The sequence below is a fragment of the Anomalospiza imberbis genome, chromosome 26 (assembly GCF_031753505.1).
Source record: "Anomalospiza imberbis isolate Cuckoo-Finch-1a 21T00152 chromosome 26, ASM3175350v1, whole genome shotgun sequence".
NCBI lineage: Eukaryota > Metazoa > Chordata > Aves > Passeriformes > Viduidae > Anomalospiza > Anomalospiza imberbis.
Window position 1 is genome coordinate 291 of NC_089706.1, and position 72,089 is coordinate 72,379.

Genomic DNA, 72,089 nt, shown 5'->3' on the forward strand with positions numbered 1-72,089 from the left:
TTCAAAAACATTTAACATTTCAAAGCCAAAATGAGATACTCACTTGCAAATAGCATATCATGTTTGAATTTTAAGTAAGTAAAGCTCAATGATTTACTCTTCTTTCTCCAGCAAACTGGACCAAGGGCCTCCTTTCACCACTTTTCTGCGGTCTTTAAAAATCTCAGATGTCAGGAAATAATCACTAAAACTGGTGGCAACATCCCTCTTTAAAACATCTCTGGCAGCTCAAACCATAGATGGTGTGTCTCCTGTATCCTGTTTGTCATCAACACTCCTTGATCACACATCCATAGTAAATAGGGGGAGAGTTCTAAAATATACAGGCAAGAATTTCACGAAAAAAGCTGCTCTCGTAGCTGAGTCTGTCCTAAGGTCAGTTCTTACCTCTACAGAGGGGAAAAAAACCCAATTCCTAACTAGCATTAAATAATTAAAGATGGGACTTCAGTATGACCTCCACGCTGAGGGTGTCATGGTGCCATGAGTAAAACCAAAAGAATTGTGTTATTTAACAGAACCCAGAGTTTTCTTCCCTCTCATGGATGTTTGCAACCCAAATCCCTGTGAATCAAGGAACTAAAGTGATCCTGCTGTGTCAGAAAAAGCAAAATTATAAAATTATGTCAAATACCATATTTAGTAACAGGGTTTTGTATTAGGCATAAAAATTCCAGGAAACATATGAACTGAGCAGCATCAGCAGCTCATTTGCTGCCCTGGAACTGACAGAACCAACTCATCCGTGTTCTCCCTGACCCAGCAAGAACACGTGGGTTTCCTGTTGTAAACATGCAACCTGCTCTTGAGAAAACACCCACTTCAGCCCAAACCTGCCTTGTCTCTGACTGGAATCCATGTGGGAAGGAGTAGATTAACTGGATACAGTAGATAGCTTGGCACAAGAACAGGAGGTGAGTCAGGATCACATTGGCAATACAGGCATTAAATAACTTTGTTCAGAGTTCACAATACTCGGGGAAGCTGCAGCAGTGCAACACTGGGAGCAGCAGACATGGCCTGCAAAAGGACATGAGGACAGCAGCTCATGGAAGGGTTTCACTGAAGCAATCTGAAAGTCCTTCATGGAGCTTAGATAATTTAAGAACAAATCCAATACTTTCCCCCCCACAACCAGTTTCTGAGGAAAAAAAAAGACAACTGTGTGAGAAAAAACAATGCTTTAAATTACCCTTTCTGGAAAATTATCAAAGCATGCTCTAAAAAACAGTGTGTCTCAGTCAGTCACACCCGTTTTCCAGGCACTGGGGTGCCCTTACAGCCACTGGGGACCCTCCACGGCCCGGGAGTTAACAGTGTTTTCCTTACTGGAGAATTCCTCTCAAGTTGGGAAGTTCCATCTTTGGTTTCATTGGGCAGCTCCGTGTGTCTCTCTCCATGGTGTCTGTTCAGCATAAGAGCTTCCTGTGTTTCCACCCTCCTTTGTTTCTCCATGGAAAGCAGTGGGATATTGGAAAGGCTGGAGGTTTTGAATCTGCTGGAACCTGTGTCTCCAGAGTTGGACTTGGTTAATAAATCATCCTCCGAGGCATTTCTCCTGGAGTCCCTGAAGGGAAGGTTATTCCCACCAAACACTGGGTAATGTTGGTCTGCAGAACACCCTTCTGTCTCTCCCAGGGTCTTCTGCTTCATCTCTTTCCTGGTGACTTCTGGTTTATCATTCCCACCTTTCAACTGCTCAACAGAATGAGATGTTTGGATCCTTCCCACTGTTTCTGTGCTTCCTGGCTTGCCAAGATGCCTTTGGGGATTTGCTGACCTTCCTCGATTTCCATGGGAAGACTCCTTTTTGTTACTATTCTTCATCCTTTCTCCTGTGGTTTTACTCTCACTACTGGAACTGTCAGATTTACATGAGAGATTGCTTTTCTCAGGATCCCCTTTCCTGGGGCTGTGGAATCCCATGTGAGGGTATCCTTCAGCAGCCCCTGACTTTGCTGGACTGGCAGATCTGCCCCTTCTGGTCCCTGCTTCTGAACTACCTTTAGTGATTCCAAACCCAGGACTTAAGGGACATTCCCATCTGTTCTTTGTTCTCTGGGGAGAAGACTGAGGCTTCCTCTCACACAGGTTTTCAGTTAAAGTGCTTATCTTGTCAGGCACAGTGTTCTCTGCTTGTTCCAGTTCCTCAGACAGCTGAACTCTGGTTAAAGCTTCTCCTCGTACTGCTAAATAACACACTTCAGATGGGGAAGCAGAATGGGAAGATGAAGATAATAATGGTGACTGTTCTTCATATATTACATTTGATGAAGCAGGATTGTAGCTATCCCAATCACCTGGAAGCAAAGGGCAAGAGATTTGATTAAATACACAAAAAGTAATAATCGACAGACTACTGAGTTCAATTCAATAAACATTATGGAGTGGCATACTTTCAAAGCTTTATTCAGCCAGATTTCTGTATTGTGTTGTTCTACAACAACCCTGAGGATGTGATTTTGGGAAAAAAAAAATCTAGTGCTCAGAATGCTGGATCCCTGCAGGACTGACACGGTCTTGAATCAAAACAATTTTAGAGCCTACACAGCAAAATTTCAAATTAAAAAGTCCCTGACCTACACTGTTTAATAAAACCTAATGAACTAGAACTGTTATGCCTAAAGGAATCTGAAACAGTGAAAAGTTGGGGTTATTCATAGCTTTGCACTTTAAAAATAGGAAGAGATGAAACAAGATATGCAGATTTACCAAGTCTTTAAGGAAAAACCAAGAAAAGCACTGAAAGCCCTTAATGTTGCTCAGGTTTCACGTAGGGACACAGACTGGAAGGAGCCAAACCTGAAGGAGGAAGAGAAAAAGCCCAGAAGTACATACCAAAAAAAAAAAAAAATCACAGAGTACAGCAAGCAAGATTTCAATCAGAATTGTGGGATTAACAGCAAGGCAAGAGGCCATAAACCCTTCCCCACTCCACCACTTCCTTCACCTCATCCCAGGCCTCACTCTATCCAAGAGGGCTGGCCTGGACATGCTCCAGAGGTTCCCTGTTGTCTGATTCTGTTTCTCCCTCAAAGCTCAGGGAATTTCTGTGACCGGCAGGGCCAGTAGTGATGCTCAGGACGCTTTTCTAGCTTTCGGGAGGAAAGAAATTGAGACAGTTCTGAGCAGATTTTACCCTTTGAGTGAATGCCAGTAAGTGACTTAACACAAAGTTTTTGGTAGCTCAAACTGTGTGTTTGGGATTTTGAAAGGAGAAGGTTGGGGTTGGTCACTGTGACTGAAAAGCTCCTTATCAGAAGAAGTGACCCTACACTTTAGGAAGTTTAACCATCAGCACCTTGGTGTCAGCATCAGGGCTTACAAAGACTAAAATGCATATTTAGGAAATTTTATGTTCTTTGCTTTAAAATGCTGCCACTGCCACAAGTCACTGATTTGCAGTCTTGGGACTGAGTCAGATGCAAAGTCATCAGTTCTGTACTCTGTGGCTCCTGCAAACATTTGCTCTGCTGTCCTTCCTGTTTTTGTTTTTTTTTTTTTTTTTTTTTTTGGTGTTTTTGGGTGGTTTTTTGTTTTGTTTTGTTTTTTTTTTTTGGCCTACAAAGTTGTGGTTTCCTTTTGTAGACACAGAAATCACCTTGAATCAAACTGAATGCCTTGGAGAGTAAAGTTGTCCCTTTCCTGCTTCCTAAAGAAGTTTTGGCTTTGAAAAACAAAGCATTTAATAATTTAGAAGGCCAAAACCAGAAGTAAATATGCACAGAAACAAACTTTTAACAATACTGTAGCACAGAAAATTTTCATTTAAATTAAAAGGCAATCAGGGTTAAACAGCATATTTTTATAGAAAAACTCGATTAGCTTGTACAGAGTTAAGAAACTAATTAGAAATATGGAATAATTTCAGATTGTGCAATACTTTGATGTATTATCATGTGTTAATTTTACCCCAAATATTCCTTGTATATGAAAATAGATCTTTTATTTTTCAATTTTTATATTTTAATTTTTAATTTAATTCAATAATAAATGCACAGCTGTCACAAAGGCAACTGCCAACGACTGCAGTGAACAAGCAGTAGAATCTCCTTATCCCACTTTACTTCCCTGCCTTGCAGCCTAAACACCAAACAGCCCTTGAGTCAACATACTGTGATCTGGTATCAATCCAGTCCCTGGTCTCAGCAGCAGCAAAACTTTATTTCCTCCAGCCTGAATCAGCTCAATGGCTCGTGTGTGAGTGATTCCTTGGGTAGGTTCTCCATTAATTTCCACAATTTGGTCACCAACCTGAGGAAAAAAGAGCAGCAGATTAGTCTTTGGGAATCTCTGACACTGTGAACTGGTTTTTAATTTAGAAAGAAAAAATAACAGAGGCAGATGCTTCTGTTTTCCTTCTCATGCTAAAATCCAGTGGGCACTAGTGACACCATTCCATGGAGGACAAGCTGGATGTGACCGCAGGGTCTGGGGGTTCAGAGGTGCACAGAGGTTGTCTGCTCAGCAACAGATTCCAGAGATCTTAACCACATCTTCTATTTATTTACAAGTGATGAGGCAGATACAGGATGTGCTTGAATATATTTTCATTGATTCTGGATCATGCTGTAGAGGGAGCACATGGATCACCCGCATCACACCTGCCTGAGGTCACCATATCCAGGGGAGGACACAGCGCCTTCCCTACACCCACTGCCGAGCTGAGCACCACACAAATGGGTTTGACGTAGGGAAAGGAATTGTTATTTCAGGTTGGACAGATCAGTGGTGAGGTTTCAGAGCCAGTAAACAACTCTCACAGGTACTGGGCAGGTAATTTTAGCCAGTGCTAACTTCCCTGGCTGCTGGAAAGGGGCTGGAATAGCATACCCCAAAAATAGTTCTCTATTAGGCAAAATTGGGAAGGGAAATGGGGAAAAAAAGGAAGCGGGAGCCTATCTGGCACTGCACACAGCAGCCAACAGATGTCACTGGTGTGTAACATTAGCAGTTTAAAGAGTCTTCCCGGGCTCAGTTGAAGTCACTCTGCCAAAGGAGGTCACTGCTGGCTCCTCATGGACAGGCTGGGACTGAGACACACCGGGACAGCTCAGCTAGCTGGATGAGAAGTTCCTCCTCACACTGTTAAAGTACAACCAGAAAGAGACACCACATCCAGATGACAAGAAATGAAAAGTGTGAATAAGCTCAGGCTGGGGGAGCTCAGCCCATCCATGCTCTGGGCTGGGCTGGGGACTTGGCACATGCCAGCACTGGAAGGGGCATAGTGTCAAGGATGGGAAGATCAATGATGTGGCTCTGCACACGACACCCAAACAATCCCATCCTGTGCCTGAAAGCACTGTCCAAACACTCTTTGAGCTCTGGCAGCCTTGGGGCTGTGACCATTCCCTGGGTAGCCTGTCCCACTGCCTGACCACCCTCAGAGGGAAGAACCTTTTCCCAATATCCAACATAACCCTCCCCTGACACAGCTCCAGCCCTTCCCCCAGGGCCTGCCACTGGTCCTGCCCCTTGGGAGGAAGCTGCAGACCCTGGTGAGGTCTGACTTTCAGCTCCTATTCTCTGGGCTGAACAATTTTTTTGGTTGCTTTGCCCAAAAAACAAAGCCCTGGAGCTCAGTGTGACACCACTTGAAGGAGGATTATGAGAAAAAATATTAGCACTGAATGCTACATTCATGTTGTCTCTCAAGCATGTGGGGGGAAAATGCTAATTACTGTGAAGAACAGGATAAGAGAAGTTAAGAATACTAAGAATTCCACATCCAATTAAGCCTCACAGCAAGTATCTGTGCCAGCCCCACTATTCAAATACATGACAAAGAGAGGCAGAGCCACATGCCAGCAACAGGGAAGCACAAGGACTGCAAGGGATGGCATCTCATGTGCACCTGGCTCACCTCAATGCTCCAGCCTCTGAAAATCCAACCCTGGGCAGTAGCCACAGAGTCTCGCTTACCATCGTTCCTTCTGTTGTACCCATGTACTGTGCTTTTACTACAATATTTGAGAGTGAATTCCTTACAGAAAAGGCAAGAATTAACATAATATTTGGGAAAAAATCAGGATTGTATCTCCAGAAATGGCACAGAACAGCAGCAGCATAATGTACACACAAACATTCCCTAAAAATTAACTGACTCAGACAGTGATTCTCCTCACAGCTCTCTGGTGCACTGTGCAATCTCTTGTTGGGGCTCCTAAAATACCCACGAGTACCTGCTGCTCACACGAGGGATGCTACTGTAATCCAGCAAAGCGGACAATCCCTTTGGCCAGAGCTGTTCATGGATTTCTCATCCGAAAGTCCATGGCCACAGGGACAGCTGGAAGGGCAAAGGCCCAGATGCTGTTCTGGGACTCTGTGCTTGTGAAAATCCAAGTTTGTTGCCACTCCGGGTAAATGAATGTATCAACTGCATCAACAAATTGATTAGTGAAGCCAAACCTACATGGACTCTCCCATCCTTGACTGCCGGCCCATCCTCAGCCAGACGGAGAATGAATAAGCCCATGTTGTATTCCTTTCCTCCTCGGAGGCTGAATCCAAACCCTCGAGGGCCCCTTTCCAACTCCACTGGGAGACAGCCAGCATTCTGTGCAGGAAGTCAGAGGGGGTGGGGGAAAAAAAAAAAAAAGAGATGAGGACCTGTAGGCAGATTTAACCTTCTGTTTTTCTAGAAAAACATTACAATATTTCTATATTTTGAGCATTTCAGCATTCATCCCAACCCTGGGGTGACTCAGGGTAATGGTTTTAATCAAAGCACAAACATTCAGAAAATCCTTCCTTCTAAGTCTGTCTGTAGCCACTCCGTAACAAGCATTTTGTGTTTCTTTCATAACTATAATGAGTGTTCAACTTCCCTGAGGAGATAATCACATTTAAAACATGAGCAAAAACATTCTGTGAGATACTTCAGTACATTTTTATACACAACGTTCTACTGTTCTACCTGTATCTGACAGGGAAATGTTTTAACATTATGCTTTTGAGAACTCTGTGGCAATGCCAATAGAATGCCTTGATGGATGAGTATTCCCTGTGTCTCCACACCCTTTGGATGGATTTTTGTACCTGGGAATGACGGCTGCCAACACCTGAAGCAGCATCCAACTGTGCCATGTGCCTGTGCTCGGGCCAGGACAGCCGGTAACTATTAGAAACTTCTTTTCCGGCTTCACCTTCTGTAGATCCCCTATGGAAAGGTGAAAGGTCAGGGATGTTGCCTTCACATTAACCCCTCTGGCTAAGCTTTTCCCACCATTCCCAGCCCCTTTTCCCAACCTGTCAGGGTTGATCGGTGCCAATCCCAGTGGCCGGTGCTGTGGGGCCGGGCTCTGCCTGGCTGAGTTTGTTCCTGATGGAGGACCACGTTGCTCTAGAATCCAAACAAAATCAACAGTCACAACTTCACAAATCTGCAGCCAGGACAATGGTCACCACCAGTGCTGGGGCTACTGCGCCCAAGGAACCGCAGCTGCGACACCTTGAGCCGAGCTCATGCGGGCACAACAGAGAGATTTTCCAAGCCAGGGACACAAGTACAGCTCATCAGTTCCATGGAATAAATTCTTAGGAATTCTAGTCTTTACTTTTATCTTTTACTCTGCTTTCCCTCTGGAAATACCAACACAATTGTATGGATCCTGACATGAACAGAAGGGTTTTAGCCTGTTTGCAACTTGATAAACGCCAGAGGGGATCAGGGCTGATCAGATCCATGAAACTGGTTCAGATATTCATTATCATAAGATTTTTTAAGAGATGAAGAACAATGTCCATCTGAGAAATAGCCCTCTATAAAGGTAAGGGAATGAGGATCTGCAGGAGAAATGGGGATTTAGAGGCGAAGGCCCCATCAAATAAAGGGAAATTGCCAACTCATTTAAGGCCCAACAGAGTTTTCCATTGCCCAGCTCCAGGCGAGGTGAGGAACTGGTCTCTTGGGAGAAGGAGTTCACTGGCAGGCAACCAAGAGGAATGTTAAAGTCTTTTGCCTTCTCCCAAAAGCTAAGTAAAAAATAAGGTTTTAATAACACCATTTAAAATAACTTCCCATTATTTTCCCCTCCAGGGAGAATACTGTTAGTGTGCACTTCACAATAAATCCAGTGCATTTCTGGAAAAAGCCCCGTGTTTCAGGATACAAAAATGACACTCTCACTTAAGAATAAAGAACCACAATCTATGCAAAAAGCTGCCTCTTAGCTGGAACCTGAATGGCAAGCAGTGGCCCAAGATGGACTTTTGTGCTGAAGTATAAACTATTAACTCCTTTTCCCTGAAAGAGTTAAAAAACAATCATTCCCAGCACTAAAACTAGAGATGTTCCAGCCTCATTAGGTGCAGCACATCACTGCATTTCTTAATTAAGAACAAACAAATTCCACTAAAATACAAAAAAGCACTCAAGAATGTTAAGGGAAGAGAAATTTAAAGTGTATTACACTGAATTTCTCAGGTATATGACACCTCCTGAGCCCTCCACACATCTGCTTGGTGCTGTTCTCATGACATGCCTTAAAGAGGTTTTTCTCTAGAGAGAAAATGTTAACTTTTACTCTTGGTTTATCCTCAGATTTTTAATTTAGAAGCATAGGCAAGAAAAACGCCATCTGTTTGTACAAATCCTGCAGCCCTCTCTGCAGCCTCCTCTCATGCTAATACATGACAAAAGCTGACAGGCTCCTGCTTTTGTGAAAAATGTTAAAGAATCTCTTCTGGCGCATGAAGGGAATTCATTTATTCCCATGAAAAGCAAAGATCACAGGCCTGTGAAAGCCGGGGGGAGGGAAGGGGACCAGGCAGAGGTTTTGTTGCCACTCTGAGAAGACAAAGCTGGGGAACAGCAAACTCCATCAGGGTTTCTGCCTTGTGAGACTCAACAGCTTCCAGCAAAAAGGACATTTTGTGTTTTTGGAGCTGTATCTGGATTTTCCTGGGTGTGAACCAGCCCTGTGAGGCTCAGCTCTCTCCCTGAGTGTCTGAAGCCCTGACTCACCCACATCCATGCTGGATTCCCCCACTACACAGGGCTTTACTGTGAGCTGAACTCTATTTCTTCACCTACATCAAGGGGAATTTTAAAGTGGAGATATATTCCCACTCCAGTGGAACCGGTTCTGCTTCTTTCTCCTTCATTGTCAAAAAATTCTTTACATATGAAACACACAAACTCCAGCTCCTCTGAGCTACAGATTTTTACTGACTGATCTTTTCTCTGGTTTTACCACATGCTGCTGAGGGGTTCTTTCCTCTCTTTGCTGAGTCTCCCCAGGTTCTGTTTTTCTCTCTGTATTTTGGCTCCAAATCTGTAACTGAGGCAGTGGGAAAGGTTTTTACACAAAGTCCATGTAAGGTCATACACAAATAAAGGGTAGAAATATGATATTCAGAAAACTTATTTTGAAAACAAGTGGACGGTGTTCCTGTCCATGCCAGCCCAACGGACTTTCAGGTCCTTCCAACCCAAACCACGCTGGATTTGATGACTAAAAGCTGCAGAGAAAACAGATCTAATTCAACCAACTCAAACTTCAGTTGCTTTATAAACATCACCCATGGCAACTGCTTTGAAGTGTGTCCCTTCAACATGGAATGCACCAGATTTGATAAAAATAAAAATCTTAATAGAAAAATAACAACTTATAGAGGTCTCTCTACTTAAAGCATTAACAAAAAGAAACATTAAGTCTTTGAAATTCTGTGTTACAGGCTGAGATGGCATGTTAAATATTTGCAATGAACGTGAAATTAGAGAATCATCTGCTGGTTTTATTCACAGCCTGGCTCTAGGTATTTCTTATTTCAAAGGTGAAGAAAGCTAACTTTCTGACAAAATAATGACAGGGAGTTTAATTAAACCCGTAAGCAGCATTCAAGAAAAATACAGGGCGGGGAAACAGCTTTTCTCTCCAAATTACTGGATTTTATTGTTTTGTTTAGAAAAAATACCACAGTGCATGCAGTGTTACATAGAAGTTGTCATTAAGTCACAGTCTCCGAAGACGAGACTTTGCAGTCCCTAGGACTCACTTTGCTGCTCAGGTGACACAGCAGGTTTTGCAGGTGCAAGATTGGCAGGAAAACCCTGTCAAGGTTTTCTCCCGTGTGGTGGAATGTGGCCCTTTTCCAAAGGGGAGCTTTGGCAGACAGAACTGCAGCATGCTTCTGCTGCAGGGATGCAGCATTAGGGAATTTGTGTGTTTTAACATGGGAGAAAGCAAAAACTCATGGTTTAAATGGAGAGATTTGGAAAGCAGGAGTCCCTGTGGCCTTAGAGCAGGGAGAGAGCATCCTGGCAGCACTGGCCTCATTGGGAACAGAGCTCTGTCAGCACCTGCAGCAGCAGGAGCTGGACCCCTGAGCTGGGGAGAGAAGATTTTCTAACTAAGCATGATCCTGTGGCTGCTGCAGCCCCCTGAGGGGTCATTCCTCTTTGGCTGGAGAATACAAGATCCGGACATTCTAAGATTTACTCTCCTTAATTTCCAAACATCTTCAAAAGGTCCATTTAAGCCAATAAACTTCAGCAGTGATAAATACCCAACTTTGATAGTGTGGTAGCACCTTCCTTACCTTCCTCAGCCACCACTGTGAGGGTGACCACATTGCCTGCTTCCTTGATGAGCTGCACAATGCTGTCATGGGAGAGTTCCACAATGGACTGGCTGTTTACCGCTGAGATTCTATCACCCACCTTCAGCTTCCCACACCGGTCAGCCGGGCTTCCCTCGATAACCCGCCCGATTTTGTGAGGAATCACTAGGAAACAAGAATAGGTACAGTAACATTGTAAGTATGCACAGAATTATGGAATATCCTGAGCGGGAAGGGATCCACAAGGATCAAAATCCAACTCTTGGCCCTGCACAGGGCAGCCTCAAGAATCCTACCATTTGCAAATCAGATAAGCATCACACAGACCCAGAACTGCCAGTCACAGAATCATGAAATATGCTAAGTTGGACGGACCCAAAAGGATCATCAACTCCTGGCACTGCAGAGGACGTCCCAAAATCCAAACAAATCCCACCCTGTGCCTGAAGAGTGTTGTCCAAACACTGCTTCAGCTCTGACAGCCTTGGGCCTGTGACCACTTCCTTGAGGAGCCTGTTCAGTGCCCACCACCCTCTGGGGGAAGAAGCTTTTCCTAATATTCAACCTAACTATCCTCTGGTACAGCTCCAGCTGTTCCCTTGGTCATGTCACTGGTCAACACGGAGCAGAGGTCAGTGTTTGTCCCGCCTCTCCTGCTCCAAAGGTTAAAACTGCTTGTACAGGACAAACCTGCAAATAATGAGGAATGCTGCATTGTGAATGAATGGAGATGCCAACCCAACAGCATGGCCCTGTCACGTACAGGGTGCTGTGCCTGAAGGAAAACAGGGGAAGGAAATGGATCACATCTGCAAAGGGATGAGTGAGAATGTGTGGCCCTGGAGTGCATCAGAACAGTTGGTTTTACCATATATAATGTAGTTCTCCATTTCATGCATCGACCCTGACAGATAGTGTGGGCTCAGAGAGAGTTACGGCCATCCACTGTAACACAGAGATTCAGATGCATGGGCAAACTCTTCAGACTTGCAAACAAAAATTAACCCTTAAACACACTTCAAAAATATATCAAACTTCTCCTGCCGGGGACTGATTCAGTCAGGTGAGGACCTGAGCAGGGAGCCTGTGCAAGGCCAGCAAGGTGCCACATCAGCTCTGCACAGACTTGACCGCTTTTCCTGGTCTGTGAGATGAATAGGCACTTGTAATAATTGTCTCAAATTTCCTCCAGCTCTCCTGGCTCAGTTCCCTCAGTTCACCCCACAGGGACACTGTGCCCTGCACAGACTCCTCCAGAAGCCAAAGCAATGGGGCCAGAATGGACAGACTGGAGAATAGAAGAAATATTATGAGAAGTAGAAGGGAAAAAGATCGATTTCAGTTCCTTTCCCGGAGACGAGCACAGACGCAGAACTAGAGACAACTATGCCTGAGCCACGTCTGTATCTCACAACCACAATACCAGACCAGACTACTTTTTCATTTTCATGATTTTTCTAGACAAACACACTCAAAGATGCTAACAAGTTCATTGTTTTCCACCAAATACTGTACACTCTACTTCCTCAGATCCCCAAAATAAGACCTTTTACCTGATTAGCTAATATAAAGCCAAGGTTGAAACTATGCTTCCATTAAAATGCCAACGAATTAATGCAACATCACTACAGCCGGACAAATATCTACATCCCAAATGCTGCCCTGTGACAAGTGCACACTCTTGGGTATGGGTTGTGTGAGATATAAATTCCTTTTTCCCCATTCATGTCACAGTTGGGTGAACAAGAGCATAAATATGAAGAAAGACAGACCAAGACTCAACTGGCTGGGCTGTGCCAATGTGAGTGAAAGCTGACCATGAGGGAAATACCAGCACTGCACAGGAAGAGATACCCGTGGAGGAGCCCCAGCAAGGTCAGGCAGGGGCAGAGCCACCAGGACATGGCACTTACCTCCAGGGGGAGGTTTGTTCTTGGAGGTGAGGATGACGAAGCCAAATCCTTCGTTCTCCTTCCGCTGCAGACGGACGTCGTAGACCTCCGGGCATGGTTGGTTAGCAAAGTCGACACGGTTCAGCCGAGGAGAGCCATTCTGTGTCAGGACAGGCTGTGGCTCCTCCTCCTCTGCCTGCTTTTCCCCTTGCAGGGAATAAACAAACAACAAATAAGGAACAAATCACACAAAGCAACTTCAGCACAACCATGAAGCTCAGCTGTCAGTGCCAGAATGAGGTGGCAACAGCAGTTGCTAATCAGAGCAGGGAGTCCTTGTCAGCTGTAAATCCCACCCCAGCTTTGTTATTCATGGAGTCACAGACTAATCTTCTCTAACCTGTTGATCTGGACACTGATCTAAAACTGCAGCATCTCAAGATCTTGCTCTGAAACAGCTCTCATTTGCATACAGTTAATCTTCCTACACTAATGCTGAAAGGCTTGAGAATACAGCATATGGAAGGTGTCCCTGCCCGTGGCAGGGCGTGGGACAAAATGAGTTGTAAGGTCCCTTCCAACCCAAACCATTCTGGGATGTCAAGAAAACAGACTGCATTATTATGCAATTTCCATAGCACTAATGGCTGTTCTAACTACTACCTGCAAAAAGGTTTGAAGAAACCACCCCTGCATCATAATTTTCAGAGCCTTACCTGTGTGAGCAGTGCAAGCTAGCGAGCAACAGAGTCCAAGCCTATTAAATTCTGCTTTTCTCCATTTAAGAGTTATAGCTGACCCTCCTCAATCTCAGGCTGCTCAGCCCCAGTGCAGTAATTAGGTTCCAGAGCAGCTTCAGTGGATTTGATTACAAGCCCTAAGTGCTCTTTCTAAGCAAGCAGACACCTACCACTGAAGAAGATCTTCCTCCGGACAGTGAGCAGCACCTGCCCGTTCCGTGCGGCACTGGTCATTAAATCCAGAACTTGCTTATGTGACTTCCCTTTCACAGGGACTCCATCAATGCACATCAGCTCATCTGCTGCACGCAGCCTCCCGTCCTTTTCCGCTGCTCCCAGTGGGATTATGGCTCCGATATAAATCTGTGAGCAGAGTCCAGGGGTTTGAAAGGGAACGTGAGTTCATCAGAACACACAATGGTTGGAATCCAGGTGAATCTGTGCAGATGAGGTCTTTTGGAGAAGACTCTTAAAGATTACCTCACTGTCCAGCTCTAGCAGAAATGCAGCCAGCAAGTGTACTCTGCACAAGCTGATCTAGTGGAGACAATCTGGAGTCTCAAAGCATTCACTAAATACTTCAAAAATCTTTAATCCATATTTTTGTCAGTTCTTCTCTCTTGAGCATATTTGCCAGTTTATTAAAAAGCTCAGTTTTGAAATGAGCACACACCATGTACTTATTATACATATTACTTCCTAGACATTTATGATACAAAAGCCTCTGACATTAATTCTAATCCATTTTTTTTTTACCAAGACTGAGGAAGAATGACTGGGGAAGAAATAAAAGCTTTTGAACAAACTCAAGTTTATTTCTGAAAAGCTGCTTATAGACAGTTCCACTTTTCAAGTTGCTTCAGTTCTCAGCTTTTGGTAATTAGATAATGAATTCAAACATCAACAGTTCTGCCTACTCCCCACCTCAAAAAGTGCTACTAAATATAATACAGAGAAGAACACCACACTCAATTTCATATGCTACAATCACTTTCAATTAAATGGAAGATTAAGGGTAACAACAGCTACTACTGCTGGAGGATAAGAATGGTGGGCAGCTCATCAGTACACAGCACTCAAGACATCAGCTCCACACTTCCTAACAGCTATGGGTGTTATGGAAACCAAACACCACAAATGCTATAAAGTGCAACAGAAGTAACATTCTCTGAGTTTGCTCTTTACTTTAAATGCATGTTAGCGAGGGAGGAAGGAAAAAAAAAAAAGGCTAGCACTGGATCACAGCTGGGAATGGAAAAACTGAATTCCTTCACTGTTATCAGAAAACAATCTATGAAGATCTACTCCAAAAGCTTTTTCTCTTCAGTTAAACAGCTTAAAGAAAGGTCCCTGATATACAGTACAAGTCTTAGGGCTTCTTCCCAGAGAGAAATTTATGCATGTTTGAAAATAGAGGGGAGTCTCCTAAAAGCTGCCCTTGGAGAACAGACCATCCAGGGATGTCTGCTCTGGCATTTGCCCAGCTGCCTCCAACACAACGCGTGCTTAAAAATCCAGCAGAAGAAGCAGGGAATAAAAGGGGTGTGTCACCATTTCACACCTCATTTCACTGGGCTGCAAGGAAAGGAATAGCCTAATGAAATTTTAACAGAAGGAGCAACTGCTTCCTTCTTCCCTCCACTCAGCTGCTTCCCAGGATGCGCTGCTGTGCACAGCTCACCAGGGACGGAATTGACGCCACTGGGATCAGCTGACAATGAGCAAAGGCTGGGGACCAGCTCGGCCCTTCCAAGGGCTCCAAGACACAGCAACAGCTGTAGAAACACCACCTGTGTCCTCGGCCTGACAAAAAATTGTGGCCAAGGATGGGGTCAGTAGTGGGAAGGGCGTGGAACCTTGGAGACTGGAGTCCACAAAGAGGGGAAAAAATAAAGGTAAACAGGACCAATTCCTGACCTCTGAAAGGCAAGTAGTGAATCAATCAATTTTGCCATCACTGAACTGCCTGGATGGGATGATTAAAAATGAGGATGACAGAGTAGGATCATTCCAACAGCAATACTATGAGATAACTGTGAGCAGTTTCACTTACGGGTTGATCTGGTCCGTCCCCACCAAGCACCCGGAAACCAAAGCCTGACTCTTGTTTTCTCAGGAAAACATCTAAATCTCTTGTGTTTGGAGCTAAGAAAAAAAACAGTATTTCAAAACATGTAAGGAGCTATCTTGGATTATTGAAGGATTCTTGAAGGATCACGCTCTGGTGGTACACTCTGAGTCTTCTAATGGCAAAACACAGTAACCAGGAACAGAGTGATATCCTCTTTTCAAAATGGTATAATTAATTTTCAAAGCAGAAATCTCAACTACATCTGTGCAGCATACCAGGATAAAAGCCACTCTGTGACATGGCTCAGAGCTACTTTTATAAGCAGGTTGGATGCAGTTTACTTCAGAACCATCCTTGAGATTATTTCTGCAATTAACTGTTTTACTGAAAATACGGTTGAAACATACTTTATCTTTTTTGTTTTTCTGACTGCTGTATGAATTATGCATTACTTGAAATGTTTTATCCACAAACTTAGCAACAAAGTCTCAGTAGTTTTACTGCACATGCAACAAAAGAAAAAATTCCTCCATAATTGAGTATTTTCAAGTTGAAGGTGATGTGCTTACGTTTGTCCTCATAAATTATCTTAGACTTCAGGTAGACTTCGGACGGGTCCAGTTTAGGAGAGCCTGGTCGCACAGCAGAGGGCGGGAAGGGCATCGGCTGCGGGATGGTATCACTGACAGCTTCCAAACTCCCGGAACTGTCCTGCTTGTCCTTCTGAAACAGCCCACAGATGCAAAATCCACATTAAGTAACGGCATGACTACACCTGTGGGTGCAAAGACAATGAACACCACGCAGAAGAAAAACACAGGAAGAAAGGAACAAAATTACAGCTTTTCCAGTGGATATGTCTGACCAGAGTACTAAAGTCTTCCTCACTGGTACATGAATTTCTGCTGGAGACTAGGCTTGGAAGAGTTTGAAGTGACTGATGCTCAGAGAGGAGTGAAGATGGGCAGATGCTGGTAGTTACCAACAGATGGGATGAAGTGGGGCATAAAGGACCAATCACGTTTGGAGAAGACACCGAATCCTTGTCAGGCACCTGCCAGGCTCTGGACCACAATCCACAACCATAGGCACATGCTGCTCCACAGGCACTGCCTCCTGTCCCCTGCCAAGCTCCTCCCCACAAGCACCAGAGGTGCCCCCAGCATGAGCTGCTTGCTGGAGCAATAGACATAAGGGACAGGAGGACACACTTGGATAGTGTGAGGTATTAACAACTTGCTATTTGCCTTTTCATGATCTGACAGCTGCAACACTCCTGTTCATGAGGCAAGGACACCAAACATCCTTGTGGGTCCCTCATCTAAAGCCCCAATCAATTATGCAACAAAATAACTCTAAATATTTCTTCTGGGCTGAAACCCAGCCTGAAAAACTGGCACGTGGCAGTGCATGCTAAACTACAGCAGGAGCAGAACAGATGTAAATCTGCCCTCCACCAAGAGCAGAAGAAACTGCCCAGAGCCATTCAGCAGTTTGACACTTCTTGTATGTTTATAAATGCAAGAACTTGCCCTTTTTAAGTGAACTATTTTGCCACGCTGCTTAATGCCACTGAGCATCGAGCACTCTGTGGGCTGTTGCTGCTGTATGTGTGCTGGAATAGAATGCTAGTCCCCAAGTCCAAACTACTTTTAGCACATTGCCAGAGGATCCATGCTGACAGGGCCAGGGCCCTCCAACTGCAGGGATTTCTGCTCTGATTTATTCAGTGCGGGCAGGTGGATGCTTGCAAAGAACAGAATCTGAAGATCTTAATGAGCACAGTCATCTCTGAGCATGCTGAACATGTGTGCTTGTGTCATTCCACTGCCGGGATACAACTAAGGTTGTGCTCAAGCAGCAGAATAAAGATAGAAAGAGAAGTTACAGCTATGTTCTGCTAATGGGGTTTTCATAAATTGCCCTGATTTGTTCTGTACAAGAAGCGTATTTAAAGAAGTATCTGTGTTCGACTAGCCTAACTTACAACAGAAACCTTCATAATAAACATAAGCATTAATATCAGCATTATTAAATCAGAGGTTGTTCTATTAAGACCAAGGATTCTTTACCGAGCTAATATGTATTAAAGATGCCCTGACAGATCAAACTTCCAAGAGCAATGAGTATTGAGCTAGGAATGTACAGCTCCATAGAGACTTGCTGAAAATATGGATCCAAAATAAGCATTTCCAGAAGGGAGCACTAACCAGTCTATTAATTCTACGTGAGGACTGAGACGAAGCAAAGGATCATAAACTTCTTTTAGGAATGAAAAAAATAGATACTGTATTTTGTTTCCCTTTTAATGGGTACTCTAGCAGCAGGTACTTAGACAAAGAATTTATGCCTATCAAGCATGTGTGGTTTTGCTAAACCATCTTGCAGGTTATCACAGGGACTAAAATCCAGAGGAAATGAGATTACAAAGCATGTCAGAAACAAGTTAAATACATCACCAATACTCACTCCTTTGGCAGCTTTAGTAGGAGAGGGTGGACCTGAAGAAAATATAAAGTAACTTTAATAGCAAGTTACAAAACGTTTCAACAACATTTCAGCAATATAATCAGCTGCTCCTGGGGTGAAAATAATAGCGGCTGATTCACTGTGCTTTTAAATGGCAAAGTGACCAAAACCATCACTTTAGAGAAGTCTCAATTAGAACTGAAAGCTGTACAACAATGAATAATATCTATTTCTCTTTCTGCTAGAAGCTGGTAAACTAAGTCACCCCTCAGTTCATGGGATAAGGAGACTTATGAATTTGTCTGAAGGAATTTCACTTGCCATAAAGAAATCTAATTATTTCCTTAGCTGATTAAGGAAAAGTACTATTTATACAGAAAAAGATGGAGATTTTTGCAAATGCCAGTAGCTGAAGTCAGGGTTACAATACAGCCTGAAGGGACACTGAGCAGCCATGAGCTGCCTCATAATCCATTCAGATTCAACTTCCTTTGAAAGACACACACTATCTACCACAGTTTTTGGGGAGAAGATGCATTCTGGTCTGTGACTGACAATCAAGGAAGAGGTATGAATATGCAAAGGAAAAATCTGAATTTTTTCTGCTCTTCCCAGTGATCAGCCCCACCTCTTTGCTAATGCTTCTTCCCATCTCCTGAAATCCCCTGTTCATTACAGACACAGTTACTGGAATAGTTGGAATATATTTGGAGAACCTCACAAAACTCAGTCCATCACATGCTTTGCATTATACTGGAGACCACGTGTTTGCTTTAGCACTCCCCAGAGACTTGGAAGAGACAGTGCATAAATATATCACCATATAATTGCTGAGGGAAAAAAAAACCCAAAGAAAAACCTAACTAAAACTTTGAACAAAACCCCAGCAACATGCTCTCACCCTAAATCAAACTTATAGCATATAAGGGGGTATAAATCAAACTTAGAACATAATGGCTCAGAGACATAATGAACTGCTGCTTAGCTGTCAAGAACGGACACGATTTAGATATAACGCTAAAATTGGAATTTTAAAAGCTTCTAACCAATATGACAACTGCAATTTTGTCTGTACCTCCTCTTAAGATAAGCAGGGGCACCTCTGCTCCTACTGGAAACTGCTTGAGCACCTCCACCACCTGCAAGTGGGTCAAGCTCTGCACATTCTGATGGCAAATCTCCTTGATGACATCCCCTTTCTGTAGGCCTTGGCACCACTGGCTGTCCAAAATCATCTTCACCTTCTGGCCTGTGGGACTGTCTGCAATGGCAAACCCAAAGCCTTTAGGCCCTTTGACCAGAGGGATGGTGACCAGCTCTGGCTGAGAGCCTCCTGAGGAGGCAAAGGAGACCCTCTGCTCAGCTGAATCAACAGAAGGGCCGTTCAGGCGACCGTTGACCAACACTTTCCCATTCTGGTCCAACCCAACTGTTGCTGCTACTAAATCTTGGCTGGACACGGAAGCATCTCCCTTGGCCACCGGCGGGCCATTAATGACAGGTGCGGCTGTCACGATATCCACCACGGGGTCTTCATTGTCTTCAGGAAGAGGGTATCCACGACACAAAGTCATGTTCACATACTGATTAATGGGAATGAGCTGAAACATCTGGACAACATCTGCATGGGTATGGCCAAGGACACAGCTTCCATTTATGTCCACGATGACGTCGCCTGTTACAAAAGAAATTTTGACGGTGTCAAAAACAGAAGTGAAACCTTCAATAAAAGCCTACCTTGAGGAAATCACAGTGCTGTCTTCAAATTAATAACTAGTATTGGGGATATTATTTCACGGCTAATATTGCCAAAAAGCATAAAGGATTTCCTCTTTGCATTTATTCTATTTCATCTCAGGACATAGTGCACTAAATATATAAAATTTAATCTGCAGCAGATTTAAAAAATGATACTGTACAGCCACAGGAGATGAAGCAGAGCATGCACACTACAGCAAGCAGATGTCTTCTACTTTAATTCACATTGCATAGTATCCTAAACCCAATGCAGAATAAATCGGATTTTTTTGGCCCCGTGTTTATTTTAGGACTGGCTGAACTTAAGCTATGATTGCACACACATGCTCCATACTCTTACACTGCTGCCACACGTGGCTAAGAATACATTTTCAAAATGAAGTTACGTGGGCTTCAGATCCCAAAACCTGGTTTCATGTTTTCGTAATTTTGATGTGAAACTTTGCATGTGCGGTACTATATGCCCTGCAAACTGTCTAACCCCTTTAATGTCAGGCATCAGTAAAACAGGATTGTTCTTATTCCATGAACTACAATCGGAATAGCAGCACATCTTTTCATTCCAACAGCTCTGCAGGATTGTTTTCATTTTTTGCAGAGGTGGAAAATGAACCACATACAAACAACTTCAAACAATACATCAGCAACAAAACAGGAAATTGTTCCATTTCATAAGTAAATAGTATTTATCAAAGTATGAATTCTTTTATTCATTTGAAGAGTAAGAGTTTATGTTATATGTAAAGAAGCATTTTGCCCCTTCTAATACGCAAACCAGAGGTTACGATAAGCTTATAGGTATCTTAATGACACATATAATAACCATGAAAAAATGCACAAGTCCTCGTGGGTTGCTGATCCCTCATCTCTCCTCACTTGTCCAGCTCAAACAACTTTGCCTCCTCACTCCTGCTGTGGACTTTTTGCAGTTTTAATAATTGGTGTCATGGTTTTTTGGCAGCAACAAGGCAAAACAGACCAGGATTCAAACACACTATTTTTACTTCACTTACAGAGAGGGAAACCATTCTATGAATAAACATGAAGACAAGTGTCTTTGCTAAAGCAGAAGTTCTGAAACCTTCAGAAGTGCCCTTAAAGTAAATTTTTGTCTAGAATGCTGCTTCTTTTCCTTTTCAGCCCCTGCTCCGCACAGATCTTTCACAAATATGAAAATATTTAATTTAGTGAGGATGTGGATGGAGTCGTCCAACCTCCTGTGGCTCAAGCTGTGTTCTCCAAAGTACCCCAGGAAATGGAAGTTTACAGAAATAATACTTGACCTGGAGCAATTCTGCCATCTTGTGCAGCAGGTCCATCTTTTAACACATTCTTCACCTGGAGAAACTCGTCAGGCCTGTCCCCTCCGATGATTGTGAAGCCAAATCCCATGGTACTTTTTTTCAGGGATGTCCTTATAAGTGCTCCAGTAAGCTGGGATGGATCTCGAGTAAAGACAGACCTCCCTGGTCCTTTGGAATTATGGAATACAGAGACAGGAGGGCAGGAAACCAGGGTTAATTCCGTTAAGTTTTTTGTTTATTTTTAAGGTGTCACAAAGGTTAATGATTTGTTTTTTATTGGTCAGCTTCTGAAGCACTTTTAAAGGATAAACAAACAGACAGGAAAGTGCTACACTCATTTTCCAGCTGAATTCAGTGAATGGAAAAGAGTTTTTCTGAACAGATTGCAACAGAGCTGCATGCAAACCTCCCACCTTGAATTCCCAATTTTTATCCTTGAACCTCAAGCTTAAAGTAGATCAAAAGCATAAAAACTCCAGGTGCAGCTTTACCTGCACTTCCAGATGGCTCTTCTAACCCTCCGTATATTACAAAGCTGTTTATGACAACCAGCTTCAGAACAACCAGAATTATTTAAAAGCAGTCTTAGTGCCTCAATTCAATTTTAACATTAAAAAATCCTTCAAAAAAACCCAAAAGATCTCGGAGGGGAACACTGTAATGGCAAGCAAAAAGACAAGGCTGATGCCTTGATGAATTCCAGAATTGGGTTTTTATAAACCATACTTGCAAATAAAGATATATGTGACAAAGAACACAGTATTCAGAGATACCTGATTTGGAAGGGCCAGCATCAGTCTGTCCTAACTGTTTTTTCCTTTTGGCTTCCAATACTGGATTTTCAAACTGAGTTTTCTGGTTAATATGACTGCAGGCATACAAAAAGTGGGTCAGGATTTCAACAGAAAACATTCTGACTACTTCCCAAAAAATGACAATGCCACAAAAATACATCTACAAACACTGTTTTTTATTATGTCAGATGAATGCTCTGGAGAAATGAACAAAAAACTCGCATAACCAATACTGAAAGTATACTCATTCTTTCAGCCGCTTACTTACTTTGAGGCAAATAAAATTTTACTCCCTTTAATCACCAGGTTGAGTTGTAATAGTTTAGATCTGAGCAAACCTGCTTTTTCTCTTGACCCATCTACCTGTACTGTTTCCAAACTCAGGCATCACCTTTTCCCCAGTAGATGATAGAGAAGTACAGCATAGGAGGAGAAAACCAACAAATATGAGCATAATTCAAATACCTTGGCTTCGCAAAGTAAAAAATGTTTGCTTGTTCTCTGAAGCTACATTTTCAATTCAACCACTTTTCTTCTCCATGGTTAAGGAGAGATTTAATTTCCTCTGGCCTGAAGGAGATTCAAAAGGGCTCCTGCAGCAGTTTAGTGGTTATTGACTTGGGTCTTTGAAGACAGCAATCATCTACAAGTTATTTTCACTCTTTTAAAGTTATTAGATGCCACTCTTAAATCAAGTGACTCTGTTTTTGTTAAGCTAAGAAGAATGGCATCAGCTCATTTCCATCTATAAATTATTTTGGTTGCAACTTGCTTTCCTTCCCCAAATGAAAAACAGTCCTTAAGTCTTTAAGGTCACACTGTGGATTTTCCCACATGCCAGTGCTACCAGAAGTTTGTGCCATAAGTTTGCGACCCTAGAACTGTTTTTCTTGGATATATTTAATAGTTTCACAGAATCACAGAATGCTTAGGACTGGAAGGAACCTTAAAGCCCATCCAGTTCCACCCCCTGCCATGAGCATGGATACTAGACCAGGTTGCTCCAAGCCGTATCCAACCTGGCCTTTCACTGCATTATGATCTCTGCTTACTGGGGATCAAGGACTTCAGAATTTCATGCTCAATTTTTATGTATGCCCAATCAATAATCAGCACTTACTCAACGTAGTATGTCCCATATTGAGGGTCTTCTATTTTCTCCCATCCATAAGGAAGTTCTGCAATCAGAAAGACCAAATTCTCCATTACAGGGGAAAACTATCCACAAATATCAGAGTTTTCATTAAAGATCACCTAGGCTCATGAAAAATATGAGGAAAATACAGGTCCCATTTTCTTCCCTGATGAATGGTAAAAAGCCTGATCTGAAGCCCTGCAACTCTTACTCTTTCTTGCACTAAATGATGAGCCCTGTATTAAATGAAATCACACCACTTTAAACATATAAAAAAGACCTGTTTATACTGAATATTACATGCAAAAGGCTCCTTTTTATGGCAAATTCAGCATCTGGTAAGAGGGTGCCAGCAGCTCATGACTGACTGAAGTTAATAAGCAGTTACCACGGAGGTCAGCTTATTAAGTTCATTGTTCTAGTTATCTTGACCATGGAAATTTAAACATTAGAATAATGAATATAGTCAGCCAGATGTTTTAAGGATAAATTTGTCCAGCAATCTTGTTTGAGGCTGCCCTAAGTTTAACAAGAACAGGAATTTCCCTAGCATGTTACCAATTACTAATACCAGTATTGCTCCACAGGTTCTTACTAAAGACCCAATGGGTCTCTTAATTTAAGTATTGTTCATTTGGATATCCTGCATCTCTGTTTAAAGAGCTGCATGTATGTTTAATAAGCAGCAGCATGCCATTGCTCCAGCTGGCTTCATTATGGATACATGGCTGTTAGGCTGGGAAATTTTGAAGGATGACAGGTCATTCTGAGCCTGCTCCAGCTTTTGGAACATGTCAGGCATTTGCTGAAGACAGACCTATCTGATACTCTTTTCTAGCAGACTAAATTGCCCAACTGTGTAGGAAATGGTTGCAGAAATTGCCTGGAGGCTACTGACCTGGAAGTCTTGAAGAAATTTAAATCAGTCAGATTGTTCCCTTAGCTTCTGCATTCAAATACTATGTTACATGCAATAGTTATCATTAGCGATATGTATTTTGCTATACCTTCTTTGTTATTCCTATATTCTGTTACTTATGGACCTTCTCCTTCTGCCATATTCCACCTATACAACAGTTTCCAGTGAGATCATCACTCATGTGCAGCTTTCTCCTTAAGAATGACACTTACTGGAACCAAACATCTCATATTCTGCTCAGGAATGCAGATAAACCTAAGTTTGGCCAGATTCTACTCCTCCAGGAAAAATACACCATGGACTTTCCCAGTCTTATGTAAATTCCTATTGCCACCAAACAGGGGACACTCAGCACTACACTGCCAGCTCCAGAGTCACATCTACGAGAGAGAAGCTTCTACCACAGAAGTAATGGACTGTATCCAGCTGGAATAAACTCATACATTTATCAGTGACAGGTGACAAATGCATTCTGAACATCTCACCTCCATCTTCACAATCTTCAGGAGCTTTGGCCTTCTTACAGAGCCTGGGATCAAGCCATGTGGTTGTCTTGGTGTTGTGACTGTGGAGCAGAATGCATGCCAGTAAGAGAACTCCCTCACACTGAAGAAACTTTCCTTCAAGTATTTACTATTGTAGGAAACTGCAGACTTCAGATAATACAACCTTTATTTGTGCCTCTTTCACATCATAAAATACTAAAAAGAAAAGGCACCAGCACACTGGAGATTCTCCAGGGCACATGGGAAGTGATAGAGGCACAAATCCTCCCCCCAGCCCCTAAAAGCTCATATGGGAACAGCAGCTGTTCCTACCTGAGAGGAAAAAAAAAATATTTTTAGCCTCCTCATATGCTAAATTCTCAGGAAGGTTTCTGTTTCATTTTGGCCTTAGAACTCATAAATGAGGCAGTTTTACATGTGCACACATGAGCTACTTTCCTAACCTGGGCTTTTGTCTGGGCTATTTGTATTTTGAAACATCCATTCCCTGCCAAGGAACAGAAGCAGAGAAGAAAAGCTAAACAAGGTCTCAAATTTCAGAGAAATTTAACATAGAGAAGGTTTCCATGTCACACTTCACTTAACAATACCCAGCCAGCTTTGTATTCGCGAGACACAAAATTTAGAATAAACAAACTGACTTTGCAGGTGGAACCATAAGGTCTTCCTGCACAATGGCAGTTGTACCGAGCATGCAACATCGAGGACTATGAGTGAGGAATGTAACAATAGGAAAATAGTGAATTTCATAAAGAAACAGAAGCAGTAAGAGAAGAAGAGAAGTGAAAGAGCAAGTTTTCCAGACTGCAACCACCAGCACTTCTCTCCTCCAAGGAGCGAGTTACTCACTCAATGAAGTAGATCATGCCAGTGTCTGTGTAGGCCATTTCCCAGTTCTTGGGTAGTGGTTCCAGGGTCTCATCCCTCGACAAATAATTTCTGAAGTCCATGTTGCTGCTTGTCTGGTTGTAGCTGGGAACAGGTTTCATCCAGTCAGGAGAATCTGAATGTTTTTCTTTGTTTTCTGCAGTTGTTCAGGGAAAGTGTTTGTCAGATGCTTATGTTGTTTCTCACAAAGAACCACCCTCTTAATCTGGCTAAGAGTGGATGTCAAACATGTCCCTGTATGTGATGTGCATTTTTTCACCTTTTTTTTCAGCTGTGAACTTTGAAAAGCTGACATGAAAAGACTGAACTCTGCTCTTCCCCTGCCAAACAGAATTAACCTTGTATTATGTGTCTGAGCCTACTCTGAAAAATCAACACTGGCAGAAATCCAAGTTGACTATGCTCTGTTGCCATTTCTAAAGAGAGAACCGTCTTTGTAATGCCATAAAATAATCCAAAAAAATCCTACTAATATTCCTCAAAGAATCAGAAGGAAATGTAGAGAAGACCCAAACTGCCAGTAAAGTAAACAACACCTTTCTACAAGCCACAGCTAGAAAAAAGATCCCAAAAATTACTGCAGGAAACTTTAAATAGAGGCATCTACCCTTCAGAACCAAGGTTATGCTTGATACCCTCTGTGACATGATGATGTCCATGACCTTCACCCAACCACCAGCCTGACCATTGGCCCTTCTGTGGTGTTGCTAGCCCTGAAGATGACAAGATTAGGTCAGGTCTGGTCAGTATAGCTCTGTCCTAAACAGTCACACACAGGATCAACTGCAAATGCAATGTGACAGTTCCTCTCCACCATCAATTCTCCCCCCTCCAGATGAGTAACCATGACAGCAAAAGGAAAAGGGCATCTTGCCAATCCCAGAAAGGTCCTGCTGGACACCGTTCCAGCCTCAACACGCTTGGCTTTATTTCTCTCCACAAGCTCCCCCTTGGGTGGTTTCAGGTTGTGTGATAGTTCCCCTATGCAAAATCATCTGAAAAATTTACCGTATGAGCCAACATTGTCCCTTCAACCAATCCCTTCCTTAAAATCTCCTGTGTACAAATTCAGTCATTGCCTCAAAATTCAATAGTAACATTTGCAGGGTATGACTTCTACTCTGTGAAGGATTCTGTTATTTCAAGAGTGGACAAATTTTTCCTTGCTGCTCGTGTAACTGGCCCATATCCAGCACCACATGTTCTTGACCAAGCAGTGCATTTTATGATGCAACTGCACATCTGGCTGGGAGAACAGCTGGTTCTTTTTAAAAGGTCATCTCAAAATCAAGTAGAAGCACCAGCCTGAACAGAAACTGCCTTCATACTTCACCAAAACTAAGGAAGAACGAATGTTATTTGTACAGTCCTTATCCATTCATACAATACTCTAGGGAATTTCTCCCCTTGTCAACCAACCTATCCCTCCACTGCCATTAACTGCTTCCTTTTCCTCTTCTTCCTCCTCTTCAGGGAGAGAACTTTCCATCCTTTGCATTTTGCTGACGGATGTGGTTCTTTTCCTCTGCGATTCAGTATCAAAATCATTGTCAAAAAGAACTTGATCCACTGGATCAGGCTGAAAGGGGCTGGGCTCTGCTGGAGGCTTTGGAGTACCATAAAAATTACCTGAAAATGAGACAGAAATCAGGATCACTGAAGCACTGGTACTGCCGAAGGCACTAGCAGTGGCTGTTACCAGTTTAGTGCCCACGCAAATGTATTTTGGTGAAATTTTAAAGCCTCAAAGAAGACATCAGCACTACCAAAACCCAACCAACAGTCAATGCCTGTTTATTCATACACTGACTTCTTGCTAATGTAGCACTAGTTGTCAGAAAACAAGAGGTTACCTGAAAACTTTTATCGTGCTACAAGTTTTCTAAAGCAAAATATTGATTTGGAGCAACAGAAATACTGAAGTCAAAAAGCAAATTAATTTTATGCAGAAACTAGTTATTTATTTCCATAAAACCATTTAACAACTAATTGATTTTTAATACTTCCAATTTTCTACTGGCAATACACTTGCAAAACAAAGATGTTGATATGGCTTCATATCAACATCTTCATATCAATATGCTGATATTTTCGCTTCAGAGAAAGGAACAGATTTTTTCTTCAATATTTTAATCTAAAGCACCAAGCAATCATCTGCTGTTTTCTGGAAAAGAATTTCAGCCATTGACCTCTCTCCTGACTGCTCATATGATTTTTATTAGGGAATTGAGCACAAAGCAAGGAAGCTTCCCAGAATTCCTGCTGGGGTAACTTTTGGTGCCTGGATATGTTTTTGACCATGTAAATACATATAGAAAGAAAACCCTTCTGCAAATATCAAGCAAGAGCAAGGCTCAGAGAGGTGACAGCCAGATAAAGTGCAGCTCAGGAATAAAAAAAAACAAAACAAAACAAAACAAAACAAACTACTAGTTTAGCCTAAATTTGCTTAGATTTCCAGAGACAGGACAATATTAACAGATAGTGTGGGATACGGAAAACAGGAGGCACAGAGCCTTTCACAGGATTGTTTACTTTTGACATCTTATTTTCTTTTTTCACCACCTTCATTACAATGATTTCCTTACCACATTTAACAAACCCAACTTTCCTACAGATTTGGACAATCTGGTCTAGTACTGTTCAACTTTTCATTGAAAAATGCTTTTGTTTCCCTGCTGGGTCAGAATTTCTCTTGCCTTCTGTCCTTTTGAGGCACACCTGAGAGGAGAACATGGCTCTGTTCTCTGAGGTGTACACATAATTGACTAAATTCTCTTAAATGTGTACCAGGCACAGACAAACCTTTTCAAAATGCTTCCCAAAAATGCAACAGTGAAAATAATCTGGTGGTTGAAAGGACAATCTGCGGATTATCAGAAAACTTTAAAACAAGATTGCTCCTCCTCTTCACAAAAATAGACTAACCATTGTCTCTCTGCTACTGTCATGACCATCAGGTGAGGCAGGAAAACTGGTACCACAAGGAGCTACACTTGGAGTAAGACCCTGGACACAAGTACTGCGTCCTTATTCCCATTCCATTAAACATCACTGACATACCATCATATGTTCCACTTTCTAGTAAGGCTCCACTTTCTTCCAATGCTTTAAACTGCTCAACAGGAATGAAATTATAGTCTACCCCAGGGACCTCCCCATCTCTGGGAGCCCTTGTAGTGCCTGCAAAGAAAGAGAAAACATTCTTGTAGACACTTAAGTGCTGCTTGTTACCAAATGCTGCCTGCTGTACAGTTCAGTAAAAAACAATGTCTTTTCAAATCTTTATACAAAGATGATGTCACTCCAGTAAGAGTTAAAACAACTGGTGAGCAAGTGAACAATAATGTATAAAAACTGAGCCAGTGAATTACATAGGAACAACAGTTCTGGTATTGGGGGAGGGGGAGAGAAGCAGCTGGGTGAGGTGGCAATTAAGAGAGAATTCTTTCTTATGGTCAGTGAACCAAAAGCAACTTTTGTGGCAGCTGATGACACCTGGGCCATGCAATCTCAGTCTGGGATTCTTGGAACAGCTGTAATATTTTATTTTAACTCAGCTGTGAGGGTGCTGCATCTTTCCCTATTTCTACCAGCACCAATTCTCTAATTTGCAATGAGGTCATCATGACTAAGCACATTTGATTTTCGGGCCACCAAATCCATAACTCGGCACAGAATTTATTTTTTAACCTATAATTCAGAGTGCAATTTAGCCACACTTCAACCCCTGGCTGTAGGTAAACTTTATCTGTAAATTGCTGTGTTAATGCAGAGGTTCTCAAAGTGTTTTGTCTATGAAAACAGGCCTCCCATAGTTACAACAGCTTAATTAAAGCTCTCCTGAAAGGACTTCACTGATTTATTACTATTCATTACTGCCTACAAACTAATAGCATTTCAAAAGCACGTATCATTTTTTCAGGCAGCAGCATGAACAAGAGCTGGTAAATAAAAGCTAGCAATAGTGAAATGTAGTTTAAGAAAGCCACAAACTCTCAGGTGTGCTCAGAGAGAAGAGAGGAGAATTCCTGTAGATACAAAAATGTTACTTGACAAAGTAAGTTTTTAGTGCAATGAATATTTAAACAGTCAACGATGAGCCTTTTTAATCAGTCTTCTCAAGATGAGCAAACAGTCTACCTGTACATTCTGCCACTGCCACCCCTTCTGCACCCAACCCCTCCTCCCACCTGCCCTGCTCTGCCGAATGCACTTGACACTCAAGGTCTCAGTTTGCTCTTTGTGAAGAAAAAAACCCCAACACATTGACAAAATTCAGGATGTTTTGGCACTGCTTGATCATGCTGAGAAAGATTTATTTCTTGTGGTGGCTGGGATCATTCTAACAATTACTGACAAACTTGTGAAGAGCAACACACAGATATTACTGAAACAATCTGAACTTTGAATTCTCAAGATTTTGCTGGTTTTCAGTCCATACTGGCTGCACCAATTCATGGCAACTTCAGATGTGAAACTACTGTAGCAAAGCCAGAAGTCTCTGCTACAAGGTAAAACTCTAAACCAGATTAAGAGAGAAGGCATTTCAAGCTCACAAACTACCTGGGAGTTAGCAGGAACAGATGAGGCTGATCTTTACATACTTACAAGGGATGGTTCTCAAATAGAGATTGTCTCTGATAACTTGCTGGAGTTTGTGGTCTATCGAGCCCTTCTGGAACTGAAGGCTCAGGTAGTGGCGCAAGTCCTTGTTGATGACTTTTCCTTAGAAAGCAAAAAGAATAAATTAGAATAATTTGTAAAGCAGGATCTCACAACAAGAACTGTGTTTCACTGCTATAGAAGTTTCAGAAAAAGCATGCAGTTGGAAGAGCTGGGTTGTTTTAAATACAACAACTTTGATGGAAAATACCATTTTGTGCTGTCAAATGACAGAATCCCAGAAAGGAACCCTAAAGCTCATCTTGTTTCACACCCCTTGCCATGGGCAGGAACACCTTCCACTATCCCAGGTTGCTCCAAGCTCTATCCAACCTGGCTTTGAATGTTGCCAGAGATGGGGCAGCCACAGTTTCTCTGGGGACCCTGTGCCAGGGCCTCACCACCGTCACAGGGAAGAATTTCTTCTGGCACAGTGGTTTTAAGCAGAGCTGACTAACAACCACTCCCCCTCATCTCTTGAACAAGACAGTGACAATATTCTGGAACTGTTTGAAAATCAATATAATATAAAGTATTATAATACAAAACCTGTTACCAAAATTCAAAGTCTCTACAGACAAGAAACTATTTCACTGTATTTTGAAGTAGTTTCCATTCAATTTACACCTACTCACTAGTCACCTGAGTTCAATATTTTGTCACATGGGAACTTGCATTCTTCAAATTATAAAAAGAAAATATTTCCTTCTTTAAAACATTGTGTAATAGAAGGGAGTTGGGTTTTTTTACGATTACTCCTTTGCAATACTTCTGTCAGGTATCATTAGTGAATCTGTCACATCACTGGAGAACCACAGCCCCTTCAGCATACAAATAACTGAGCTCTTGTATTACTGCCTCATCCTTCAGACAGGAGGGTACAAACCAATCTTTTGTACCCTGTCAGCCTCCCAGAAAACACGATAAATAGGGTTCAGTGACCTTGGTAAATTTAAGTTACGTACTACAGCAGAACACTCAGGGCTTTAGGGGAAAAGCTCAACCTTTGTCTCCAAACCTAGAGCAGGAGATGGGCAGCAGCAGATGGATGCTGGTGTAGCACAACAGCAGGGAAAAAAGCGGAACAGACAACTGCTCCTGTTAAATTACATCACCAACAGGTTATGAAATGCATAAACCTGCCCCAGAAGCGTTTCTGACAGAAGCCTTTGAAGCCTGTGAGCTCAAAGTTGCTGAGGAGATCACCTCAAACAGATCACAGAGCCCACAGCAGTCCTCATACAAGGCCCATTCACCTGCATCTTCAACCAATTACTGTACTTACATATATGTAAAATTTGGAAAAAATCCCAAACCATCAAAACCCTCCCACCACAAGCCAAGTTTTCCCAACCGTGTGTCACTTCTGCAAAGCTGGCTGCATGTTTTGGCTGTGGCAAGTTTATACTTTCCCTTCCCTTTTAGCCAAGGTGACAGCATTCCACACCTTGTTCTCAACTCTCAAATGTGACCTCAGCAACCACCACTCACCAACAGAAAACTGAATTTTAATCTGCACTCTCTTCCCTCCAAACGAAACCATGCCAAGATGAGTACTTCGAAGTGGAACCAAGATTAACTATCGGCCCTTCAGAGAGGTCAGTGATGTCCAAAGATAAAGCAAAACTCACACAAAATCACCTTAAACCCTCAGGCAAGGAGAGAAGAAGCCCAGCACACCCTCTGAACAAGCAGCACATCCTGTGCCGAACACAAGTCCTGAGCTCCAAATGAAGTCAACTTCTCACCTCCTTTAACACTGTCATTTATTTAAAAATTACTTCCAAACACACACAAAGCATTTTGCAGTATTAGGACAACACCTCAGCATTGTCCTCGTGGCTGTCCAGCAGTTACACAAGCAACAGCAATTCCCAGTAATGCAGCTCTCCATCCAACCCATTTCCCAGGAATGCACAGCAACTCTGCAGCCCCCACCTCAATTCACTATTTTACCAGCATGAACTCTTCCTCATAAAACTTTGGATTTGCTTCCTGCAGCATAACGAGCACAACATGTCATGGAATATGGAAACAAATGGGGTAATCTCCAGCAAGAAAAGTATTTTCCATTTGTTACTACAAATTACTTCATTCTTCGTAGACAAGATAGCTCCTGAACATTAAAGAAATGTTTTGCTGCTAAAATGGTCCATCCATCTCCTTGTCAAAGGCAGATATGCACTTCAGCAATCCCAGCATATTTCACTTAGGCAGATCAATATATTTCATTGAGGCAGATGGATCTGTTCATCAGCTACTTTCAGAGTACTGCACATTGGAAAAAACAGACAGTATGTGAGAATTTGTTCTGGATGTAGAATTACAGACTTTATTTACTCATTGATCTTTCCCTCCTCATTTTTAAAATTTTAAAAGCTTATAAACCCTTTTCAATAAATATCAACTCAGTTTAAAGACAAAATAAAGGCAAAGCTGCTACTAAGGATACGCCAATATTAAGGGGTTAATCTTAATATTAAAAGCTTAGCGACTACACTATACTGTGAAGCCAAGATGACTGAATTGAAGATTGACAGGATTGCCTAGGGAAAACAGAGAAAGATCAAACAAAATAGTGGGCAGAGGAAAAATTACAGAAATTCACATAGAGAATGGTGTGCATTAGAAAGCAGAAAAAAAAAGTAATAGTAAGGCTGCTTTAGGCAGCCTCTAGCAAAAGTCAGATTAATTTCCCGCCAGGAGCTGAACATGCTTCTTTTACATTGTTTCACACAGGCTTTTAGGCAAACCTCATGTATTAGCCTCTCCAAAAGGCCCTGCTAAATGTTGGGTTGGTGTATGCTGTGCTGCTGAGCCACTTCTAAAGGATGACACTGGCAACACAGGGACCAATCAAGAGGAGTAATATACTTTACAGCACTCAGGTTCTGCCAGATGAACAGGCACAAGCCTCTTGTTTTTGGTTTTAATTTAAATTAATCAAAATGAACTGTTTAGATGAGGATATGCACACTGGAGTTGGGGGAGGAGAATTAAGTGACTGCAGAAAAAAAAAAAAAAAGGCTCAAGTGCCACTGCAGTGAAACACAACATTGTGAATTAGGGAAACAAATTAAGGAGAGAAAGGGGATTGGGGGTAGGGTTGGTTTCTGGGTCCCAGTGCATGTAGCCAGGGCATGTCCAGCCTCTCATCCACCAAAAAACAGCCCCCACAATTTGAGGACCGGGCAGGGAGAAGCTCTCCCAGCCCAGGCCACAGTGATCTGCTGCCATCTCCTGCTGATCCCCTTAATTCCACCCCCCAAGTCTCCTCACTCCACTCCCCAGGGGAGTTTGAACAGCACAGGGTGAAAACTGCAGATATTACATAATGCGATGCAATTTTGTTTTCTCACTTGGAACATAGCAGAGGAGAAATGTAACCAGACTATCATCACGTACATTCACAATTCCACACATGTGAACAGAATCCCAGAGTACCCAATGGCTCTGCTCAGCTGCATGTGTTATATAAGCTGTGGCTGCCATAGGCCACCGACTATGAAAATTCCAGTGAAACACACATTATGAGCTATGAAACAGCTCCATGACTTCACTCACAGTCTAACTACAATAGGAATTTTCAGGGCTCATCAAGTGGAAAACAGTTACTGTTCAATTAAACTGGGCTGCCAATACACCCACTGAGATTAAGTGATTTTTGATATGACTAAGCAAAAGACTTTTAAAGAAACGTTCAGCTCCACAAATCAGGGATGCAGGGTTAGGAAACCTAAGCTAGAATTAGCGTGTAACACATTAGCTTTATTACGTTCCCCAGCAACTATTAACATACAATGATTTCTCGTACGTTCCAGATCTGAACACGGGCATTCACTGAGGACAATGAATGATATCCAAGCATGCAACAGAATCACTGCATTCATGAAATGTGGAGAGGCTGGAAAGACCCAGTGGTGATGCAGCTGTTAGTACCTGCCATCCTTCACCTGAAAGTACTTCAATGTGACCTGGCAAATACACACTTATGCTCTCAGCACAAGGAGAAGATGGGAGGTTCAAATTATTACAACTAATACAGAAAAGAGACTAGATCATCTTGAGAATGTCCAACCCAGTCAGCAGGTGCTTCCTCATTTTGTGGGTTAGAAGCATAGATGGATTCCTGTGCAGAAGTCTGCTTTTTCGTCAGGGGAGGGGGTCCACAGCCCTGGGATTTCTGAAGAGAAAGGCTGAGACTAGCAGCAATGCCTGGCAGCTTGTGTCCCAGGCCACCAAGGGCTCCGTGGCATGCTCACACTCAATACCTCTCTGTCTTCCTTCCAGGTAATGATGGTAGGAATCCAAGCTGGGACTCAGCCTGTGGAAGAGAGGAGCTCCCTAAGAAAATTCAGGCCACTTCAGGAGGTGAGGTGACAATCATGCCTGGACCAGCGACCCATGTGGGAAAAGCGATCCTGGCCCCATTATAGACTCAGGATAACTTCTGCTCATTCCCTGAAAAACTGCAGCTTCTTCAAAATGCAGGCAAGCTCCCTGTCAGGTGAAGCATTACATTACAAGGTTCTTCACAGCCACAATAATCCATTAAACCAAACGCATTTACTACCTGAAACCTGAGAAATATTAGACAGGGTTATGCTAAAAGGCTTGTTTAGTCATAGTTTGCTATATGCCATCCAATAAATTCTTGGTAATATAGTCTGACTTGCAGAAATTATGGTAGAGATAAGCATTATGGTATTAATAAATCATTTACCAGACTGCTCAAAATACTGACAGGGTGTTTACAGTACTAGTGAAAGAAACGAAAACCTGTTTATCCAGATTTACAAAATAAGGTTATGACAAACACCATTACAGAAAGTACATTCCAGTTGACTTTGGGTATTTTCTTACTTTTGTCAGTAACACAAAATCGACTCCAGAACCACCAATAACTACAAATTTTGACTTTTTAAGCTTCCAGATTTAGATCACTCATTACTAAAAACTAAGAGGTGTTCAACACCAGCCTTCACAGGATAATGCCTTCAGATCCTCAGTCAAGGTGGTGACCCATTCAGAGAGACAAAGCTTCTCATTCCACATTCTTGAATATCCCAGCATTCTGTGCTGTTTCCTTGAAATCCTTCAGGGTTGGAAAGATTCTCCCAATAAACCTGGCCACTTTAAGTAAACCAGTGGAAAACTAGTATGACTGTGTTGGCTCGTGAAATTCCATCATTAAAGCATTTCAAGTTCTGAAGATAACTACAATATCCTTTGAAAGGCACGTCACCAAAATGTACTTGAGAAACACAAAAAGGAGTGGCAAATCATGTACTGTTTATTCCAAAATATACTTGGAGCTGAGAGGGACAACGTGTGAAATGTAAACAGTGGAAGCTTGGATGCAATCCGCCTGGATTGTAGTTCTGTCTTGTATAGAAATGGAAAAGTCAACTGTACCAGAAAGCTCTAGAGTATGAGTATCTATGGGTGGGTTCCTGATCTGCCATGAAAAAAAAAAAAAATCTAGCTAGAGCTGTCTGTGCCATTTGGGCGGTGTACGAAAATAACACCTGGTACTCAGTTAACACTTGCCATTGTTCACAGATGTACCAGAACCACTGAATCTTGGAAGTGAAGAATAAGGCTGGAGTGAAGGACAAGGGCAAATGGCTTCCCACTGCCAGAGGGAAGGAATTCCTCCCCGTGATGGTGCTGATGCCTTAGCACGGGTTCTCCAGAGAAGCTCTGGCTGCCCTGTCACTGAAAGTGTTCAAGGCCAGGTTAGACTGGGCGTGGAGCAACCTGGTCTAGTGGAAGGTGTCCCTGCCTATGTAATGAGACAATCCTTTCAACCTGAACCATTCTGGGATTCTGTGATCCAGCACTGCGAAAACAAGAGGTTCTTAACCTTTGCCACCTACCCTGAGCTCACTTCCCTGCCTGCTCCAGCTGATCCATGGGCAGTGTGGGGGGACACTCTCCTGCACCTACAGAGGGCAGCCCTGGTCTAAGCACAACCAGCAACAAACAGCTTTTCTTTTAAACCAGCTAAACTTACGAGCACTCAGCTCACATGCCAGAACACATTCTGAGCAGGGAGAGCATCAGCAGAGCTCTGGGCAGATGCCTGCCCCTTCCCTTCCATCTGCTCCTGGGACATGGCCATGCCTCCGCAGGGCATCCCCAGCCAGCACATGGCAGGGTGGGGTCATGCACCATTTCGGAACTAAGGAAAAAGTAGGAAATTGAGATCAGCTGCATTTAGAATTGCTACCCATATGTAGGGCAGCAAAACTTCTCAGTTACATGGCTCTAACACAGGTCTCTACTTTTCTTCTCTGTATCTTGTTACATCTGTAGACATTCTCAGCCAATGCACGATTTCCACAGAAACGCAGCATTTTAAGTTGGTTTTATGCCCTGCATTGGCAGTAAAAAAACTTGCATAGCCTAATGAATTGCCTACAACCTTAAGGATTTGTAAAATGAATTTTTTTTTGAGTAAAGTAGTTCCAACTTTCAGACTCCAGCTTCACACACACCAGTATTAGATATCGTTACAGTAATACATTGTACACACACAAACATCCATTAACCATGGGAATACAGTCAGGAGAATTACCAGTGACCAGGGTTTACTCTGATAATGCCAAGTATTTTAATACTCTGTTATTAAATAGGAGAACAGCAAGGCTCTAAGGTCTGTACAGCTGTTTCTGATAGAAGATCAGACACTGAAGGAGATATACGCAGAACTCAAATAATTTAAAATAATGAAAGGGTTTAAAATAAACTGCAAACATAACCATTTCCTTCAACTTAACACTGGGGAAGAAAAATGCAAAAGAACTTTACACAAGAGAAGTTTGACCTTTTTATGATATATGGAAGCTTTCCTTTCTACCCTTTAAAGCGATATCTTCTTGAGAAGTGAAAAAAAAAAACACTGAACAGATTAACAATGTTTTGCCTACTTATAAAGATTTGTTGTATTTTCAAAACTGGAGTAAACTGGCCCATGATTTCCATTTCAAATCAGAGGCATTCACGGTGATGATAAAGAACAAGAATCCAGATAAACTGCACCCTGTGAGTCTTTGCCACTGTCAGGTTTGAGACAGAGAAAAGGATTTACAGGGACGCGTGGAAAAAAATCACTGAGCCCAGCCTGGGAGCTTGAAGCACCTCACAAAAACCAAATGTGATTCACAAGATCTAATTATGACTCTCAAAGTGACAAAGGGACCTAAAGCACAAGAGGAAACAGGCTTTTGCCACCACAGCAGCAGATGAATCAAACACACTGATCAGAATAGAACATGGAATTGTTAAGGTTGGAAAAGAACTCTAAGGTCATCAAGTCCAACAATCAACCAGCACCCACTATGTTCACCACTAAACCATGTCCTCAAGTGTCACATCCACAGGTTTCTTAGAATGCTTTCAGGGATGGTGACTCCACCACTTCCCTGGGTAGCCTGTTCCAAAGCTTTACAACCCTTCCCATGAAAATAAAATGTCCCAACACCTAATGTAAACCCTGCCCCCAGTGTAACTTGAGGCCATTTCCTGATCATGATCTACTCAAACCACCATGCAAGTGATGGAGCTGGTAAAGCAACACACCAATGGGTTCAAACATATTAAAAGGATGTCACAACACTCTAAAAGGTCAAAACAACAATCAGAACCTGTAATACACAGAGACATTAAAAAAAATAAAACATAAAATTGTTTTAACAATAGCAGTTTATTAAAACTTCTTAATTATGCACTCAAGGCCCTGCTGAGTTTTAATCAGTGTGCAGTTCAATACACTGCAGAGGCTATTCTGGGTAAGTTGCATCTGTCGCTGCAACACTTGCACTGTGAAGTCGAATACAGACTCTTACAGCCATGAAAGAAGAGTCCTCTGTAGCTGTCACAGGTTGCCAGACGCGATTCCTGTGAGGGTTCAGCAGAGCCTCCCATGTTCAGCCTCAGCTGCAAACTCAGCCGGATCCATTAGGATCTTGTTTCTTCAGCCTAGGCTGCACCCAATTTAATACATAAATCATTTAGTCTGCTCTTAATTGAAAAATGGAGCACCAAAACAAAGACAAGTAACCTGAACCATGGAGATGATTTTTCCTATGGCTTGTTTTTTCCAATTTATAAATAATCTTCCATTCATTCCCTTAAATTTACAATGTGAGGTTTTAATTTATTCACACTAGAGAAAATGCTTTACTGAGACAGCAAACAAATCCATTTGGTCTGGAAAGCACAATTAACATATCCAGCTGAACAAAACGTTACTTGAGTCCCCAGACTGTTCTAATATTAATGCTTCCCTTTGGAAATCTCCAGCTTATGTGCAAATTCAAACTTACTGACATTTAATATTCTTCCATGTCACACTGCAACAAGGGACCGCACAGAGGGCACCTGTGCAGGTTAACCTGTCATAGCGTTTGGCAGAAACTGCCAATCCTTCTGTCTGTCCAGAGAGCGCATGTTTCAGATGTGACATATGTCTAACATACCATACCTCATTGCTTAAGCAGCATGCAGCTCTACAGAATGACACACTTCAATCACATCCCCAAAGAAAAATGTCCTTGCAGCTGCTCTCGGTTACACAAGCCATTTAATCTACTTGGGACTTGGCACTGCTTTCCCAACAGAAGGGTACGTGTTCACATTCCAAGACCTTTTTTGAGTGTTCAGATCAGAATAGAACTTATGCAAATCACAGACAGGTTTATTTTTAGCCTGCTTTCCATAGGAAGCAAGATATGCAATTACACTCTGCATAATTTCTAGGCCCACTAACCTATTTCAGTATGGAGTTTGGCAGGGCAGGAGTTAGACAAAGATACTCTATTGACAAAGATGCTGCATGCCTGTTCTCCTTTGAGCAGACAAACCTGTGGGGTGAGCATCCACTATGGAAAACAGAAAATGTTCTCAGCAGAGGTGTCCTCTAGCTGTGTCAGCGAGCAGCAGTGCGTGGACCGTCGCAGCTGGACCTATAAACTAATTTACACAACAGCAAATTGAGCTTTTAAATACCAGCCCCATCCTGAACATCACTGCTTCGCACTGCCTGCAAGTATAGTACCTTTTGTAACAGATCATTCCCATATAGGAATGTCACCCAAGGGCATTTTAGTGGCTCCTCAATGCCACTATCCCATGAGCCCTCCCTACAAGGTCCCACCACCAGAGAGGCCCCCCTGAGCACAAGGGTAAAGGAGCAATTCCTGCCCCAAACATGAGTCATTATGCAACCTGTATGAAGGAATTAGAGCTTCCTGAAATGGGCTTTCCAAGGAGCCTGGGAAATCCCAGCACTGCAGCAGGGTGGGCCGCAGCATTCCCAAGGGACAGCTGATGCTTCAGGCTGCAGATTGCACTGCTGTGACTCACCACACTCTAAAGGACTCTCAGGAACCCGGAATCACCAAGATCTACGTGCCAGGTCAGCATTCCTCTGATCAAACCCATAGAAGTGCTGTGTCACAGCAGTATTGATTAGAGACATCTCACAGTTCAATTGGAAAACACCCCCCCACAGTGCTCACCGCACAACACGGGCAGTCAGTGAAATCACTGGAACTCCAGATGTGCACCAGCCATGACTAATGTCAGTGCCTGACTCACACGGTTCACACGGCAATTCTACACCAAGGGATGCTTTACTCAGCCTGCTGCAACAGCCAAGTGCGAGGGGCACACCAGTGTGCAGCACAGCATCCCACAAAGAGCAGAGACGTTGATCCACGTTCATCTATCACACCCATGAATCCCTCTGGTGTCACTGCATAAACTCCAATTCTATTATAACCCAATTTTTCAGGGAAGCTTCTGTTTACAATCTTTATCACAGGCTGTTGTTGAAGTAATCAAGTAAGAGAAGACCATTTCCCTACATGTTCAGTTAATCATCACATAATATTAAAAATGAAGGGAATTTCTCTTTCTGCTTGCACAAGATATCCTATTATTTCATCACTATTCATTTAATTAGACTCATTTTTAGTTATGGAGCCCAGGATTTTCAATTAACTATGAAAGAATGCTTTCTCCAAGGAGTACACATGTGAGGAGCTGAATGCCAGCAATATAGGCACTGCTCAGCCTCTGAGATCCAGCTGCTTTCTAGTGAAGTACTGTGGTAATCACATCTCCTCTGAACAGAGAGAGAGAGAGATAGCTCTCCCAGGATTTTCCTGGGAAGCTGTGAGAAGCTGTGAGAAAGCTCAGAGAAAAGAATGAGAAACAATTTTAATCTTCATTTGCTGCATCTGTTGTTTGGTACATGTGGAATGTGTTATGGAGATTGTTTATCGAAGAAGGATTTCTTAACTGGACTCTGGTGATGGTGTTTTGATTTTATTTGACCAACTGGAGCCATGCTGTTGCTGTGTCGGGACTGTCTGTAAGGGTCACGGGTTTCTATATGGCATAGTAGTAGTATAGTTTTTAGTATAGTGTAATATAGTATAGTACAATAAAGCGATTGATCAGCCTTCTGCAATCATGGAGTCAATGCTAATTATTACCCGACAGGAACCCCTGCTACAATAAAGTACAAACATGCTGGACTTACCCAGGCAGTGCTGGCACATCCCATCACAGCCATTCCCTGCAGGAACCCAGGTCACAGCAGCCAACCTGGCACAAATACACCAGAGGTGCTGACTGATGAGCTCCAAAGCATGTCTGGGAGTGGTGCAGGATCCTACTGACAGCCACAGCTCGTTCACAGCCCTGCCAGAGGTGCTCACCTCACTGTTTGGCACAGTCATTGGAATTTCTAACAAACCCAGCCAGCTGAAGCCGACAGACTCCTCCTCATTACTGATGCAGCATTTAAGTTGAAAATCCATGCACTTCCCCATCACCAGTTTGCAGAAAAACATGTCTAATACCAGTTCTAAAATCAGCTCGACTGACCTTGGTGTGACTTACCACAATACAGTCAGCTCTTCAGGAACACAGGTGGTTGAACTGATGCTGCCAATGTTTAATGTTCAGAAATTTCTTCTTTTTTTTTTTTCCTAAATTAATATTATTATTTCTGCATGCTGTGTTTACTGTTTTACATATGCCTCTGCCAAGGAATTGTTAACTAATCACCATGAGATTCATTTTGTTAGCACACAGTTGGGTACTTGGTCTTGCAATATCTGTTTCTCAGCATTTCTTTTTCTTATCTATCTGTAGTTAGCAACAGAAGTGTCTCAACGGAGGACGTCAGTATGTGGAAAAAGAAGCTGGTAACCAACAGCTATTAAAACTTAAACCTTCATACTAATAACCAACTCACAGAATCATAGATTATCCTGAGCCGGAAGGGACCAACAAGGATCATGAAATCCAACTCCTGGCCATGCACACAACCACCCCAATGTAACAGCAATATGATGATCGTCTTTCAAGAAATACTTCTGCAATAAAGTGTTCAGAACACCTGCATTCAAGAGATTGGCACATTAAAAATTGGCAAATAACCTATTCATTAAAAGGATAAACTTGATTTTCATAATTGGAATTTACTGAACATTAAAAGAAACCTTGCTCTTTCAGTAGTCAATTGTATAATGGATTCAGCTCTAGCTGGCATGTGTAAGTATTTCCTCACCTCTGGAGAGGTCATTCCACATGGGGAACACCACAGCTGTATTTCCAATTATTTTTAACTTCAGAGCAAACTTCTTCCACTACTCTATACAATAAACTAGAACTACTCGAAGCAAAGAAAAAGAGCATGGGCAACAAATCCACAGTAACTTCATTTTCACTCTATGATTTTCAGCATAAGCCATGTACAAACACACTTCAAAAACCTAAACCATCTGATTTTAGAAAATCCTGCAGGGCCATGGCGGTGGTCAGGGTACAAATAGTACAGTCACTCATGGCCAGCTTCAAAGATACCTACTACCCCTTCTCCAAGTACAGTAAATGACAAAATAAACATTTCAGCAGTGAGCAAGAATCAAAAGTCTAGAGAACAGGGCAGCAAACAACTGCTCCCCAGTAGATGTCTGCGACAACTGTCTGGCTGATATGCCATTAAATTCAGCGATTAATGTGCACCAGTTGTGTTGTTTCAATTAAGACTGTCCAGAGAACTGCTGGAGTCACTATCCCTGGAGGTGTTTAAAAAACATGTTGATTTAGCACTTGAGGACATGGTTTTGTGGTGCTGGTTGATGGCTGGACTTGGTGACCTTAAAGGTCTTTTCCACACTTAACAATTCCGCAATTCTATAACTTAATGTTTGTACAACCATGTTTGGCACAAGGTGAATGTTGTAAGCAAAATAATAACATTGTCTAGGTCATGAGACAGAGAGAGTGCTCAGTTACAATAACAGAAGTTCCAATGCATTCAGACTGCAGTGCATTCCACTAGGGAAACTCACCAACCGGCGTCTGTATGGAGCTGTCTCCAAAGGCTGGAGTCATTTATATTTCCTTAAAGAGCTCACTAAATTCAAGACTGACACAGAAATGGAATCCTTGAAAGAAAGCTCTTCAAATAAAGAGACAGCTTCGAAGGCAAAGCCAAATCCAATTTCTGTTCACAATTCACAATCAACCAGAAGGCTGTGCACCCCAAAAGGAACACCCAAACTAACAGCACAGAGTTTGTTCCTTTATTTATTGCATCATTCCTTTCCTATCATCCTTGTCTGACCGTGTAAGTTCTGCAGTAATCTCTCTCAAATGTTCCACGATCACTAGAGCACAGAGCTTGTTACCCACAGTAGATGGTTCTTTTCAAAACACTCTTTTCTCCTCACTTCCAGGACACACATGAACCTGAAGGCAAGAGTTTTAAAATGTTACATTTTTGCCTGAATACCAGTATATGTTATGTATCAACTGAACAATGTAATAAAACATTCAGCTAGGTGATGAAAACCCATCGTGCACCTACAAGCATAAGAATTACACTGGGCAAATCTGACAGCAGGCACCTGTCCTAACCACGTTCATCACCTCACAAAACTGCAACTGGAATGTAGTCAAGATCATTCCCAATTTTACTCTTCACATCGAGTCAGAATCAGTCAGCAATTACATAGCGAGCACTTGATTTTTACTAAATAAATCTATTTAAATTCCCAAATTCATTGTTCAGTCCCCACTGGCAGCTCTACAGCAACAGCAAAGAAAAGGAAACAGACATCTTGCTGTTCAAATAAATTATGGGATGAAATAGCTTGTCTTTATCTGCCAGTTTAAATTCTTATTAAGAGACTTAATGAGGCTTTCCCAGAGACACTGCCAGAGCAATCAGGTAAAGCCAAGGCTGTGCTGTGTATGCAGCACATCCTCACCTGCCCAGCACAGGGCACCCGGAAGGTTTAAGGTGCCAGCAGGTTGTGACTGAAGAGGGCCAACTGCATAATTTGCTACTCTAAAAAATAACAGCCTAAGTCCAGCATGCAGGTTAAGAATAGTCTTTGCACAGCAAAATTCCAAATATCCTCTGCTCCTCAACATAATTTGCCACAGCACTGAGGTCAGCTAAGTTTGCAGGCAGTGCTCAAATTTTCTGCATTTGAACCAGATGCACATTGTTACCTCAAAAAGCAGATTTTATTTTTATCTTCGCTTATTCGTTAAATAAGAAAAGCCTTGCACTTTGCATTTAGAACTTGAGAAAAGCCTTGCATTCGGCATTTAAAACTCAGACTGCCAGGCAACAATGAATGCTGGATCTTTTCGGATCACTGCAGTCTGAAGTGAGCACTCGGTTCTCGTGTCACAGTTTCAAATTCTTTAGATAACACCAAGTTCTGTCAAAGAACTAGGTGGTTTTTTTTGAAAACACTGTTTGTGTCTTTGCCATTTCCTTAATATCCAGCATCTCTGCAGCCCCACACCAGGAAGAGCAGCAGACCTTTTAAGAACATAGTTCAAATAGAAAAAAATCTTACGTATTTGCCAAAAGGCAATAAATAAGTATTTCAAACAAATTTTCTCCCACCCAAAGGTAATTGAATAAAGCAGAAAGTGACTCGAGTCCTTTTGCTTTTTGCTGCATTTCACTCACTGTAAGAAACAGCTCACAGAAAGGACTTCCTCATGTAAAAGCTTTTTTACTATCCCTACAGCATGACACTTCACATTACAGATCAGGTTTTGATGTCTGAATGGAAGAATATCCTATTTTTAGTGCACTTTTCACTGAGAGAACAATTGATAGTTCTGAATACTTTGCAACTTCCCTGTGGACACACTACCTGCACTTGTGTACAAATACAGACAGATGAAAAGGTTAATGAATATCCCGAAGACCCCATCCTCCACTCTCCCCGACTGGCTGCCAATGTCTGATAAAAATAACTCCATTTTAAGCAGTGTCTAACACCACAGTTTAAATAGGGGCTCATCTACACAACAGTTTTCATGCGCCCTCATTTCAGGTTCCCTCCCTCTGCAAAGGCCAGAGAAAGTAAATAACCTCCTGCTTCGTACCAGATACACCTGTCTCGCCTGTATTTTGTTACAGAATTTGTGCTAAAATCTGACTGTTGCAAAATCTTAAAGCTATGCAAATCACAGCATGGTAATAGTTTTCCAGTATCCACAGAGTTCCAATTCTCAGTATTTCAGATAAGGAATTGCTGGAGTAACATGAACACTTCCAATGCTTCTTTACGAGGCAGCTGCCAGCTCCAGTGTCAGAGAGCTAACAGCTGGAAATGAAGAGCTGTACAAATAACTTAAGTTTTAAAAAATGTGCTAAGAACATAGTTTCAACAATAAAAATACCTCTGATTTCCAAACAGTTGTAGCTTCAGGTTCAAACCACAACTTGAGTTTAAATAAACCCAGGGCAGACCCTGAACCCACCAGATCTGACCAACATCTACCAATGGGGAGACACCAAAGTCCAACCTGAGCTGTGGCCACAGGGCATCTCACCTGCTCTCTGGGCTGCTCTGGGGGGAAGTTCAAGGTTATTTCCAACTCAAGACACCCAAACCTGCATGTCACCGTACAGGTGATGTTATTTCTGCACTCCTGTTGGCACTACAGAGGGGCCCTAGGGCACAAAACAAGCTGTCACCATGCTCTCAAACACCTTCTGCAAGCTATTTACTATGGCGGAAAGATAACATGAAATGTTTAAATGAATAAGGCCATTCAGTCACCCAAATGAAGCCACAGTAAAGCGTTCCCAGTGTGGTACCTTACGGCTGAGCCAACATATGTAACATTTCTGCTTAATTCCTCAATTCTATATCAACAAAGTGACAAGAGATTTAAGAGATTTATGCTATAAACCCAAACTTCATTTTGAATCTGGACACTTTAAAGGGGTTAAAAGACATCCTTGGGTGTGGAGGACCCACATATTCTGAAACATTTTGCAGAACAGAAAAATATACCACACAGTACAGTGTAAATAACATTCACTTCACTGCATTTATTTGCTATTCTGATGAACATTACGAGTCCTGCCCTAATGAATTCCTTTAGGTACTTCTCCTAATGAGCATTAATTAAACTTTTCCAGCATCTCTACCTTCACCACAGAAAAGTAATTACTCACTGCTGCCCTACAGAGAGGGAAATAAAATCCACAGGATTAGTTTTTTTTAGAGTGAGTAACTAGGGCAGAGAGGAAAGCCTGCAACTTAGAGTCAAGTTGTGTAGTCCGTAATTCCACAACATGACCAATACTTCAGGCCCTGGATTGAGTAAAATTGTTTTCATGCTGCCTGTAAATAAACCACTAAATAGGGTTTAGTAATAGTACCCAGGTGTGTCAAAGATGCAACTATTTGCCTTTTTCAAAATGTGTAAGAGGACACAGCACAAGCTATTACCTCAGCTGTTCTGCATGGTTTAAAACCCAGCTGCACACACCCATCCACAGTTCATACCTTATCTAGCAGGGAATACATTTTAAAAATATTTTAGTTCTATATATGGCATATTATTGCCATGTAAAACAAAAAGTACACGCGTAAGTGGCGTCTGAATATGTCAGATCTTAAGTCATAGAACCATAGAATCATCATAGCATAGTCTGGGTTAGAACAATTTTTTTTTTTAATTTTTTTTTTTTTTAAACAGGGACCAACACTCGCTATGAAAGAAAACCACAGCAATTTTGTCATCAAACTTATGTCATGAGTATTTTTTTATTATGTCAAATACAATTCACTGAAGTTCACGTTCCAAACATCATCTTCCAAGGAAGCATTTTCAACTAGAAGGAAAGCCAAGGCACTACATCTCGCAATACATTCCTTAGCACTGGAACACCACATTTGATTACTTACTGGTACTTTCCCTAGATGGCACCCACAGCACCAAGCAATTTTCACAAACAAGTCCTCCCTGCACCAAAGCATTTCCAATCTAATCTCACTGAAAAGAAGATTAGTGAAATTACTGAGAGATAACAGTTGCAGCAAACAGAGGTAAAAATACTTCCCCGGTACTTTTGGTCAGCTGATTTTTGAGGAATTCTTTAGAGCAATAAAGGATGAAACAAGCCATTAAACATAATTCCCAGGAATCTGCCTCTCTTTTACATAACAGGATTCTGAAATTCCTCCACTGCCCCCCCCAAGTACATGCATTAGGAGGAAATAATTTCTACAAACCTAAAACTTTAAGGCTTAGTTATTTCCTGATAGTTCTGTGGTTTTAGAGGAAATAAACTGGATGTTAATCCTCTTGCATTTAATGAATAGTATCAGCACACTCTGCTGCTTTTTGCTGCAACAAGGTCATGGCAAACCTGGTGTATAAACAAAGCAAAGCTGCATCTCCAGGCAATGAAATCTCAGAGAGGGGGATGGCTTAAGTGGTTTGGGTGTTATTGTTGTCTTTTTGGGAAAAAAAATGGTGTCAAAATAATTTTTAAATCCATAGAATTAAAATCATAGAAACATTTCATAGATTTTTCATAGAAATCACTTAGAGGAGGGAAGTACTTAATCAGCATATCGACTTACACCAAGTTCAAATAATTTATCAATGGGTTTATGCTTTGGTTTTTAATAATGTCAGCAAAATAAGAAGTAAGTTACATACATGCACCTCTATACTCAGCTGCAGGACAAAGCTGGTAGGCAAAACCAGCTGCACAAACACCAGAAACGTGCCAGACACAGCACATGGCCCTCACTTCTGCTTCAGTTACACTTTTGCTGTGATCTTCCAAAAACTCCTGCAGGGAGAAGGAAATCTTATATGAAAACAGGCACTTCTGCTTTGTGTTTCAATTAGTTTTTAAGAGAGTGATTTTCCTGCCCAGACTCACTAAGCTGTATGCTGAACATTCCTCCCCTGATAGATGTTGCATGTCCAGAACCCACAGCACACACCCAAAACACCTTGCATGCTTTTTCCTAAAGTTTGACTAAACTACAGCAACTACTGAAGAGACACAATACTTTTACAGGGATTACTAAACTAGACAGCAAACCACCCAGTCATCTGAAGATGACATCATAGAATCCCAAAAGTGTTTGGGTCAGAAGGGGCCTTAAAGCTCATCCAGCTTCACCCCCTGCCAGAGGCAGGGACACCTTCCACTAGACCATGCTCAAATACATTCTTCATTTTCTTATCTTTAAGTTAACTTTGTGAAAAACATCACACAAAGAAAAGCACGAAGTTGCCTATCTGCTGCTTTGTCTATTTCTTTGTAACTTTTACTAACAGTCTTAACCACCACAGGAATTTAATTCTCAATGACTTACAAGACTATGTTCTTTACACTTAAAACCAAATCAGGTAATTTTTTCTTAGAATACCAAGAAACTGTCTACCCACACAAGGAAAGTTCTTTCCAGGAATATCTGGAATACAAGTGCTTGATTGTACAGTCCCGGTGAAAATCTGATTCCCCTAAAACAGGGGACCCAAAGAGGTGGGTTTAGAGAACACAGACAGCACCATGTGCCCCACCACCAGTTCCAGATAAATAAACTATCCTACAGGGTCTCTCCTAAGAGACATCAAGGATTGAAACAGAGAAGAAAACTGTTCTCCTGAGGGGAAAAGAAAGTACAAATTAGTCGCAAAAGCCGCATGAGGCCTCCTTACCATCTGAAATGACCACACCAAGAAAGAGCAGAATCATTAGAGGGCATTGCTGGTGCAATCGTTACCACAGCACTCATCGCAGTAAAATTTAAACAAGGAAGAATGTGAAAGGGAAAGGCAATAAGGTCTTGGTCAAGAGTACATTTATATAAAGAGGAATATTAGCAGCAAGATTATAAATTACATGAACGTTCTAATACCCAGTGGTATTAGCACTTAACAGTCCTCTGCATCCATACATTTAAGGTGCAAGCTTTTTGTGCAAGGCAGCTCCAAAACTGATACAGGACAGTTTTAGAGAGACAACAGCCTCCAGCAGAAAGCATTTCCCCTTCAGTTTTCTTTTTCAAGACAGCATCATTTGATGAAACTGGGATACCTCCATTCATTACAGCAGACCTGTATGCTCTGGGCTTCTCGTAGCACGATCAAATGACTCAACCTTTCCTCTGCAGTCCAGAACGGGTCGGTTCCCCACTAACTCTCAAGCAGGGAGGACAGTTTTCCACAGCAGCACTCAGTAGCCTCTACTCAACACCCACGACGGGCTGTGGGACCTGAGCTGGATGCACAGTTCCTCAGGCTTCCTGAGTAACACATTCCTCTCTTCCATCGTAGAGCTAGACCACTGCCAGCTTCCACAGAAACACAGAATTAAGATAATGCCGTTCCTCTGAGAGACAAAATTATCCTAGTGTATGTACTCTGATCTCTGTTTCAACATGGCACCTTTAGAATTCATCCGATTTTGTGAAAACCATCAGGGAGTGTGGCTCGCCCTCCTCTCTGCCTTAATTGCTACACGTGCAAATGTTTACCCCCACATGGAGGCTTTGTGCCTACCTCAAACACAAGAGGAAATGTAAATGAACCTCAGATACTTGGCTTCAAATATTGTGTCTCAAGTGCTGAATCTTGCTCTAAGTCGCTGGATTAATCACCATTTTCATTCATTCTGCTTCAGAGAAAGGACCCCCCAACATGCACAAACCAAGTCATAACATTCCCATTAATTCCTGCTGGCAATAGAGGCATTAGGGATCCAGGCTTTAGGGATTCATCATAGTCATGTGAAAAAATGGATCCAGCAATAAGTTGTCTTCTTGACACACATCTGCTTTGGCCTGGGGTGTACTGAACCTATTGGAAACTGCATGAAAGACTGGAAAAAGATCACATCAGTTCTGTCAGTATGAGCTAGGATGTCCTTTAGGCGTGTTCCACTGGGGGAAAAAAAGAAAATCAAAGCACAAACTGACACCCACCAGAGGCCAGGCAATCCTGACTGGAGACACAAAATAAATACACCAGCTAGAGGAAGAGCTCCAGCCACAATTGAACAGAGACTCTGAAACAAATCTATAGGAAATCACAGTTTACCAGCTTCAGGGGCACTGAAAAAAAGTTAGTCCGAAGAACATTTTTCATCCTTTTACATCTTGCTGCATTTTTTGATTAAAGATCAGTTTTGACACAATGGAGCCAAAGTGCATTCACGCCAAAACCAAGGGACCAAACTATATGCTCTGGAAATATTTCTCAAGTGGAAGAGCCGTAAGACTCTGTCCATTTCCTCCCACATTCTCCTTATAGCGGCCATGAAACGACAGTAATTGACAGAGAGTAGCTGTATTCATCAAAGCTCCTTAATCTGGAAAGAGAACACATTCCTCCCAACATAGTATCTGGCAATTCAGCTTGCAGAAAGAGGAACTTGTAGATATCAGAAGTTTTTCTTACTTTAAGTCTCCAGTCTAGTTTTGGTGTATTTTGGTTACCATGCTGCTGTGAAGAAAGAAGGCACTCAGGGTTGTACTGATGGGTATTTAGCAATCCCATATGCACATACAAACATCTTTCTGCCTAATTCTGAATCATCATAGAATCACCATCCTAAAACAGTTTTAGGTTTTAAGGGACCTTAAAGACCATCCAGCTTCAATCTTCCCACCATGGCCAGCGATACCGCCCCTGGATCAGGTTGCTCAGGGCCCTTGAATATGCATGCAACCATAGATATTGCGCAATCACAGACTGGTTTGGGTTGGAAGGGACCTTAAAGACCATCAAAGTTCTATGCCTAAATCACATTTCTCCAAGCTCTGTCCAACCTGGCCTTGAACACTTCCAGGGATGGGACAGCCACAGGGTCTCTGGACAACTCGTTTCAATGCCTCACCATCTTCACAGTAAAGAATTTTTTCCTGATATCTGATCTAAACCTACTCTCTCACAGTTTGAATCCCTTCCCTTTTGTCTTACCATGACTTGTGCTTCCAAAAACATCCATCTTTCTTGTAGGCTCCTTTCAGGTACTGGAAGGAAAGTAGGTTATCCTATAGAGGATGAACTTAGCACTCAAATACCATGGATATGACTAGAACATTCTATTTCACTAATGGAAATAGAAGACCCTGCAGCAGCACTGGGCAGTTACAGGGCTAATGCCCTAATCCAAATAACGCCAGACAGGGAAGGTCCTTGAGCACACATCAGCTGTTGTTTGAATGCATGTAAGCAGGCAATCAGCTGAAAACCAGCACTACCCAAGCATGGCTAAAATACAAATGGACTCATTAGGATGAGCTGGTCCCTGGCAGCTTGCATGCACATCCATACAGATATCCCACTGGACAAGCTGCCCTAGCTCTCTGTATGGCTGCTTTGCTCATCTAATCAAGATGATGATGATGAACTACACATTAACAGAGGTACGGTTATCATCTCAAAGTTCACCTAGAATTTAAGTTTTATTTAGGCAGCTTAGATCCCAGCATCAATCCCAAGTGCCACTGGCAGAATACTCAACACTGGCCTTCCACAGACTACGCTGAGTCAATCCCTATCGGTAACGGACCTGTGGATTTTCTGGCTAGTCTGCACACACCTGAGACCATCCTCACGTGGAACACGATACTCAGCCCCGGTACACTCGCCTTGTTCTTCTTCCTCAGCTAATCAGGTTGGACATTAGAAAGAACTTCACAGAACGGGTGACTGGGCATTGGAATGGGCTGCCCAAGGAGGTGGTGGAGTCACTGTCCCTGGAGGTGTATAAGGAAAGACTGGAAGTGGCACTTAGTGCCATGGCATTGGTTGACAAGTTGCTGTTAGGTCATAGGTTGGACTTGATGATCTCAAAGGTCTTTTCCAACCTAGCTGATTTTGTAATTCTGTAATAAAGACAGGATAAGAATGGGAAGGACAAATTTCTTAATCAACAAAATGGTCCATCATTTATGATGTGCAGTTAACAGATGGCGTTCAAATTAACATTCATATCCTTCAAGTGGCTTATTAAACAAGCCTAAACAGCATTTTGAAATTTCCATTTTAAATTTTCTATGAGCTTGCAAGAAGTATCACAGATTTTACTGCTGTCAACTAAAGGTGTTACTGCCTTTAATGAGAGAGTGACTATATTATGACTTGAACTAAAGCAGTTCAGATCCTGCTGCTCAAGGTCACCAGACCACCTGCACAGACTTCACCTGGCAGATGGAGCACCAAACTCACCCTTTAAAATGCACAGACAGACTGTGAGCATCAGGACCTTAAAAACACCCTACAATTCAGATTGAAGGAGACAAATCCCTCACTGTCAGCCCCTGACACTGGATTCCCTCAGACTTCTGTCCCAATAGCAGCCAAGCCTGAAGAACCATGGGGCTCAGAAAAGGTCTGCTGGCAGAGCACTCCATGCCTTTCAAATGATTGTTTCAGTTTTGACTGAGGAAAATCATGAAACACAGAACCTTGAAATGCAGTAACACAATTACAGGTCTTTGAGAATTCAGATGTATTATGAGCAGGGACCACCAGCTCCTGGCCCTCACTCCCTTAATCTCAACCACCCACATGGTCCCACTTACCTTCCCAGATGGCTTCCAAAACTTGGCAGGTTTGGATAGCTCTGGATCAAAAGGGAAGCCAAATTCAAAGTCATAGGTCTTCACAGAGAATGCCTTGTCAACAACTTTCCTAATTACATATACCCTGACTGGAAAACTGCCACTGAGCAGCTGTGGCAGCCTTGCAAAAAACAACCAAAAACCAGTATGCTTTAAAATATTGTATTCAAGGACACTAAATCTAACAGAGAAAATGACTACAAAAATCATCTGATGTGGTACATATGTTCCAGTATGGGAAAAATTGCTGGTTCTGAAGATTCGGTTTGATCTGTTCCAAAAGTTGCATAAAATCAGCACAAAAATGCTACTTCTCTTTGTACAACTCACCAGCATTGGGTTTACAAGCTCTGGATGACTATGCTAAACAGCACAGGTCCTTACAAGACTCCAGCAGCAGTTTTCTTCTGTTGAAAAAAACATTCCTCTGTTTTAACCAGTTACTAAGCCACAGGAGAATTCTGCTCTTGTATTCTGGCAGCTATACTGCCACACCATGCTCACTCAGCAAGAGCCTCATCCAAGTCAGTGACACCTTACTGAAAGCTTACTCGAAAATCCACCTCACCAAAATACTCGGATTTGATTAAACCAGCCAGTGAAAGCAGCCCACTCTCCTCATTAAGTGGTATTGGTTCACATGCCCAATATTCTCCTTCTCTTCTAAAACTCAAATTTTAATCAACTTGCTGGAATCACCAACCAGCCTCTGTTGATATTCTGGACCCTTTTCTTATCAGTACTCTATATTCCCCACTCCTATCCCTTCCACACCACTGAGAATTTAAGGAACAGGTAACGCACTACTGTTGATACCTGGAAGTCCTCGTGAACATCACCTAGCTCTTGCCATTTTCTACTGATAATTGCAACAGTTTCTTCTGAATCTTTTCTGCCAGTTTTGACAGTTTGACATTGTTGTTAAAGAAATTCCCAGCACAAGAATATTCCTATTTCCCTCCATAGGAAATACAAGAAATCCCTATGAACTATAGTTTCATCTTCCACAAGCTTTCTCTTTTAAAAAGAGATTATTTTCTATCTTAAACAATTTGTCCCTCTTTTTAAAATCCTCTTAGTTCACATCTAACTTGCAGGTGTTTGCTCTTTTCCATTTTCTCCCTTCAGGAAGGACTTCCAATTTTGTAAATTAAGACCTTTTTCAAAACCTACCAGGCTTCTGTAGGTGCTTTTAAGATGCGCGTTGTTTCATTTTTTTTTATTGTTGCTTTAATTTAGCAAGTTATATGAATCAGGACCAACAGCACAGTTTCTATATGGAAGATGACTTTCCATTAGTGGTCAAACAGGGTAAACCCGACTTAAAATACATATTACGTGAAGTCAAATAGCACCCAGCAGTTACCAAAGAAGAACAAGAAAAGTGTTCAGCAAAGAAGCACTGTGAGAAATATTATAGACCCTAATAATAGAAATACTGATATCCATTGGGATTCAGAGGAAAATAGTTTTTCCCAAGACACCTTCTTATAAGGCAGCAGGCTCACATCTGGGTTGCCTGACCAAGAAGGCAGTAGGTACCTCTGGAGCTCATGAATTAACTCATGCAGCTACAAGTGCCACCATTCAGCATTAATTTGACATTTAACAGCCACGTTGATAAATATGATTTTACCACAAGCATTAGTTAATTGAAGTGTACTCAAAAATAATACAAATCTGTGGAAGAAAAGAACAGCCGGAGTTTGTTCTCAGGGTTTTTATCTCTGCCAAGTGGGAAACCAAGAGGATGAAGCGATGGCACTCCGGTGCTCCATCCCGGCCATTCCCAACCCACCCTCGACCTCTGCAAGCAGCGGATTATATAAACACCACAGAAAGCACCTCCTGCGCCTCCGAGAAGAGGACGCAGGCACCAGACCCTCCGGGGGCCATTGAGTCACCCGGAGCCCCGCGAGGGTCACACCCGCACAAACACTGCACCGCAGCGGCGTGAAGCCGGGCATTCCAGGCGGGGAGAGGCCACCGGGACGGCACTGGGGAGAGAGCACCGTCCCGGGGCCGCCCCGAGACTGCGGGACCCCCCTCGGCAGTGGCGCCTTCCCGAACCCGCGGAAACTTTCCCAGCGGGGCGCCCGCGCCCCGGATTCCGCCCGGCTGCCTCCGGGCGCCGCTTCCCGCTGCGGCCCTCCCGCCGCCCCGCAGGGCGCCGGCGCGGCCGGGCCTACGCGCGGCCGGCTGGGCGGCGGCGGGAGGGCCTCGGTCCAGCTCGGCGGCGGAGGGCGCTCACCTGGGCGCACGGTCTTGAGGCGCACGGGTTCCCTGAAGTGCCGCACCACGGCTAGCGTGTCGCGGTGCGTGAGGCCGCTCACCGGGGTACCGTTCACCTCCAGCAGCACGTCGCCCGGCGCCGGCGCCTTGCCCGAGAGCAGCGCGGGGCCCGGCGAGCCCTCGCCGCCCGCGGGCAGCCGGCCCGCCAGGTACGGGAACTCGCCGCGCTCGGCGCCGCCGCGCAGCAGATCGGGGTCGGGGCCCGCTGGGCCGCCCCAGGACACCACGCACTCCTGCACCTTGCTCAGCCAGTGCCGCTTCTTCCGCAGCGTCTTGGACATGCCGCAACACGGGGCGACGCTACCCACCCCGCGCTGCCGCCGCTCCCGCCCCGGCCGCGGCTGCCGCCCGACTGCCGCCCCGCCTCGCAGGCCCACCCCTCCAGGCTCCGCTCTTCCCGTCTCCGCCGCGCCCTGCCTGCCTCACTGGCCGCGCCCCTCCCGGCCTGGCACGCCCCCGCCGCCCCTGGACTCGGCCCTGGCGCGGCGCTACGGGTCACAGGCCGTGCGGTGCCAGGCCAGGCTGAGCCGGGGCGTGGTGGGGGCTTAGACACGGCCCCGCCGGGACCCCCTAGGAGCTGCGGCACGTTCCGGACGTGGCCCCCTCGCCCGGAAAGAGCCCCTCAGGCAATGCCCGCCTAGGCCGGCTTATCCCCTCAGCCAGGAGTTCCCCAGCCAGCAGGGTCCCCTCTCAGCGAGGGCTTGCGTCGTGCAGGTTCTCTCCTTGGCCAGGAGCTCCTCAGTCAGTGCCCATCCCAGGCAGGGTCTCCGGTCGCCCAGCATCTCTGTCAGGATCTCTCCTCAGACAGGAGCTCCCCTCAGCCAGGGCCTTACTCAGCTAAGAGCTCCCATTCAGCTCCCACCTAAGGAAGAGTTTACCTTCAGCCAGGGTCACCCCTTAGCCAGGAGACCCCCTTGGCAGCTGGGTTTGAGATAGGTGTGAGAGCTGAGGTGGGGCATCCATAATCCGCTCTCATGTTTGCACTAAGTGCCTGCACAACCAGACACTGCGGACAGACGGAGACGCCACTCCTCTGTATTCCCAGCATTCCCATGGCTACTGCCACTGGAACCAGTTGGTTCAAAGTAGCTTGACAACCTTGGGCCAAAGCAGAGCTCGGAACAATGTAAATATAAACGTGCAGATACTTTTTCAACTGGAAAACACAAATCCAGTGGATTTTCTCTTCAAATGAGCCTGTTTATTTAGCTGTGATTCACGGATCTCAGCATAGCAATTAACTCGTGCTAGGTGCAGATTACACGCCAGGTATGCAACATGTACATCCCAGCATTTGGGAGCACAGCACAGCTGCTGAACAAAGGAAACACTAAAAAGTATGAACCACAGGAAAGTTCATTCAAAATCAGTGTCACTGCTATAAAAGCTGGAAATTATTTATTTGAAAGCTTTCTGGTTCAAATTGCAAATTTCACTGCCCAGTCCTCAAATTTTTTTTTCTCTTAATCGGAGGCTGAATTTTCACTGCAAATCTCTTGTGATGTCTACAATGTTTTAGGAGTGTCTTGAAGGCTCCAGCTGTGCCCAGTGAGCTGAAGTACGTAAGAAGCAGCAGGGCTGAAAAAAAAAACCTGAGTCCTGAGAAAGTATAACCTTGCCATTGTTTGCAAATAAAAAGGTATGACTGAAGTACTGCTTTCCTTTCTGTAGGAGGAAGTGAAGAAGCTGGTGCCTGCAGAGCCTAAAGAACATTTGCTGAGTTGTAAAACAATGGATTTTTGTTCCCAAAGCTGTGTCCCTGTGTTCACCTCAGCCTGGACAACATAGTGTGTTAGAAGTATCAGATTTCAGCACTGAATTTTGCAACGATAAATAGCAGCAAGTGAAGCCACTAAGAAACCTGCTCATAACAAAAACCAGTAAACTTCTGCAACAGGAAATTTTCCAGTTCTTAGAGACTTGTCTACCATTAAGGCCTATTAGTCTATGGCTTTTACGAGAAAAAAAAAAAAAAAAAAAAAAAAAAAAAAAAAAAAAAAAAAAAAAACAGGAATGTTTCCAAAGAAGTCAGAAGAACACCAATCTTATAATAAAACTGTGCTTGCTGGGGTAAAACAATGTAATCAATACTTGTTTTGGGGGCATTAACCAAATGCTACAAGCACAGGTTGAGCTCATCATGTTTGCTGCTATTTGAGGCACATTGGGCCACCCGTCAACAGGCACGGAAAAAACCACCAGAGATAAATTTCATTTCACGCTTGCAGAATGGAAGCAAGAAGGCTGAAAGCTTTGTGGTGCTTCTGAACTGGACATTAAAAGGGACACTGTCACATTGTTTAAAACCAGTCTTCAATTTTTCACATGGGAATTGTGACATCAGGCATGAGCTGTAATTTATGAGCTGCTGATGGTAGCTTTTGCCAGATGTTCCAGAGAATATACAGAGTCCTGTGTAGACAGTGTGGACATCTCAAGGAAGAGATGAGTGTCCTATTGGCTCGAGGGTTGGAAGTTTGTCCCTCCCCCTAAGCAGAAGGTTTGTCCAACCCTCACATTAGGAAATTGCAGCTCAGTCTTTTCATTGGCCAAGACTTCAAACCTTGGATTGAAATGTACACTGCATTTACACACCTGAAATGGGGGGCAGCTCCAAAAATGCTGAGATATGCCAGTTAATAACACTGGTAAAAAAAAAAAAATGAAACTGCTGTTCTGCAATGAAAGTACTGTTGTCTTTAAGAGTATGCTTCCATATAAACTTAAAAGCCAAAACAATCTGGCTAATTGTTGCACATTTTTTTATGCCAGTAAGTTGGGAAGGTTCATTTTACATTACATGAACGATACTCCTCTTCTGGAGCTGCACATCTACCTGCCAGTCTCATTGTATTCTGAGAGAGAAAACAAGGTTGCCAAATGAATTTTCTCTGCACTACTTGCCGGTCCCTCATCTCCTCTTCAGCACCTGGCATGTGGATGCTCTGGTGCCACAGACTAATCCAGATGTGTGGCACTGCTCTCAGATAATGACCACAGCCTGCAGGGCTTCTTGGAGCCTCGGTATCCCCACTGTAACCTCTGCTGGGCTGAACACTGCTGGAGGATGGGGCAACCCCCCTAGGGCACAGAGTGATTTTGGGATAGCCCACCCCACAAAGTACATCTCACCCCATGGGACCTGCTCTACTGCTCTCCATGAACAAACTTGGAAACATGTACGGGCTGCCTGGGAACTGGCTGACAGTTTCAGTCCATTTGTCCTGCTTTCATTCCTTGTTCCCTATTACTCATCACAGATCCTAGACACATGAAGTGTCTGCACAGACTTGGACACGAACAGAAAAGAACGTGCCCTGCACCCCCACCAGTGGTGACCTGCTGAGGGCTGAGAAATCATTTGGAGCTCTCAGTGAGCTAAAAGGGGCCATCAAAGAAACATCAGAACTCCAGCATCCCTGGTTCATTACCCGTCACACTGTGGTAGCTGTCAGTCCACTCTGCTGTTGGCGTCAGCACACATAGAATGACACAGGAAGAGGATGCTAAGATCTGCCACATCAGAATGAAGGGCATAAACTGTTTCAAGGCAGCACAGCTTTTGGTAGGAAAGGAAGTAAAGTTTGTTTATCACACTGCCAAAGTTCAAAGGCAATCAAAACAGCAAAAACACGTCAAACTGCTCTTTAATTAGAGCATGAAGACACACTTTCTCAGAGTGGTTAGAAAAAGAATTGTGGTGTTGTGTTTGGACTCCTCCGAAGCCCTTTTCCTCATGCCCAGTGCTTGCCATGCAAATCTTGGTGTGATGTGTGGGTCAGCAATGCTGTGCCACAGAGGCAAAATACTCACACAACATGCACAAGCACAAAATAAGAACATCTTCATCCTCAGCAAGGATGACATGAAAGCCAGTTGCACTGATACAGACCTGGCATTTGTTCATGCAGAAGGGTGTTATTTCCTATTTTCTTGGTGACTGGGCACACAGGAGCTCTGTCTGTCTCACAACACCACTACCTGACCACAATGTTGTTACAGCTTTTGGGAGAACCAACAAGTGATGGTTAACTCCACTGCATTAACTGAAAACAAAATCAGTTGCCAGGAAGCAGCAGTGGGCACAGTGTTCTTCCCTAACAGAGCCCTTATCTCAAACACAAGGTAACAAATTATTCAGGAAGCTCCATGCCTCTGAAGAAGCACAAACAAATCACAGTTGAGTAAGAATGGTTCAAAGCCAGGCACTTGCTGTTCTGTTGACAGACATATCCAGGACTGTCTATTTAAAAATTGTGTGACCCTAAGAAACATTTATCTGAAGGCAAGCTTTAAAACATGTCATAAATTAACTTGTACAGGAGCAGAAGCTGCCATGGAACCAGACCTTACCAGGGAATTCTGTAAAGCTTAGAGAATTAAACCAAGCCTCAAGAGAAGTCTTTGTCACCCCGGGCAGACTAATCCCTGGTGTCTGTGCTCCTCACCTCGGAAAGGAGAATGTATCAACCCAGCAGGTTGTAGATGGGGATCAATGCATGCTTCACCGATGCAAAGCTGCACCATAAATCTGCCTGTATTTCATAAACACATCGGCACAGCAGGTAAATGAGAGGCAGTACCAGCAGGAACAGCAGGAATACCTTCTTTGCTCCTCTTTCACAAATAAATAAGCATTCTTGAGCAATGCAGAACTACTGATCAATGCATACGATAGAATCAGAGAATCATAGAATATGATCATCAAGTCCAACTCCTGACCTTGCACAGGACCACCCCAAAATCCTACCATGTGCCTGAGAGTGTTGTCCAAACACTCCTTGAGCTCTGGCAGCCGTGGGGCATGACAACTGCCCTGCCCTGAGGAACCTTTTCAGTGCCCAACCACCCCCTGGGGAGAAGAACCGTTTCCCAATATCCAGCTTAAACCTCCTCTGACACAGTTCCATGTTGTGCCTTCAGTACTACTATCACTGATCACCAGAGAGCAAAGATCAGTTTTGAATGTTTCCTCAGTAATCCTGTAAACAGCAAGAGTGCTGGAGTGGGAATTTTAGATGCTTCAACCAAGATTTTACAGTAAATCAGACAGTAAATACAGATCCTTTGTATGCCTCAATTTTCCAGCTGCATATTCAACATCATTTTGCACCTGAAACATCACAAATCCTTTTAAACTAACACTCATGAAATGAAAGACACCTCAGTTGAAGGAAGCTCTGTAACCCTTGTGACAGAGAATATGGGAAAAACTGACAGAAAATGGTTTGCTTGTTTGCTTAACACAAACAACTGCCAACAGGTTAAAAGCTTGGGCAAGGGATGAGTCTGCCCCTGACCTGTGTTGTACTGCTTTGTACAATGACAGCAGTGTTCAGTTATCCTCAAGCTGGCCAAAAAAAAAAAAAAAAAAAAAAAAAAAGAGGAGAAAAAAATAAGGCACTTCTGAAACAAGGGGAATAATTTCTGAGAGGAGATGTCATGCAGGGATCTACAGGACATACAGTCGTATACTCTCAAGCACTTTTCATCTTCTTTGCTGTTTCCCCTGTGCCTCACCCACAGGAGTCAAAACTTCCAGAGTAAATTTAAAAAGTAACTACAGAGATTGCTCCACATGTGCCTGCTCCAAGTATGGTTGGATGCTGCAGTAGAGTTAACGAGATGAACTAAGAGGACTTGTCAATGTGAATAAAGAAGCAACCTACGCAAATACCCTTCTGCTACTTGCTCTAGGATGCAGATGATGTGATCAAGCACTGCCAATGCCAATGAATGCAAAGAGGGGATAAAGACCCAGTCAAATACTGAGGGGAGAGTCACGCAGTCATGTTGTACAGAATTGCAGCATGCAGAAGTCTATATTTTGGATTTAGAACCTAAGTGTAGTAATGGAGTGTTTAAGTCTAGATCTAGAACTTAATGCTTTGAAGAATAACCAAGGCTGGAGAAATGCAGTAAAGTGCATGGCTGAAAGAGGCAAGCAGGACTGAGTTATTCGGGAAGTGAGGACCAAGTCTGACAGAACCAGGGGACTGTTCGCAGGGAGCTGCAGTGGCAGAGCCACTGCTACTGAATTACAGAATCAAAGATCACAGAATGGGTTAGGTTGAAAGGGACCACAGTGGGTCAATATGGTCCTACCTCTCTGCTTCCAGGGTCATACCAGATCACATGGCACTGGATTGTGTACAGACCATTCATCATCTCCAGTGAGAGAGACTCCACAACCTCTCTGGGCAATCTGTTCCGGTGCTGCATCACTCACATATAAGGAAGTTCTTCTTCATATTCAGGTGGAACTTCCTGTGCATCAGTTTCTGCCCATTGCCTCTTGTCCTGTTGTTGGGCACCACCAAGCAGAGCCTGGTCTATCTTCGTGGCAGCCCTCCTTTAAACATTTATAGACATGGATGAGCTCCCCTCTTTGTTGCCCCTTCTTGAGGATGAACAGGCCCAGCTCTCTCAGCCTTTCCTCATAAGAGAGATGCTCCAGTCTCTTGATCAGCTTTGTAGCTCTAAATGTAATGATTGGGAATGGTCTGTGCTGGGATAAAACCCTGGCTAACGGGTGTCACAGGCCAGCTCTGCTCTGTATGTAGGACTGACTGGCAAAGTATGCTATTCCTCCATTTATTAGGAATGGCAGAAGCTGTTGGTTTGATGATGTTTTACAGTTTTTACCATGCACTCAGCCATTTCTCCCCACTTGGGTGTGTTTCTGATCATCACCCACTAAAATCCTTTGTTTGACCTTCCCCTTGCTGTCAGCCTCCTTCACCAGCAGTGAGTTAGCATCTGTAAGCGGTTCATCTCTGTCAGTGGTTTTACATCTTTAATAGGATATGAAATATCTGCAGCAGCCTTGTCAAGTTTTATAACCCTGTTCACAGGGATTTGGGATAGCTGGCATGGTCCAAAAGCCTGTCCCAGTCTGTCTCATAAAAGTAATCCCCAGCTCCTCTCTGATTCCTGCTCCTTTTCAGCAGTTACTTTCTCTCTCTTCACTGAATATCAGCTGATTGAGCAGCCTGGGGAAACAAGGAGGACCAGTCAAAGCTTACAGAGCAGCACTACCAGCCCTCTGTGTCTGTGCACAAACTTTTCTGGAGAGTGCAAAAGTAAACTCAATTTTCTTGAGAGTTGATGCTCACTCCTGTCAGTCATTGCCTGCCAGCCTGAGTCATGTACATGAAGCCTGAGCTTGTCTTTCATAGACACCTTGAAATATCTGAGTGGACTGGAACCAGTGACAGAGGATTTAGGCATTGTCCTGCCCTCTTCAGTTCCACTAGCCCTACTGACAGAGGAGAGGGGGTCTGAGCTGCAACGACACACTAACAATTCTCTTGACTTCTAGAAGAGAGGATGAAGGAGGAGCAGTGGAGTGTTAGGAAGTGAAAAACAATTCTCCTTCCCCACCCCTACATTTGGACAGAACACTAGGGTTACCTGTGTGTGCGTCAGCCTTCTCCTGGGATCGCTCCGTGGTCTTTGAGGTGTGATTTCAGACTGACACAGCTGACCTTACTTTGACTGCTATTGACATCGCTGACTTCATCACTTTGTCAGTCTTCCAACTGCTTGAACCTTCCAGAAAGCCTCATTTGAGCAGATCAGCCTTGCCTAGCATAAGGATGACTGCCTTAGTTATTCTGAGCAACATCTCATGCAGATCTGGTTACATTACTTGTACAAATCTACATGATTAATACATTCCTTGTCTTTTCATGATTAGTATTTAAGCAGCAGCATGTGAGGGTTTACACAGAGTTATTTAGAAAAGACTGTCCCCATTCTTCTTTTTGAATGTTAGTCATGTAGCTAGAGTCTCAGTAGATCTGTCATAAAAAATATTATCAAGGGAACCAAGATAAGTGCAGAATTATTTGCTGTTTGGAAAATCCAGACACATCACAGAAAGCAATAATAACACAAAATAACTTTGATAAAAGTTTTACAGAGAGCATTTTTTACAGGCCCAGCTGAATTTACAGCTCATATAGAATAAGCTGCTTACAAAGGCTTTAAGTTATTTTACATTTTAGTACAGGAAGTAGAATAATTCACTCTGACAGAAAAAAAATTCACCTCAAGGCAGAGGTCACCCAGCTGTGGCTACAATAGAGGCAGAACTTTGGAAAAAATATATACCTGGGGTTCAGAGTTCCCTTGGGTTGGGCCTGTACATGGCAACTCTCCTAGAGCATCCCATGCTTGAGATGTAAAAGTCTCCTTATTTTCTGTGACTTCCACAACACTCTTGCTGAGAGGTGCCACGGCTGAGCATCCACTGAGAAATAAATTGTCTTCCCACTGCACTGTGTCCAGTTCTAGATCGGGTTCCTCCCTTTCAGCATGGTTCTCAGCATATTGCAGAGGTTGTCTCAGAACCAGAGCTTATATACCAATGTCACTCTAAGAACACTGGTGACACACCTTTCTCTCTGTTATTTTTTTGTTATTTTTTCCTCCTGTGTCAGCCAGACAAAAATCCTCCCACTACATTATGACATCCATAATTCTGGATCTCCTGTCCTATTATAATTCAGTTATTCAATTATTGCTCTAAATACAGGGAAAGAGTTTTTCAAGATTCTTTTTTCTCCAGGCAGTGTTTGTACAGCAACACCTGTCACTGTATCCAAAACCTGATTAATATTGCTGGGTTTTGTTAACAAGTTATTTGCAAAGAACCGTTTGGTAGTAAATGGGATCTAATAGAAGCTTCATAGGTTTGCCATTATATCCCACTGTTATCATTTAGAGGCAGCTTATTTTGTGGTCATTAATGAATAATGACAATATGACAATCTTCAAAGTTCACCATTCCAGCACCAACCTTTCCTCTGACTTATAACAAAGATGTTAATTTCCCTCTCACAAAGCAGGGACTTTTGTTTCTTTGCTGATCCATCTGTTTTACAGATATCACTTCTCAACTCCCACTGCTGGGCTCAACCTCACTGAAGGATGAGGGGAGGGAGTACACAGTGCTTCATCTTTCACTGTCAGCCCTCAAAACCAGTTTCAAAAAAAAGAAAATAGAGTGTGTTCTGTTGTTGTTAGATGGTTCCTGTGGGTTTGGACGCTATCTGTTATTGACATAAGGGTCAGGAATCATAAAACCATGTAATCATTTAGGTCAGAAAAAACCCTTATGACCGTCAAGTCCAACCATTAACCCAGGACTGCCAAGGCCACCGCTAATCCTTGTCCTCAAGTGCCACATCTACATATCTTTTCAACTCCTCCAAGGATGGTGACTCCACCACTTCCCTGAGCAGCCTGTTCCAATGATGGACAACCCTTTTGATGAAGAAATTTTCCCTAGGATCTCAAGTAAACCTCCTCTGGTGCAACTTGAAGCCATTTCCTCTCATCCTGCTGCTTTACTTGGAAGAAGAGAGAATCATTTAAGTTGGAAAAGACTTTTGAGATCCTTGAGTCCAATGTCAGAATCTTTCACTGGTCTCCAGAGTATAGTGTGATGCTTTTCCTTTTTAGGTGAATGAAATAAGATCCCTGAGGTAAAGCTGTGCTCCCTGCATGTTAGAAATACTGAAATGCTTCCATACAGCAGCCTTTTGATATGTCTGACACCCAGACTCACACTGGGCCTGCCTATGTGTCATCCTCAAGAATGCCCTCATCCCTTTAAACATTCATGTGCTCTTGCTTCTGCTCATGTGTTTTTATTACTAACAGGTTTCCCGGCTGATAACACAGCAGTGAATACATTATTCAGTCTGGATTTCTGACTTTACTGCTGGCTGTCTCCATTACAGCAACATCCTCCAACGCTTATGAGTAGGGATCCCGAGATTCATCTGAGTGTCCTGGCAGAACGTGGCTGATGCCGTAGGGCTTAATGGGGAAAGGCAGTGGGATGGGACCAGAAACAGGGATCTCTGTCCAGACTCCACTCACAACACCGGAGCACACCAGCCCAGCTCCTCCAGTCCCTTGTGAGCCCCAGAAGATGCAGGGGAGGCAGGAGAAGCTTCTTGGGACTGAAGTGCCACTTGTGCTTCTTCTATTACATTACAGAGCTGCTACCACTGTGCCACATTCCTTTCCCTCTTCTCCCACATGAACCATGAACTGAGCAATTCCCTCTGAATTGCACAGGGGGTCTGTGAACCTTAATTTGTGGTTTTCAGTTCTTTGTGCTCTCAAAATTCAGTGCGTTTAATTCCTTCATTACTTCCCAGTTAATAGCATTATTTATTTGAGTCAGGGAAGTCCCCACCAAGCCTGTGCGGTGGTGGGTTTCCAATTCCACATGATATGCTGGGCAGGCACAGACTCCCTGTCCTCCCTAACACTAACTAAAACAGGAAACAATTAGGTTAAGTATTAGGAGGTAGTTCTTCCCTTTGAGGGTGCTGAAGCCCTGGCACAGGTGGCCCAGAGAAGCTGTGGCTCCCCCACCCCTGGAAGTGTCCAAGGCCAGGTCGTACATGGCTTGGAACAACCTGGGATAGTGATAGAGTTTCCTACCCATGGCAGGAGGTTTGGAATGAGCTTTTGGGTCCCTTCCAACTCAAACCATTCCAGGAGTCTGTGATCACCCACCAGTGGGCCTGGGGAGGCCCTCCCCAGGTGGGTTTGTGTCCATGCATAGCTGTAGGTTGGGGAAAAGACACAGGAGCACGGCCATACCTGCATGCACTGTCATCTATGTGGAAGAGGAATCCATGTTCAATGAGTGGGGTGATACAAGAGGGAGCTGAATTGTAAGCAGCCTTCATGTCCAGCTGCTTACAAAGACCAAGAAAGACAAAAATGAAACAGGCCATTAAGCAGCACTCCAATGGATTAGCATTTGTCTGTCTCGCTTACGCAGCAGGATTTCAAAATTCCTTTGAAGTTTGCATATTAGAAAATCACTTTCCAAGCCACATAACTTTGAGGAACAGTTGACTAATCCTTTAGGATTTAATGAGGTTAACTAACATGCACAGTTTTGTGGGGAGCTATTGTTTGTATTTTGGCAGCAAACATGAAAAACACTGACAATAAGTAATGTTCTGTAAAGACCCATAATGGAAGCATAGCATCATTTTGGTAACTTTTGTATAAGCTTCCATTTTTCTTCATAGAACACACGTTGGGCTTCTGATCTTGTTCAATTATAACAATTAATAGTTAACAGAGCTGTTTGCTTTTAACTCTCACTGAATAGGATTACACTTTTCTGTTCTCCAGGTTAATTTATGGTCTTCTCTGACTCTTCAGGAACCCCTTCCATGGACTGGCAGAACATCAGCAGTGTTTTCCAACAGCTGGGGCTGGTGGCAAGGGGTGCCCTGCACTGGTCTGGCACATTCCACTGTTTGCCCAGCAGGGTCCAACTCTGTCCCTGGCAAAGTCTGGCACTGAGCCCTCCCCTGTCTAAGTTCCAGGAATAACTATACAATAGAATCATAGAATCATTACATTTGGAAAAGACCTCCAAGGTAATAATGTCCAGCCTTCTCCATTTGGGAGGTTGGTTGTGGGCTACCTGTGCCTCAGGTGCCTCAGGACTGAACAATGAACTTAATTTGGTATTTACAGAACACCATGCATGCAACAAGCTGACACATAAATTCTTTAGGATGCAATTACAGCGATCAGAATGAAGGCTACTCAACTATTTTAGCAAGAACACATAATTAGCTGCAGGTTCATGTTGAATGCTGCCTGGTGACATGAAGCAGGTTCCGAGGATTGGCTTGCATGAGTAAACACAGCAGCAGGGCTTTTCCCAGAGCACAGCCTCTGGCTGAGATGCAGACTGATGGAAAACAGCAGTGGCTGGATTGGTGGGAGACAAGCCTGAGCAAGACAAGAGGAGCAGAGCATCTTGTCCATGACCTAGCAGCCCAGCTGACAGAGCTGGAGCCTCTAGAGAGGTGAGCTCAGTGCATCAAAACTCATTAGGTATTATCACTGCTGCGCCGTTGCTGCCTCGTGATTAAACAGCATGAATATTAATGAGTTCTTATAGCTTCTTTGGAAAGATCTGCCTGCTATGGCTTATAGATCACAGCGGTGCTGGGAGAAAATAAAACTATGTCAAACTGTTTGCCTGTTGCTTATTTGTAACTCTCTCCTTCAGCTCATGGGAGCCTGGACACTATTCTGGCGAAGTAGTTTCCTCAGCATCTCTTCCACCTCTGAATTATTTCATCGAAAGATTTGCCCTAGTACAAAATTCAGTGTGCAATTAATATTTGTCACCCTTGGGCCTTCACGATCTTTGTCAAAATATACATTACACCAGTAAAAATTCCATACAGAGCAGCAGGCAGAGAGGTGGCTGTTCAGGGGTTGTGCATGGAGAGAAGGAAGAGAAAAAAAGACAGGAAATCTTTCAGGATTTACAGCATACGTAAAGCAGGAGAGCGTGATGTGCGTGAGTGGCACAACAGGACTTGGGAGCTGTGGCACAGAATCCTGTGTGGTGAGGAGCAACCTGGCCTGGGGAAGGAGTCCCTGCCCATGGTAGGGATGAGGGAATGAGCTTTAAGGGCCCTTGCAATCCAAACCATGTCATGATTCTATGGAGCTAATTTTGTTAATTGCCGTCCCACATTCCCAGGGCCATGGGGTGCATGAGTTCCATGTCCCTGGTCCTTTCCAAATGGAATTTAACACACCCCCCGTCGGCCAAATAATAAATAAGAACATTTACATGCAACACACTGTTGGTTAAGCAGAGCTATAAACAAAGCCTAAATAGCAGCTGATTTAGGGAACAAGGTCGGGAAGGCAATGCTGCCATAGCTGCAGCACATGGGTGGGATGAACCACCCAGCCCCGTATAGTCAGGTCCCCGAAAACCAAACCTACTTAAAGACTTAAAGCCACCATTAAGAGCTTTCCCCTGTGGCAGTGAAGGGACGGCTCTGAAAGATTACAGAAAATGCCTTATTACAGCAAATAATGTGGCTCTGGTTTTCACTATCACCACTCTGTGGGGAAAGCCCGATGTGGTGAAGCTGGTGGCACGGCAAGGGCAGGACCAGCACTGGCAGCTGTGTCGTTCCCAGGGAGGGCAGAGCCAGACATGCTCACAGACTTCCCAGGCCAGCCTGGGAACCGGCATGCACCAAGCCGGGACAGGAGCCCGTGCACCGACTTGCCGACAGCCGGAATGGGGCTGGCAGAGAGAGGAGAACCTCAGGGCTCGCGGCACCTCCACACAGTGAATCCGTGGGCTGCTGTGAGCTCTTTACACACTAGTAACTCATGTATTTCCCTGCTGCATAATTCATACCTTTTTAGCAAAAGATAAAAACTTCATAACTGTTAATGTGCAACTGTTTATTAACATGAGTCTGCCAGACAGCCCTTGGATTTGGAAGGAGCTCTTGAGAAAGAGCCAAAGTCTGTCCTCTGTAAGCAGATTTTTTTGAAAGCTCAGAGGCTGGTGGGTACCAGTCTCCAAACAATTCTCCAGTGGCTGCTGAGGTGCTGCTTCATCCTGGTTCCCCTGAAGAACTTGGAGCATCACAAAAGCAGAAATAAATAAATAGATAATTTCCTTTACACAAGGCGAGGTGCTGGATGTGCTGTATCGTTCATGTCTCTCTCCTGCACAGAGCAGTCAACCAAGCACAGAAAGGAGATAAGAGCATTTGTTCCCACAAGGAACACAGAGAGGATGAAAAACAAGGTTTCTGTTGTGTTCTGTGCAAGGTTGTTTATAACGCCTGTGACTATTTTTAAGCCTGATAAATGAAGGGCTGCCAGCTGCAGCCCGCTCTTGAGGGAAGGTGCATTGTGTTCTGGAGCACTGTCAGGTAAACCAGAGCAGACACTTGTTACCTGGCAGCCAGCACGGGGACATTGGTTACACCATCCTCCCCATCCCTGACCTTGGCAGGAGCTTGGCTGCAGGCACTGTCCTGGCAGGTGGCACCACACACCTGCTACTGGGGTGACACCAACATCCACAGGGACAACATCATTTAAAAAAACCTTCCCAAAGATACTGCTGGGGGAAAAAGGCAATCTGTAGGTCTAGAGGAGGATCAAGGTCTGCTGTTGCTGCTGCCTGTTCTGTAAGACCATGTCTGGCGGTATGGAGACGTGGGCAGGAAGAAGGCATGGGCAGGACAAAGGTGCAGATGGAATGGAGGCAGGAGGAGGGAGGAGTATCCTGCACCTGCTGGAGCAGGGCAAGGATAGCTGCCTGTGAGGCTGCCCCAGGGGCCAGGGATGGAGAGCAAAGCAGAGAACATAGGAGATACTCCAGCTCCTTTGGCTAGATGAGCAGACAGCCTCTTCCAACCTCTCGCCCCACTGCTGGCACACAAGAACTCTTGGATGCTGACAGCAGCTATTTTCAACAGCCTTTGACACTGTGAAGTGAGAAATCATTTCCCAGAGTCAGAATCTCTCTCTTGAGTGTTTTGGAAAGATCTGAGGCCGCCCAAACTCATGCTGTAGAGTATCATGGACACTGGAATGGGCTCCGCGGGGAAGGGGTCACAGCCTGAAGCCTGACAGAACTCATTGAGCATTTGGACAATGCTCTCAAGCAGATGGTGGGATTTTGGGGTTGTCCTGTGCAGGGCCAGGAGTTGAATTTGATTATTCTTGTGGATCCCTTCCAGTTCAGTATTGTATGATTCCAGGATTGCTGCAGTGCCTCAACCAAGCTCTGTAAAGAGCCTCCCCATGGCAATCCAAGCCACCACCAACACAGCTCTGCCTGGCTTCCTTGAGGAGCTACTCTGTCATTTCCTGGAGGTTTGATGTGTGTTCATCAAACTAAAAGGGATTAAAAAGAAATGAGTATCATAAATACCCTAAGCAAGTCAGGTCTATATAGGATACTGTCAATACTGATAATATTATTTAAATAATAATAAGTTCAGAACTTTCACCTGTAAATTAAAACATCTTATTGAAATATATGCTGATTGCAAGACTTTGTTCTAATTATCTTAAGTATGGGCTTTTAATGTCAAGAATCTATAGAAATGAAAACACTCATAAATGGCAGCATGCAACAGCAATAGCTGCATCTGCTGGCACTTGGACTGGGCTGTCAGGGTGAGGAATTAACTGATTCCTGGGGAGGGCGTGGTGGGTGATGGGTGTGAAGGGAGGCTGTAGGGCTGCGAATGGTGTCTGCACACACTTGTCACACGAAGTGATGGTGGCAGCTTGGACATACTCCATTCATCATCCCCATTTGTACAGCTCCCACCCCAGAAGCAGCCACAGTGGCTCTGGGCAACCTGTGCCAGGGCCTTAGCACCCTCACAGCCAAGAATTCCTTCCCAATATCCCATCTATCCCTGTCCTCTGGCAGTGGGAAGCCATTCCGCCTTGTTCTGTCCCTCCGCCTTGTCCAAACTCCCTCCCCAGCTCTCTTGGAGCCCCTTTAGGCACTGAAAAGGGCTCTAAAGTCTCCCTGGAGCCTTGGAGCTGCTCCCTTGGAGCCCTGTTTTTTCTCCAGGCTGAACACCCTCAGCTGTCCCAGCCTGGATCCAGAGCTGAGGGGCTCCAGCCCTTGGTGCATCTCAGTGGCCTCCTCTGGTCTTGCTCCAGCAGCTCCACATCTTTCTGGTGTTGTTTCCCAGAGATGGAAGCAGCTCTGCAGGTGGGATCGCACCTGAGCAGGGCAGAATCCCCCCTCCCCTGCTGCCCACACTGTGCGATCAGTCCAGGGCTCAGGGGGGTTTCTGGGTCCCAGCACATGTGGCTAGTGCATGTCCAGCACCCCCAGGTCCTTTTTTCCATGGCTACTCCATGATATTTTGCAGTGACACTCATTGGGATGGTGTGTCATTGGAGTGTCCTAACTGAACGTCAGCACATTGTGCTCAGCTGTCCCACTGCCTTTAGAAATGCCCCTGGAGAGGCTCTCTTCTATGCTGCCTGCCTTGCAACCCATTTTGGAGAAAAGCAGTGAGCTGAAGGGTAGGCTGGCAGGCAGATTCAAGTTGTTTTTCTTTTCTAGCTGGACATATGGATACAGGAAATCTTTAGAGACCTTGAAAAGGAAAAGTACCTCCCTTTGCATTGCTAAACCGATGGCGTGGCTAAGAATAGTCTCTGAAGGTAGAGGGAAGATGAATGACATGAGGCATTCAGCACCTTTTCTTACTGTGCAATAGTCTTGAAATTTAAAAAGTGAAATATCAAGGCATGTGCAAGCGAAGGGGAATGGCTAGTCACGCCGAGGACATTTGGAGGAGTCTGTTATTATATAAAGCAAACTGGGGAAAGGTTAGTAAATACCACTGCTTCCCTGGGGAGCCCTTCTCTTGCCAGAGTCATTAGTGCACTGGCAGGATAACAGATCCTCTCTGCTAATTCTCTAGGTCATAAGCAAATTAAGACAGAAAAGCTGATCTGCTATCAATCTACATTAGGCACAGGAGTCCAGCTCACCTGTCCAGCAGCTGCTGGTTTACAGAAGGTTTAAGGCTGAAATATGAAAGTCTTGTCATTAAACTGAGCCCATTTTCCTCTCAGTTCAGGCAGGCTGGGCATGGAGCTCTGGGACAGGGCTGCACGGTTCTGGTACCCCTTGGGTGACGCATGGCACAGGCAGAGCAATTTCACAGAGGGTGCCCCAGGACCTCCACCAGTGCCGCTTCATCCCTTCAGGGAAATCCACGGCCGTGGTGTTGCAGCTATGGTCCATGTCCAGGAGCTCTGGGATTGCAGCCCCACAGGGAGGGCTTGGATTCAGCCAGCTCATGCTCACCTCAGAGTCTTGATGCCAGCTCGCAGTAGTGCAGCTTGTGATTTGGAAAGGGACACACCAGGGAAATGATGCTCATGGGATGTGGGAAACTCCTTCCCTAGGCAGGAAGGGGTGAATGAGGGTAAGAGAAGGCAGAGTTCTTGCCAGAAGCAGCCCAAGTATCTCCCAGCATGGGCCAAAAGGCCTTTTGATATCCTCAATATAAACTGCTTGGTGAGATTAAAACAACCCACTCCCAGGGAGGATTCAGCCCAGGTCTGGAGCTGCTCCCTCCATGGACACACCACTCTGTGGATGAGTACCCCGGGCATGGCAGGTGCTGGGAGAGTGGTCTTCTCTGCCAGGGCCATTCCATGGGTGCTGAGAGGTTTAGGCTGGATATTAGGTAAAAATTTTTCCCCAGAGGGTGGTTGAGCCCTGGAACAGGCTCTCTAGTGAATGGTCACAGCCCCAAGGCTTCCAGAGCTCAAGAAGCATTTGGACAACCCTCTCAGGCACAGGGTGGATTTTGGGGTTCTTCTCCACAGGGCCAGGAGCTGATCCATGCAAGTCCCTTCCAGCTCAGGATATTCTGTGTTTCCATGATTTCAAACAGAAATGGTGCCAACAAAACCTCCAGAGTCACATTTGCAGTGAACAAAAACACCCACCTGCACACAACACAGCATTTCAAATCCTGCCTTTAATCTCAGGTTCCAGTAACAACCTTCTCGCCATCCAATTACTTGTCTTACAATTGACATAGAAATATTAAATTCCTAAGAACTAAAGCACTTTGAAAGTATAACCTACTTTTAAACCAGACAAAATTTATAGTGGAAGAATTTACTTTCTAGTCCTTGACATTATCAAAGTCACTAATGCTTCCTCAGCTGCTCCATAAATGAGGCCTCCAAACACAATGTCTGGTTGCCATTTGCTGGGCACTGTTTGCTGGCTGAGCCCTTCTGACTGTGTGGCAGGTGACAGCCCTGTCACCATTCCCTATGACTCTGAAACCACGTGTGACCATGGTGTGCCCTTGGCATCCTTCTGCTGTCACACAACTGCCTGGTGCAATCAGGTCTGTCCTGCATCCCTCTGACCATTGCTGAGTAGCAGAGGCAGCCACTGGTACTGTGGGCTCACTGCTGCCAGCCACAGCATCCAGAAAACAGCTCAAATGGAAACTGGGGAATCTGCATTGAAGCAAGCACCAGGCTTCTGGCAGCAGCAGCAGCAGCAGTGGCAATGGTGCCCCTGGTCCCCACCTCTGCCTGGCCCCAGCCCTCACCATAAACTGCTGCACTAACCTACATGGAGAGGCATTAACTTTCACTCCTGAAACAAGGTGCACTTAGTTGGGCATATAAGGACACCAAGTGATGCCAATTGCCCTCTAAAATATGAATAGAATTGAGCCAGAGAAGCAGAAAATTACCTTTGTGGGAGATCTGTTGCAGAGTTTAACTGAACAAGGATGGTA

At 43.7% G+C, this 72,089-nt stretch overlaps 1 protein-coding gene across 8 annotated transcripts; it reads right to left on the bottom strand.

The window, feature by feature from the left end:
- Positions 1 to 1,164: 1,164 nt before the first annotated feature.
- Positions 1,165 to 54,317, bottom strand: MAGI3 (membrane associated guanylate kinase, WW and PDZ domain containing 3). 8 transcript variants are annotated; one of them, XM_068173262.1, is made up of 22 exons: positions 53,906 to 54,317; positions 29,657 to 29,773; positions 28,109 to 28,228; positions 26,465 to 26,674; positions 25,007 to 25,181; positions 24,137 to 24,216; positions 22,718 to 22,775; positions 21,577 to 21,671; positions 20,783 to 20,971; positions 18,817 to 19,416; positions 17,742 to 17,773; positions 15,842 to 15,995; positions 15,255 to 15,346; positions 13,372 to 13,564; positions 12,483 to 12,668; positions 10,549 to 10,734; positions 7,255 to 7,348; positions 7,045 to 7,165; positions 6,419 to 6,562; positions 4,116 to 4,254; positions 2,713 to 2,802; positions 1,856 to 2,300 (listed from the first exon to the last, which is right to left on the bottom strand). In XM_068173262.1, exons 1-21 carry the CDS (start codon positions 54,225 to 54,227, stop codon positions 2,753 to 2,755), a joined length of 3,357 nt encoding a protein of 1,118 aa, XP_068029363.1. In that variant the 5' UTR covers positions 54,228 to 54,317; the 3' UTR covers positions 1,856 to 2,300; positions 2,713 to 2,752. The 8 variants fall into 8 exon arrangements, with proteins under 8 accessions (XP_068029356.1, XP_068029355.1, XP_068029361.1 ...); XM_068173255.1 differs by lacking the exon at positions 2,713 to 2,802 and having other exon boundaries at positions 1,165 to 2,300; positions 15,842 to 15,992; XM_068173254.1 differs by lacking the exon at positions 2,713 to 2,802 and having other exon boundaries at positions 1,165 to 2,300; positions 53,906 to 54,316.
- Positions 54,318 to 72,089: the final 17,772 nt, after the last annotated feature.

Excerpts from the sequence above, each read along its gene's own strand:
- MAGI3 (XM_068173254.1), bottom strand. The coding sequence starts at position 54,227 with ATGTCCAAGACGCTGCGGAAGAAGCGGCACTGGCTGAGCAAGGTGCAG. Across the intron at positions 7,349-10,548 it reads CACAGTGGTGGCTGAGGAAG|AGCAACGTGGTCCTCCATCA; the intron begins GTAAGGAAGGTG and ends TTTGGATTCTAG. Across the intron at positions 2,301-4,115 it reads TGGATTGATACCAGATCACA|GTGATTGGGATAGCTACAAT; the intron begins GTATGTTGACTC and ends CTTTGCTTCCAG.